The 72,089-nt window shown below is 40.2% G+C and overlaps 3 protein-coding genes across 3 annotated transcripts in view; 2 read left to right on the top strand and 1 right to left on the bottom strand.

Moving 5' to 3' along the window:
* FAM180A (family with sequence similarity 180, member A) overlaps nucleotides 1-24,840 on the top strand; it is a 25,922-nt gene extending 1,082 nt beyond the window's left edge. Inside the window, exons 2-3 of the mRNA XM_009700291.1 lie at nucleotides 23,314-23,414; nucleotides 24,424-24,840. Coding sequence (XP_009698593.1) covers nucleotides 23,314-23,414; nucleotides 24,424-24,765 — 443 coding nt within the window. The 3' untranslated portion in view covers nucleotides 24,766-24,840. The remainder of the gene's footprint in view (nucleotides 1-23,313; nucleotides 23,415-24,423) is intronic.
* A 4,704-nt stretch (nucleotides 24,841-29,544) lies between these two features.
* Nucleotides 29,545-56,208, top strand: SLC13A4 (solute carrier family 13 (sodium/sulfate symporter), member 4). Its single transcript, XM_009700290.1, has 16 exons — nucleotides 29,545-29,643; nucleotides 35,675-35,803; nucleotides 38,354-38,490; nucleotides 39,046-39,227; nucleotides 40,261-40,315; nucleotides 41,975-42,014; nucleotides 42,711-42,788; nucleotides 44,299-44,489; nucleotides 45,761-45,880; nucleotides 48,854-48,955; nucleotides 50,099-50,200; nucleotides 51,300-51,397; nucleotides 52,619-52,749; nucleotides 53,559-53,720; nucleotides 55,278-55,415; nucleotides 56,071-56,208. Exons 1-16 carry the CDS (start codon nucleotides 29,545-29,547, stop codon nucleotides 56,206-56,208), a joined length of 1,902 nt encoding a protein of 633 aa, XP_009698592.1.
* Nucleotides 56,209-65,942: 9,734 nt separating this feature from the next.
* LOC104161757 (chromosome unknown open reading frame, human C7orf73) lies at nucleotides 65,943-68,838 on the bottom strand (the record flags this gene model as incomplete). The annotated part of the gene is made up of 2 exons (XM_009700292.1): nucleotides 65,943-66,405; nucleotides 68,785-68,838. Coding segments are annotated over 2 exons (135 nt in total), but the record flags the coding sequence as incomplete, so codon positions are not given.
* Nucleotides 68,839-72,089: the final 3,251 nt, after the last annotated feature.

The raw sequence follows: 72,089 nt of genomic DNA, 5'->3' as shown, positions 1-72,089 counted from the left end.
CTAAAGCTGTATGAATGCTTAATTGTTTCTTACAGTTAGCGGGGGCTCACTGACAGGGCATTGACCTGGGACTCCAAATGGCAGGTTCTTTCCCCAGTTTTTCCATCAGCCTCTTGGTTGATACTGGATGAGTCATTATACTTGCATGTACCTTACTTTTCTCTTACTGTGTAATAGAGGTAATGACACCGATGATTGTCATCATAAAATCCCTTAATTCTGTAGATAAGAGTTTGTATTTCCAGGGACGACACATAAAAAGGTGAGGAACTCAGAACCAGACTTGCATATATGAAAAAAACAAACCCTACCTTTTGGAAGAATGAGGTCACCTTACCTATGAAATGGAAAAAAAGCAAAAAGAAAGGGGTTCATTTCCATGGAATAATCACCATGTAATTTAAGGATGTTCTTCACTTTTGCTAACACACTTATTTTACTTAAACAACAATAACACAACCCTAAAAGGAATCCATGCAACTATTAAAGTCCAATTTCAATCACCATGAATATTTAAAGGAAAACATCAGAACTCTATTGCATCTTTTGGGAAAGCAGGTTGTTTTCAAGCTGGAAGCTCTAGAGCTTGGTTTTGGAGACTTCAGAGGGAAGAGAAGATTCATTACCTGTTGTGATAAGGAGTTCAGTTCTCACAAATATTGTATACAGACATCTGCTGAGGAGGAAACCAGATTTCTTCTCTGCAGCTGCTGGGAGTGTTCAGCTCCAAATATGTCTTAAAGGCATGTCTCCTTCAACAATAGCTACTTCAAAGAACCTACACTCCCCTAAACTATCTATGTGTCAGCCCAACAAATCCCATCCTAATCTGTAGTATCTAGAGGGCTAAAGCAGTGTCCTAATTTCTGAATCACTTAAAAACATAAGAGGAAATTTGAGTACCGAGGCATGACACACCCTTCTGCACACTCAGAGCTCTTCCCTCCCTCCACAAATGACAACTGACTCTTATCTGGGCTAAGCCTTAGTCATTTAAGTCTTATTCAACTCTTGATCTGAGATTTGCAATGGAAAAGCAAAGACAGATCTGCATATCATCTCCATGTTGACTAGTAGTTCAGATAGTTTACAAAACAGTAGGACAAAGGGTCCTGCTTTAATTAACAACAGTTGTTGTTTGCAATAGAAATAAACAGTCAATATTGGATAAAACAAGGTCTAGCTTTTACCATTTTTTCACTAGGGGACACTGGGGCAGCCTTGGATGCCCAGCCCTTGTAACCAAGTATTTAAGCTTTGGCTCAAGAACAAAATCAGACATGAGGAAAGATGAACATACTTGTGCTGACTGGTGAGTTGGAACTCCAGATTGCCACCTCCCTTTTGCCTTTGCTTTTATGAGCATCATTGAATGGAAAAAAAAAGCATTTCTGGTAGGAAAATTGAGCGCTTTTTTTTTTTTTTTTTGGACTCCTTCAGCCATTTGCATTAAAAATCTCACACAGTCCTCAGCCTGCCTAGATCCAGCTGTGGATATTTGTCCAGAAGTCACAGGCAAAGCTTGTTCCCTAGGGTGGACATGAATAATAAAGAAGAGAACCTGAGTGGTAATAAAATAATTTGCTTTTAATCATCTCAGGTTTCCTTGAGCCTCTTGTAGGCTTAGCTGTATGCTCTTACCCTCTCAGATTTTGTGAAGCACCTGTCTAGGGAGAAAATGTAATATCAAGTCTCTACTGAGTGATATTGTCTGTGCGATGGTAGAGGTGAGGTCATATTAATTTCTGAAGGTTCCAAATAAGAATTCCAGATCTTAAGAGATGTTTTTGCTGGAGAAGCCAAGGAACAAATCTTGTTCTTTGACAACAAAAATAAACAGAAAATCCCATGCACCTGTGGTAACCAGAGAAAGTGTCACTGCTTGCCACCCAGTTGCTTTCATCAAACTGCTCTGACGAGTACAAGTACATTGGAGAGCAGAAGTTAGCTTCAGATGTGCATGACAAGAATTGCCTGTTCCCTGAGGAGAAACCCTAAGGCAATCCTTATTAGCACATTTCATTTCAGATGGCTGTAGTTTATTTGCTGTAAGGGCTTCCTTATTCAAATAAATGGCACATGAACAGTAGCATGCTTGCTACGTGGTTGCTCAGGGAGTGATGATGCAGTATGATTTCTTGTGGTTGTAGTTTCTTAGACAGTGGGGAAGCAGCTGCAACGGTAAGTTTGCCTCTCAGTGGAGGCTGGAAAAGGAGATGTTGAAAGACGCAAAATGAGAAGATAAAACTCTTTCCACCCATTAGTGAAAGAAGGATGTACTAGCTATATTAGTACCAGTGAGGTTTCACGCTTTTAGGGAATGGCTGTGCTGTGCCTTGCAGACCTCAGAAGCAGTATTGCAGTCACATCCAGATCTATCTGGTCCACATGCATTATTTGCAGCCAGTCTCTACTGCTTGGTGAAAGTCAAATAGTTGTTCTGTAACACCAGGGGAACAGTTTGTTCTCCTTAGAGGCTTTTTGCAGAAGGAATTACTTGGAAGAACAGAAGGTTCATCCTCCTTGATTTCCCCACAACAGTGCAAACTTTTAGTACTTGCTGTAGTGTTGTGGCAACAGTTTGTGAGTTTGATGGAGCAGCTGCTACATGAGCAACTTTTGCAGGCTGCTTCTGCTTGTGGGCTTAGCTGGAGCAGGCTGGCAGCCCTCCAGTGCCAGCAAAGGGAGGACCATATAGAAGAGAAAGAGAGACTGGCTGTTGCTAGAAAGCCAGCCAGTCCTTTTATAAGGAAGCCGTATTTAACATGTTCTCTACTCTGTGATCATTTGCTGTGTAGCAGGTTGCTGGTGGTCTTGCTGTGTGGGCAAAGGATGCGTGTCTTGGAGATTAGGGCATGCACTGCATCCCCACACCTTTTGTCCTTATTTGCTTCTCTTCCCTCCATCTCATATTGCACCCTTACAGCCAGACACTCCCTTCTCAAGCAACTTCTGGGATTCCACTGCTGACAGTTACACATTTGACATTTTTGGCTTGGACAGCAGAAGCAAAGGGAATGTGGCCTGAACACAGCATGTAATTACAACACAAATGGTCAAACACATATATGCCCAGCAGGCCTTGAGTATACCATGTTATGGTCTTGGCTTATTTAGGGCATGCTGAGGTTTCCAAAGGTTTGGTCCAAGGGTAAAAAGAAGTTACACCAGCTGGACCGGCTACAAGAACTTTTTAAAATGCAACATATATTTAATTTCATTTAATTTCCATAAAGCCATTGTTACCCAATTCTTAAAATATATAGCGCACATAAAATAATGAAAGATATGAAATGTTACGAAACAGAGCCAACTCTGTCTAGGCCTGGCTGTGTAAAGAATATTTCTTATGGAGAAAATGCAATATTTCCCTTTTCTGTGGCTCCCACGTGATCACTTGGAAAATTGCCTCAACTGCCCCAACTTCCCTACTTGTTGGACCCATTCCAGTGCCCTCACTGGAGCTGCAAAAAGCTTGATCGATCTGCTGCAGAGGTTTTTTCCGACCTACCCCGAGACTATTCCATAAGTGTCTACCAGTTCCAGGGAATGCGTGTTTGAAGGCTGGAGTCTCCTGGTCTGGCAGTTTATTTACCTGATGCAAATTATTACTGCACCAAGTATCACAACCATACCTGTAAAGAGAGGGAGGCTCTGCCTGAAGGGCAGCCTGGGATTCAAATTCAGAGGAATTAGCTTTGCAGCTGGATGACCTGAAGAAGACAACTTACATACCTGTGCTTTTACCATCTGAATTCCTTTGCAAAGAGCTGTGTAAGAGATGGTATAAATGTATGCTATAGACCTAAAAATAGATCCTTAAAAGCCAAATTGCCCTACACTGCAAGTAGTAGGAAGGAGGCATTAGAAGAATATTTTCTGCCCTTTAAGAAATTAGAAGAAATCAACTAACAAAAATGTTTTCAAGTAGGCCTAGAAAATATTTGAGAATTAATGAACTAAGGAGGCAATTAGGATATCTGCACGGCACAATGGTGAGCGGAGCAGAGATCACGGAGCCAGGGCCAAGGCAAGCTGCCTGCCTTGCACATCACAAGACAGTGCAGGGACTCTAGCTGTCATCCCAGCTAGGCATGTGTCCAAGGGAATGAGCTCTGCCTTTCAACTGGGACCACCTGGTTGGACCCAGTGCCACACTGATACAGTCATACTGCTTCTGGCTCTGACATACCTGCTTTGCTGTGCGGTGCAGATGAGGCCCTCCAGTTCCTTGTGGCAGATCCCTTGGGCATCATCCGCAGGTGGTAGTCTGAAACTGTTAAATAAAGCACTATTGCAGGAAGAGCAGAGAGAGGACTGATGAAGGGGCTGAAAAGGGATTAATTAGTACCTGAGAAAGCTGCTTGGTGTTGCAAAAGGTAGCTAGACTATAACAGTCTCAGAATGGATTTGATCTGTGTAGGATAAATATCCAATAGGGTAGGGCTGCAACTGTAATCAAAATCCTTTCTAGCACGTCTTGATTCCCTAAATGTTCCTTTAGGGGCAGACTTAATTAATTTAACCTGCTTGGAGGATGATCCCTGAATCAGAATTCACAGTGGATATCTGAAACTGAAAGACATTCAAAGATGCTTAAAAAAATCAAAGTTTCTAATCTCTTCTAGGGCAATGATGCTAAACTGTGATGAGATCAGAGGAAGGATAGATTATAGAAGTTTCCACATTTTAGTTCAGATCACAGATGGGTATTGTACTCTATAAAAGCAGTCATGCTATTAGCAAGGAAGGATCTAAGTGATTCTGAGACTTTTTTCACCACAGGAAGCCGCCAAAAAATGGCTAAAGCTTACAGCTCGTACAGTCATAAACTGGTTGACAGAATCAAAATTTAAAAAGAGAAAGGAGTTAGACAATTTTGAGGAAATCTGGGTAAGCAACGAGAGGAAGACACATGAGGTAAAGCTGTTTTCTCTTCGATATCTTCTAGACTAAGTGACAACTATGAGCTGAAAGTGTCACCAGTAGAATCTTCTCAGTGATCCCAATTCCACTCCAGTACTGAGGACTGGCAAGTCAGTAAGATGTTTGCTGCCACTTTGGTCATTTTTTTTTAGGATTCCTGCATGCTGTAGTGTCCTATCTATTTGCCTCAGTCTCAGGTATGGAACTGTCATGGGATCTGGATCAGTTTGTATGAGGGTCCTCAGGTCCCAACCAAAGTTCAGCTCAGAAGGACCTTCTGCCATTCAAATCCTTCCTTACACTTTCACATGGAAATGGCTCCCTTCACCTTACTTTTAACAACGGTCTCACTGCTCTTAAAGCATGCTGTTAAGCTAATGATCCCTTCCATAGGCAGAACAGCTCTGTTACGAATTAAATAACTCATGTACACGTGCAAAGAGTGTAGAGCACTCTGTGAGTCCCCTCCTGATTATCTTATACTTGACTGCTGGGCCCAGAGACCCCACTAGTACCTGGCACTATGCAAACACACAGAGTTAAAAAAAAAATAATCTTTCCTTCTCCAAAGAACTTTTAGTGTAATTAAGCAGAGGAAACTTTAGTATCTCTTTTCATTGTGAGGCATGGAGTAATTAAATCACTTGCCCCAGGTCTCTTCAGGATGACTGTATGCATGTAGTCCTATATGTTGTTAATAGTGGTGATTTTGTTTTAATTCTGTTTTCTGAAGGATAAAGTGCTTTTCTCCTTTTCTTGGGGTAGATCATGCCAAATACAGCAGGAGCGTAATGACTTCTCAGGCAGAAAGAAATCCTGTCAGAAGCACTGAATAGTACAATGTCATTGAAAGGAAAGTCAGCAGGTCTTAATGAACATCATCAGGCTGCAGAGGCTCTGATTACTCAAACATTGACAGGCAAGACATAAATTGCTGATGTAAAGCACTGAGTGGTGGAGCAATTAACTTTGCATGCAGTGTCTGTGCTCAGGTTCAAGGCAGGGCAGGACCCATAGGGCCAGCCTAGGGCGCTGGAGATGAACACTGGTGCTTGCCCGCCTGCACCCACCTTGAACTAGGGCTCTGCAAAACCATGCACTCCCTCTGCACCCTGGTGGCTCTGCTGAAGGGAGCTGAGTCCATCCAAGATGTAGACCCAACTCAGGCTGGCTGGGTACATGGACCTGACTGCAGCAAAACAGGGGACTGTGTGAGTGTCTGGGTTTGAAGTGGGCAAACCAGTCTGCTCCTTGCTTTAACTTTAAAAGCACTGGAATGTAAAAACTAGCATCACTGTAGTCAGCGGGAGTTTTGCCACTCTGAGGAGTGAGGCCACAATCTCAGTCATTATCTGGAAGTTGGTTTCCTGTAGCAACCCTGATTGTTAAAAGCTTCCAGCCCAAACACATTATTTGTTGGTTAAAGTGTTTTTCAGCAAAATGGCACTGGCATGGGTGAAAGTGATGCAGGCCAGCTAAATGGATAGCTGATGGTGGGAAGCAGAGGAGGAAATGTATCAAAGCATCATAAAAAGGAAAAAAAAAAAGCAACTTGAGGATAAACTGCAAATAACACTTGTGGGGAGACACACAAACAAAAGTCCCCAAGGGGACAGCAATCTATAGGGTTTTCTTTCCCACTGGAAGAAAAGAAAGACAAGGAAGGGATCCTGTATGCCTCTATTGTCCCTGTGTCTCTCATTACCCCAAAATCCTGTTTTATTTGGCTGTTGCTATGGCTGCTTTATGATATATCCCTCACAGCATACTTGCTCATTCAGAGACATTAAACTAGCCTAAGTCTGCACCACAAGTCACGGGGCTCCCTTGCCTACTTAGTGCCTAAACCTTAGCCAGTAACTCTTTTCATTCCCCCTGAGATATTCCAGGTTGCAGCAACATCCTAGCTCCTTTTGTCTCACTGTCACAGTGCTTGTGACAGGGTGAGCTCAGAGCTGGGCTTGAGACTAAGAATGTGAGGAGGAGAGGAGCAGAGTTAAACAGGCTCCACTATTCCCAGTTTCCACAAACATTCCTTTCCTCTGGTGAAAGTGTATGTGGGGCCTTTCCTGGCCCAGTTTGCCAGTTAGGTTTGGCAGCTGCCCAGTTCCCCTGAGATCAGCACGCATACCACTCGTCCTCTGGAAATTCCTCCCCAGCCACAGGGAAACAGGTCACCAGCCAGGAGCCAGGCTCCAAACTCACTGAGACTGTCTCTGCTCAGGAGGAGCCAGGTGGGTAGATGAAAAAAAGTCACTGAGAAAGGGAAAAATAAATTGTTCAAAACTCAAAGGTTATTTGGGAGGAAATGGGACAGTGGAAGGGCAATGCAGTCTTGTGTTGGAGACTCAAAAGCACAAGGTCTTCTGAGATGCCTGCATGACCCCCTCACTCCCTGGCATGGCACTGGAGGAGCAGAACACTTTGGTTAGGTTTTGCATAATTGTGAAGAGAGTAAACTGCACCAAACTGGATGTGGATATCTGCTGCGAGCCAGAGCATCAGGATTTCATTGTGTCCATCTATTTGGCAGGTGGTAGCATGCTCCAAATGGAGCCGATGCTTCTAATCTCTTCTCTGTCTTGAAACGAGTACAGATTTTCCAGTCTGGCAGGGCTTATTTGAGCCACAGAGAGGGAGACAAGAGAGGCAAAGGCAAAAGGCAGAGACGCTGGGAAGGAATAGAGAAAAAGTAGGAGGGAAAAAAGGCAAATGGAAGCAAGTGGTATGAAAGAGAGGAAAAGAGGAAGAGAAAGGAAAAGTGTGGAGATAGAGAAAATATGACAAACATGGATGAGAAAGATTAAAGCACACATAAATTTAAGATTAGGGTAGCATCCACCCCTGTGTCAGCATGGTATGCATCCCCATTTGAACCAGCCCTTCAGAAGATGTCTGTCTGTCACAGCTGGTCTTCATCTTATCTGTCTGCTTCTTAGGCTCATGGGATGGTTGCATTTCTCAGGAGCTGGCACTGCCTTTTTCTCACATAAGAAGGACTCCTGTTTGCTTCTGGTCCCCACCAGTCTCTCAGCACACCAGGATATTGAGATACACTGATCTGGGCAATTCACCACCAGTCAGAGTATAAAAGTTAAAGTTACTGCTATGGAATCAGTGATATGTCAAAGTCTCTGCACATCTTTTTTTTTTCCCCCCCTCCTTTCTTTGAGCTTTCTAAACCATGCAGATATGAAAAAAGACTCCCTACTGCCAAGGAAACAGCCTGTTTTATTCCACGTAAGCTGCAAGAAACTTTTTTTTTTTTTTTTTTTTTTTACAGGGCTACAGCATTTCCCATTAATGCTGGTCAAGCTTTGCCTTTAATACCAGTCAAGCTTTCCCATTAACACCAGTTATAGTAAGAGTGCCACAGCTGCAGAAGTCCCTGTTTCTTTCCCGTATCTGTCCCTGAAGGAATGGATCAAGTTCTGCAAGCTCTCAGTTTCCTCCCTGGTTTTCATAAGACTCACAGCCATGTCATTATGTTTTTGTTTATGCCTGGCTATGAAGAAACACAAAGAAATTGTTTATTGAATTTATTAAATGCAGATTTTCTATCTGAGGTAATTGGTTGTGTCTTAAGCCCCCTCCTAAAATAAAAGACATTTAAGGCATGCCTCTTTTATTTACTGCAATTGTTCATGGCTTGGCGCTGAACAAACTCCATTTCCAGTTAAACACTACTTGCAGACGTCCTAATATAGTATAGCATGTGTTAAATGAAACCATTCCTTTGTCCTAGTTGCAGGAACTTCTGGTTTTCTGGATTGCCATGCCAATTTAGCACAAAGTTTTGAAAGGTAGTAAGTCTAATGATAAAAACTTATTTACTGCTTGTTTTGTTGCTTTCTACCATCAGAGTTTTTAATAAACAGAACTCAAAAGGGCTGACCTACCTTGACTTGTATTTAACAAATCTAAAGCTCGGTCAGGTCCTCACAAAGATACAAGGAAAGAAAAGTACCCAAAGATTTTTGCACACTGGGGTGTCCCATAACAGGAGCCACATACAATCAACAAAAATCAGACACCATCAGGCCCACCTAGGCTCAACTGGCAAAGGGCAGCGTGTGACAGCGTGTTGGGCTCTCCAGCAGAAGGAGGATGATGTGGCCCTGCTTCCACACAGGATGCCTGGGAGAAACCAGGCTGAAATGAACAGGCAGCATGGTGTCTGAGCTCAGCTCAGATGATCCAAATTTTGATGAATGGGCTACAGATACCAGGTGTCCTCTGTCAACCATCAAGAACAGCCAAAACCTGCTTTCTGGCCTAGGCTTAGGGTTTTAGCTGTGTTATCTAACCTTCCTGCCTTCGCATACTAGGTCCCTGTCTCTCAGTGTGCCCCATCTCTCCCTAAACCTGCTGCACAGAGGGAAGGCAGTAGCCACTTGGCTGAGGTTTGGGCAATGCTGCATGCTGTGGATAGAGGGAATCCTCCAGAAATACAAAGAGATGACAGGGGTATTTAGATGTTTAGCAATGAGTCTGAGAAAGGTGAGGCAGTCACAAGCCGGCAATCGCACAGACTGAGGGCTTGTCTCGATATGGTGCTGTATTTCTAATGTTCACAGTGGGGAAATGCTGTGGGCTCCAGCTGATGAAGAAGTCTGTCTTTAAGGAGTCTGCCTAGTAAATAGCCAAGTATTAGGGATACCATAAGAAATTGTATTTCCCTAGAAAGACACTCCTTTTTTAGCCAGAAATTGTATTTAGGGAGCAGGCTGTTGGACATTTGCTGGAAATGTCTGGATGCCCTTCAAACCCTGAATGACTAACTGCATGTGCCGCAGACCATCAATCCAGCATGCATCCAGTTATGTCAGCCCTCATCTCTGTGCATGCTGCTCACAGCCAGCACGGTCCAGTTGAGGTGAACTCCAAAGCTGAACAACATATGCACATATATTCTCCAAAGGAACGTATGGGGACTCTTCAGCAAAATATCACCACCAAGGCAAAGAGCTCAGTTTCTACTTGCACAAATTTGTCAGTGAGGTAAATGTAATCAACTCATCACATGTCTTAAACACTCTATACCAACCCCTCCTTTCTATTTACGTGATCAAAGATGGAAGTGTGTATCATGTCCAGGTGGCTTTTCAGACCCATCTATGATGTCCCCCAGGAGATTTTCACTCATGAATTGATGAATTGAATTCAAACTGCCAAACAAGACATAAACTGCCAAAGCAGCAAATGTCTCTCCCCTGACATCTCTGTAGATGAATGCTGCGGAACCTCAGCACCTCCTGAAAGTCTGCCTGCTTAGGTGCAAAAGAGTGCTAGTCCTTCTCACTGCAATTCAGCTGGGAGTAGCTACTTGAACATATTGTGGTTCACTTATCTGTTTTCAAAACCCAGTACATTTCCTTATGGGTGCTTTTGTTGACAAAGTAGCAGATGCATTATTTAAACAAAGTTATAAATCACCTTCTGAGTGTCCCTTTCACAACAACCCAGAGCACCCATGCCAGCCTCCCTCTGTAAGCCAATGCAATGGGTAGCAGCTACTAAGCCAGTGTGTCCGAGGAGTTCTGCCATGACAAGCTACTTTCCATTCTGCATCCACTCCTTAATATCTGTGCACTGCTCAGAGATCAAAACACAACTTAAAGATTACTGGGGCTAGCATTTAGAAGTATAAATAGGGGGACAAGTAGTCCCTGCCTTATTTTGTGGCCATGCTAAATGTCAATCTACCCCTATAAATGACTAGTTTGTTGTATTATTGTGCTCTGGATTCTCTGACAATGATTACCTCTTACCTATAGGCCAAAGACCAGTAATAAAATTCCACTAATACGACAAAAGGAAGTCATATGAAGATGATGTAAGATGAATATCAATCACATGTTCATAACCAGATGATCTCTGTACACTTACCTGGGAGATCTTCATCACTAACAAGCTGGGGAAGAACTGTGACGCAGAGTTACCACACAATGGAGTCCAGGTTTTTGCAAGGAGTGCTTCTCTAGGTACAACACATGTCAGATTGACCAAAAAGTTTAGTAGCAGCCTATAATGACAACCCACACAGTGTATACATGCTGGCAAAAACTTCTCTAAGTAAGCACATTTCATTATGCAAGCTTCAGAGTGTTTGAATTAGTAAGAAGAAAGCCCAAATTCAGGAACAGACAAGTTGAAATTTACAACGTGAGTATCACAGCAGCTTATCTAAAGTGCTTCTCCACAGTAATAATGTCTTCTTTACCAGTCCCCACACACAGAGAAGTTAAATCAAAGAATAAACTCCCAGCTGGTTTCAGTTAGCAACATGCTAGAGGTTTTCACTGGAAATCAAGTCTTGCTCCCTTTCGCCAAACTTATTCTTCCTACGTTTAGAGCATGAGGTCATTAACATTTTTTCCTTAAACATTTAGACTAGTTTCCTGTAAGCCAAAATCTATTTTACAAGTTCAGCTCAAAAGACTCCAGGAGAAGGGAATGGATGGTCAGAAAGAACAGCACTGAATCAAATACACAGGACAAATTGGCAGGGTCCTCTTGGGCTGGGGGCCATTGAAGGACGACATCCATACGGGCAAAAGCTGCAGCAGCAAAAGATGTTAAGCTTTGAATTTCTGTCAATTTCAGAAGCAACTGCCAGAATTTTGTGCCTTTCAGATCCCACTCCTCAGAAAACAAGATATTTGGGTTATTTTGTTGGCTGTAAGATTTCTGTAAGCCTGAATCTAACCTTCTTCTCTTCCCTCCAGTTCTAAGAGTGCCTTTCACAGCACAGGGCGCTCTGTGACCCAGCTGCCCACAGAGCAGCATCATGGGGCTGGTGGTGCCAGCTCAGGTCATCTGAGGATCTCATCCACAGTGTCCAGCTGCCTTTAGCAATTTGCAATACTCAAGGTTCTGGCAGGGCTTTCTGTGTTTAATGGTGAATCCAGTTGTATGTCAGTCTCAGCTTTATTTCAGCAGATTGTGAAACCTGAAAGATCTAGGAATAGTCAGATTTTAGGAGAGCATGAAATAACTAGGAACAGTGGAAAAATGACAGCTTTGTAAAATGGAAATCCCATATGTGTGTTTGTGGAGTGGGGAATGCAACTATAAAAATAATCCATTTTGCATTCATCCTTCAGATTTCTCTGCTATGTTTCCAGCAATATCACAAAGATTATCTTGGGCAACCATTGCATCTGCACGCATTGAAATCCACTGATTAGATTTTGTGGATGATTATATTTGAGTTCCATTATTTTTTTTTAATAGTATTTTCATGCAGACACAGAAATTAACATAATGGGGCCCAGACATTCATACAGGTGCAAACTTGACAGAACAGATGCCTTCTCGCGGCAACCCTCACTCACCGCTTCACGAGACACACGTGGTTCCCCGGCCTCTTACCCAGGGATACAGCTCAGGTTTTCATCCTTCATGTTCTACTCAGGTGGCAAAACAGCTGTACCAGTCCAGTCCAGAAATATACTTGAATCTATCTTCATCTCTGAGTTACTTTCTCAGACTTCTCATCTTTATCATCACTACCAGAAAACATACAACATTTCAAAAAGGCATTGTCTCCAGAAATAACTAATTTCCTCACAAAAAGAACCCAGTACCCCACTTTTTGTTTATTAGGCAAGGCTGATTTATATGCTTTCTCCACTCAGGACATATTCATGTAATTAACAAAACCAGCAGCAGGTGCACTGACATTTGGAGCTCAATGAACAGCTGGAAAGGCAGCTGGGGTTTCCCTATTTTTGAAGAATAAGTGAAATCCCAGAGCAGAGGAAGCAGAAAGATGGGATTTATGTATTCTCTTCCTAACAATTTATTTCAACTTAGATGGTGATTGGAAGGAAAAGGAAAGACAACTCTGGTTATTCCTAATCTGAGAAGAAATGGTCAATATAATGTTTATTCCTCCTCTGTTTAGAGCTGCGATATTGATACTTAGTGAGTTTGAGGAACAGCTTGTTGTTTCACATGTGTGTTAATATATGTGGGTGAGCACTTCATACACAAATAAAATAATAGTTTCTTATCAGTTTAATAACAGTTCCTAGATCCACTATCAAATGCTTGAATTTACTTGGTAGTTGAAACTCTTGACAGATGGCTTAAGTGAATAATTCCAGGGTCCCCACCATTTCTTCTGTTTTTCTTCACCTCAGCTAACAGCTCCATGATCTCAGTGGGACAGTTACCGTAGGATAATTCAGCACAGGACAATTCAATCAGCAATAACAAGAAACCTTCATTATTTTTCTTAATCTGCAGATCATATGGCTGTAGACTTTAAAGTCAGAATGCCCATGTATTTTTTCCATTTGGCCATCTGCACAGAATTTCAGGTAGTGTCCCTTTCAACAGATCCAATGCATTGTGTTTCATTAATGCATATTTTCTGAAGAGGCAGACAGTTTGAACCAGAAGACATCATGAGATGGAAAGCTGCTAATTCTCTTGTTAGCATGTAGTACACTGCCATTCTCCCAGATAAAAAGACAAGGTGATTTCAAAGAGCTCCTAAATCTCCATAGTATTGGTTATTTAGATAAAGCATATATTATTGTTCCTACTTTCTGAATAGACATTTTATGGAACTAGTCAATGACAACAGTTAATACTTGGACTGAAGAATCTGAGTTGTCATTTGTGATACTGAAATAAAATTCATACTGCTCCCTGCTAGGTCTGTGGTTCAAACTGGACCTTTGATTCCTTTCTCATCATCCAGTGTTGGAATAAATTTTGTACCAGTTGAATTTACTCTGTTAAAAGTTCAGGGGTATGTAAGCATAGAAGGGAAATAATTGTATGGCAGCTAGTGGTCCTGCAGTCGATCCTCACCTCTAGCAGGAGCAATGACTACACTAGTTGAGGTGGCCATCCACAGAAAGGAGCCCATGAGCTTGGTGGTTAGATTAAGGGTGTATAGGCATGAGGAAAGGCTTCTGCTTTTCCTAACCAGGGCTCATATCCATCCTTATGTCATCTGAGAACTGGAATCATAACAAAATGTCCTAAGAGCAGTTGGACCACACTTGCACTGGGAGTTTCTCACATGTAGAAGGGCTGCTGAAGTAGCAGCTGTGATGGAAGACAGCTAAAATCTCACCCCTCTTTTTTTTGCTTGTTTTTTCTCTTCATTCATGACCAGACGGATCCCTGGCTTGGCTCACCACACAAAGCCGTGTCGGCACAAAGGGAGGGAGGGAGAGCCTCACTGGGAGGCAGGCGTGCCAGACTGCCCCTTGCAGCTGCAGCTGTGATTAGGTCAGCCTCAGCAAAACCCTAGCTACTTGGTTGCCTATGCCTGCCAGGAAACCAAGAAGCCTGACTGAAAAAGAAAGTACAAAAGAAAGTAACAAAATGTAAAGAGATCATTCTTAACTACTGGATGCCTCTCCTCTGTTCAGTGTCTCAGCTCTCTGTAAATACGTACCTGGGAGGTGGTGCAGGGCTCAAGCCCACCCCTTTGGGCTCTGTGATGCTAATACAGAAAAGGCAGAGAACTGGAGAGAGAGATTTGGTTTTGAAGGGCTTTCCTTTCAGAGCAGCAATAGCATCAGACATAGAGCTCCTGGAGCTGCTGCAGCTGTCTCTTCCCATGAAGCAGAGCTCTGATTTCCATTGCTCTTGCTCCCTTGTTCAACAGGAGAGTCATCTACTACTCCTAAGGTCCTTCCCTGTGACTCAGCATTGAGACACCAACACCCAGCTGTATGTCTTCCTTCCCTCACTGCCACCCTTCTCTGTTCCTTCCTGGGACAAATGGAAGTAGACTGGATCATTGTATATCCTTTCACTTGTTCATTTGTAAGAAACATTTTCAAATGCGTTTAATTAAGATTGCTTTGTGTGTTCCACTTGCATAAGGGCTACTGTGAGCAACACAGAAGGGAAGGAGAGGTAACCCTGCAATGAAGACAGTGATATAAAGCACTGGTTCATTTCCCAACTCTGCCTGAAATTTCCTGTGTTACCAAAATTGCTTATTGCCTCTGTGTTAAACCTGGGAAACAGGTGTGGTATTTCCTTTTTTTATTGCTGTCTTTCACTCATATAGTGTTCACCGTAGCCTATCCCCAGTTCCTGGTAATATGGTGGCAAAGTGAAGGATAACAACATATTTCACTTACTTCTCCTTTCCTTCAGTTTCTCTGTGTGCATTTTTTCTCTCCATGCCTTCTGTGGCAACTCCAGCATGTTAAAGGCCTTTCTTGGCTGACTGCATCTTTTTTTGTGAGCATAAATAATTCCAGGTGGGAACTCCCTCCTTACGACCAAGGGAAGAATAAATAACAAAGCATACATTGCTCCAGGCTGGGAACAGGTGAAAATGCTGCATAATGGAAATTCCATCTGAGGAATAAATTCTGAGACCATTTTAGTCGGTCAATGCTAGTCATATCTTTGAAATCATTTTACTTAAATCATAAAGAAAAAAATATCCTCCATCTCTCAAAACACAGGCTCAGATGCACCATTTCCTTCTCCAGCAATATCCATTTCTGTAAACATAAGGGTTTTTTTTGGCTTTTCTAATACACCTTTACCTTTCTTACTCATGCCAAGTAGTAGAAAGGCTATTACCATTCTAGTTTTTGTATAGAAACTCTGTTGCACATTAATCTAATCTAATACATCTCAGGACATTTATGAAGCACAGAAGTGTAGGTTGGAGTGGGTTCTGTTTTAGGGAACTGAGACATGTTTTCAGAATATGTGTGTTTCTTAAAAGGAGATAAATTAGTAAAAGGTAACTTTGAAAAAACTGATTATATGATGAACTAAGGAATTTAATACAATCTGCTATTAATTCTAAGTGTTTTAAACTGATATTTTTTTTTTTCTAAGAACAGTGTTGCCTGTTGTCAGCTTTTGTAGAGCAGATCTACTTCCTACATCCTTACTGACAAAACTTAGAATTTCATAATGGAGCTTTTTTCTTTTAACCATTCTTTTTACAATTAAAGAAGAAACAAAAATCTATTCTCATTTTTAACCAGCAGGCAGGAATAAAGAGAGACCATTGCCGCTATTAATTTTAGTCTTAGGAACTAAAATAGCAAGGATATGGAACTGAAAGTAAAAAAAGGAAAATTCTCTTGGTAGCTGCTTTTAAAAATGTGCTAGTTCATGTTGGTTTGTAATTAAAATGTCTTCTCCATCTTGCTGCTGTGTTCTCCTAAGGGGCATTGGGATTTAATCTCCCAATAATGGAGATTTAAATGTATTAAAGTTGGAATGCACAAGCCTTTGCATTGCACTTGTTGTCATGGGAGCTAATTATGTGAGTAACTGCAATTCCAGATACAGGCTTCAGAAGCTAGCCTATAGTACTGCAGTGTTTTTTCCTTACCTTTCTATGGTTTTGTGGTTTTGTGTGTGTTTCTCTTATTTTATTCTTATTTTTCCCCCAGTTGCCCACTTCTCCTGTGCTAGGGCAAAGTGTTCATTAATTTCTAATATAGCAGTTTTGATATAGAAAAGTAAAAAGTCAGGAAGCATAGAGGAGCTATGCTTGAGCACACTCCATTGCAGGGCTGGGCAGCCACAGCTTAGGTTCTGCCCTGGCAGCGATTGCAGGCCCAGGGCAGTATAACCATCTTGTAGATGGTGAACACGCATCCTTATGGGAATGAGACAAGTGCGGGACAAGTAAAGAAGGATGGGATTACTATGCATAAAAGCTGTTCATCACTTATTAACACTGCACTTTTTGTGATTCATGTTGCTACTTTCACTGCCCACCGAACACCTCTCATAGGTCAACACCACTTCACCCTGGAGGAAGCAATGCCTTTGGTACCAAGATCTGCTGCAGGCACAAAGTAGGTAGTTGCTCAGGGCAGCAAAATATTTAGTGACTTTGGTTGACTGCAGGATGGTAAAGATGTATTTCACAGTTAGCCTGAGGCAGTATATAGGGGATAGTGAATTGTTACTCTAGCAATGGAGCAACTGAGCATAAGGACCCACCAAAGAGTCATCTGACAGAAATAAAATTCTACCTATAAAATATACTTCTGGTCTGATTGTAAACCCTCATAAGCAAAGTGATCAAAGAGGAAAGTGAAACAAAAAGCCTTTATCAAGGGTACGCAAACTTTGACAGTCATGTCCTCTCTTCTGCAGTGCATGGTCGAGGAGAAATGTAGAGACCGAGTTCAAAACAATGCTTCCCACACACTGTTAAAGAAACTCCTCTTGTAAGCATTTCAGGCATTTGCCCTAAGATCCAAAGCAACAACAACTTCTAGGAGCTGCCCAGCAGTATCTGCAAAAAAATAGGTTCAGCCAACCTAGATCACTCATGATTTTTGCATGGCATTATAGTGGCTGCTGTGTCTGCCTATACAATCACTTTGTGGGCAGTGCTGAGTTCATTTGCTTTGGCAAATGCTTGAATTCATGTTGAAGAATCATCTTCATCTCTCAAAGAAGTCAGTACTAGTGAGAAAATCTGTTACCAGGTTATTAACAAATGTCTTCTCTTGACAGGAGCCTCTGGGTGTGCTAAGATCCTTTTAATGCAATTTCCAAGCAGGTTAAATAAAAACCTCATGACACAAGGAAAATTTCCAGCTCACTGGTGGAACCAGAATATGCTCCAGGCTGACTAACAGCAAGCTTAAAAGAGTTATTTGTGCATCTGGCCCAGGAGATGGCTTTTTTAACTCCTGCAGTAGCTGGCATTAAAAAAACATGGCCACGGATTTTTTTTTTGTTTGCTTTTCTAGCCATGTGATGTTTAGACTAGAGAAAAACTCACACCATTAGAGTATAAATCAAATGCTCTGTTTCTCTGGGCTTCTTATAGGACAGAACAAAACAACAATAGCCAAGGAATTTATAAAAAAATGTTTTACATACTTTGCCATGCCTTCATGAACAATATAAAGGTTTACATTTTCTTCTCCTTTCATTTAGAGGACAGTATGCATATTTGTTTCCATACACAAATGCACTCACAGCACTGAACAACTATTTTGTAGTAAACAGTTTTACTCCCTGCTTTACCAATAAGATAAAGCCAAATAGGGAGAAAATGCTGTCATTATAATTTACGATGCATTGACTTCTTTCTATTGAGGTCTAGGAGTCCCGACTTCAAAAGCTTTGAGCAGGAAAGGGAAAACTTTTCTGTGAGGGATCAAGCTGGACGTACTGCTGAGCTTGTAGCAGTTCTCACTACTAAGGGGTGGTTGTGAGCTTGTGGTAAAAAGACGGTTGTGGTGGTCTGAGATGATATGGTTTTGCAGAGCCCTGTTAATCCCTGTTACAACTGCTGCTGAACACATAAAGGAGTTTGAGATACTGCTTTTTCTTTGTAGGTCCATCACTGCTGCTGCTGGAACTGCTGCTGCCTGTGCAATGGCTCCCTGCCTTGCACTCCCAGAAACAGGGGGCTGGTTCCAGGAAGCCAGTGATGCCCAAAGAAATTATTTTCATTAGTTTCTTTAGAGTCAGACCCTAGTAATCTAAGACAGGACACAACTAGCAGCCTGCTGACTGAATTTGCCTTATAGGACAACTCCATCTGGGCCACTGCCTTTGCCTACCCCAACAGGCAACTCTGCTTTGCTTGCAGGGAGTCAGGAGTTTTGGCCCATAAGTCCTTCTTGTTGCACTGCTTCTCCTGTCCTTCATGAAAGGGGTCCCACTGAAGCAATGCGATAGCCTTTTTTCATGTCCCTGTAGTCAATCCAAGTAATTCCTACTGAGTCATGACCCCAGTTAAACCGTGTTCATGTCCTGGAGCACTGGGGACCTGTACATGCTTTGGAGCAGTGGTCTGCACAGGGCCTGATTCATGCTCTTGGCTTCATATCTTTTTGTAGGAGAAGAAAAAGGCTTTGATGATGCACAAATAATTGAGCACTCCTGCAACTATGCTCTGTAGTAATTGAGCAAACACATCACAGGCAGCATTTGGGAAATCACGAGCAGGACTGTGAACTGGGAAGCAAAACTAAACATCTGTACCCTCACCAGTGAAACTGCATGGAAAACTTAGGAGAGGATCACAAATGTTTATCACGTGGCTAATGAGGTCCATAAAATTGTGGCACCGTTCTTAAGAAAGATGAAAGCATCTTTAAAATAAAGTATTGTCAGTGTCAGATGTGATGTTACATTTAGACCATAAAGAAATATCTAAGCTGCCATAAGCTAAATAGTTATGAGGAGGCCGACAAGTTGGCAAACACAGCTGCAGCTTTTGTTTAAAAACCCAGGTAATCCTGAAGGAGAAGTGGACTTGAGTCAACAGAGCAGCAGGAGACTGGACGGGCTCCTGCAGAGAGCAGTGCAGAAAAGAGGGACTCCTGCACCACATTTTGATGGGCACTTTTCACCACCCTTAAGACTAGACTTGTTGGCTGCCTGCTGTCTTCAGGTACAAGCAGTGGTGCATTCTAGGGCACAGGATGAGGCCGCTCAGGGTCAGGCAGGTGGGCTGGGAGCGGGTGGCCGTGCTCAGGCACATTGCTCCCATCCACCTCCAGCCCTGTGAGCTCAGTGGGTATTGAGGGAGGTCAGATCAGGGAGCACTCCTAAGGCCCCTCTAAAGAAGGGATTTGGAAGAGGATGAGTCTGGTAGTACACAGATGTAGAACAGAAAATGTTTTCAGTAAGGATAATCAAAACCTTGTTTTTCCTACCTCATCTTTGTATATCATAAACTTTTTGTTATGTGACTATTCAGCCCTTAGGACAGAAGCACCCATATCTCCATTGGAGATGTCTCAACACATTTGTAAGAGAAGTAAAAACAATAAATCAACAGGAATGTCTCCACTAACATCAGGGATCACTGGGTTGAGCTTCCTCTGTCAATACTGATTAGGGATCTCTGCTCCTCAGACATTCCTGGCTACTGCCATTGAAACAAATTGGCTGCGACATCACCATAAAATGATGCACATTTCTCTGCATCTTCCTAAGAAATAATTGCTTGATAGCTTTATAGGGAACTCCCTTGGGGAAGAAAATAGTAAAGACATGGTAAATCACAGTAATACTCCTCTGCTGTTCGTTGATACTGCCTAGCTAACACATGTCAGAGATGGAAGTAAATGCAGGAAGAAGTAAAGTCAGCAATTTCAAGTGGAATTTGCAATCACTAAATGCAGAAACTGGCTGCAAATCTTTCTCTGTCTCAGCTTTTGTGCTTAACTTACACGTGTTTTAAGTCAATGTAATGAAAATTAGAGAGTGCTTTCTCTAAATGCTCACAGAATCTCAGAGGAACTCGTGAATTCCTGGAGAGGGCTGTGGAGGGAGTGATGGTGGAAGGATTTGACTACTGTGCAGGAAGAGAGAGAAATGGAAGGACTGAAATAAAATGTGGACCGGGAAAATTGGATCACCATGACAAATACAAATGAGCTCTGAAACAGTTTCTGAGTAGAGTCTCTAAGAACTGTAACAAAGTTTGATATGTTTTGGGAAGAAGATAATGAGATCAGGGAGTCAGTGCTAGCCTAGTCCCTACAGAGGATGGCATGCTTCTGATACACATACAAAGTTCTTTCTCACAATATAGCAGCTCAGGCTTTTGTCTCTTTGAATCTCCTAACCTAATCCATGTTATCCTGGGTAGGAAAACCCAGCTGCTTTCTGAGGTATTACCTGTGATTCAGCAAGTGGGTCAGTCCTAAATCAATACTATGGTGTTCTTTTTTGTGTGAGTCCTTCACTGAGGCTTTTCTGGGTGACTGGTGATGGGCTGAATCTGATGACTCCTAGCTCAGCTCCATGGTGGGAATCTGCACTTGGCCTGAAAGCTAAAAGTGGTCGGTGTGATGAAAATAAGCATGACAGCACTGAAGCAAGATGCCACAGACACCTTTTCCCTGTCTCAGATATTTGAGATGTAAATCATCTGCATATGTAGGTGTACTCTGAGGCTGTTTCCACTGAAAGGGCATCTAAAACAGAGAAAAATGAATTGTCATCATTATGAACTGGATTTCTGCCAGCTGCTTAGTAATTAGAGTTTTAATTGCCCAGTAATAAAAGTTCTAATTACTCAGTAATTAGTGCTTGAAGTTTCAAGTGCTTCACATGCGTTCAGTTGCATTCTTGAGTTGCCAAGGGTGGAAGACAGAATAGCCCCAGTGTGTCTCAGCAAAGCTCTGAGCAAGAGGGGTGAAAATCAGTGATGGAGCAGCAGCAGAAAATGGGTATAGCCTCAGTTGCCACTAGTCAGTCAGGCAAACACCCTCGCAGAGCAGAACCTGCAGGCAGCTTGTGACCTTTCCCAAACTCACCATCTCCTCGGCTGGGCCAGAGCAGCTACTCAGATGGTAAAGGCATCATCCTGGGGAAAGGCTAATGCAGAGACCAAGTCCTTTTCAACATCTCTGTTCTTTTACTTGGTGAATTCATTCCTTCAGGCTTTTAGTCACATACCCTGCAAGTACTATTTGGTTATTTAATCAAGTTTTAATCTAAACTCACATGGATCCAACAGGAAGCATCTAGCTCTGTAGGTATCTTACCAAAGTGCCTGAAACCCATGCCTGCAGTATGCTTTTACAGTTAGTAATATCCAGCAGCAGTATGTTTATTGCAAGTCAACAAACCATTTTACCTATGCTATATTCCCTAGCTAATTCAAGGCCAAAATACCCTTTACTGGGTCAAGTATGAATTACTTCATACCTAGTATTATCCCAATTAATTTTCCTTATGCTAGATAGTAAAGGTCCTAATTAACACAATCTCTGAGGGCTTGGTTTCTTTCCTCTTGCATTATTAGAAGTTAAATATCATTAACAAGTTAAACTTTAACAAGTCAACAGCTGGCAACGGCCCAGGAAACCGATTACATTTAGGCTACAGAATCTAGAAGGAACTGAATATTTGTGATCTGCTTGTGTCACCAAAGAGGCAAATTGTCTGAGGAATCATGTAGTCAAGGAGCAGGGACAACTTTTCCATAAAATAATTACAGTTGTTCTAGCTTTTTTTGCATGCCCAGCAGAGAGAACTTCAAATGACATTCAGGTTTTCTACATGCAGCATGCAAAATCCACCACAAGAACATTGGCAAAAGAAGAGAAAATTGATCTATTAAAAATATTTCATGGAAAAAAATCTGGTATAGAGAGGGTGGGATGAAACTTTTCAGAAATTCAAAGTAAACTGCATGTTCTATTAAATGTTACTCATCATTGTAGAACTCTAAATTTTGAGGGGGGAATCATAATGCCTTTCAAAAAGCGGGTTGTTGTTTTGTTTTCCTTTTTTTAACTCGTTTCCAAACCTATCTATTGGTAAACAACAGTTGAAGCTGAAAAGTGAGGTTTATGCGGAAATGTACCATTGTTAGTCACATAAGCACAGCTTTAAAAAAATCTTCCTGTTCCTGAGTATTAGAAAAAATCTAACAAATCTAAACTGTGGTTACCTAAACATCAACACCTAAATCATATACATATAACACTACACAAAACAGAGTTTTTCCCCTCTGCTCTGAATGGAACTTATACCTTTTAATAGTACCTAGTTACCTGGTTAGTAACCTAGTTAGTAACTCAAAGCATTTAGGTGGTCTGTAATGTAGCGTCAGATGTTTTCTATACTCTGGAGTGTACAGGTCATTGATTCCACAAACGCTCTGCTCACGGGGGCGCTGAGTGCAGGGGCTATGCATACGTTTCTGTCTCATTTTCCTGAGACAATATCTGTAGTACAGTTCACAGGGGTGAGTAAATATCTGATCACAGCAGACTTTGTTGTTTCTAGCTGTAACACTGTGAAGTCTTGAAGTCCTAATACATTGGGATTCACCTCATCGAATGTAGCTGTCCTGTCTAAGCTGGTAACAGGCTCAATGAATAGACATAGGCATCTCCAAAGGGTAACTCACTCCATCCAGACATATATGTCCAGGACAGATGAGGTGATCTACTCTCTGGAGGAGCTGTCTCTGTCAACTAAGGAGAGATCAACTTTTAGACAAATGAAACCAGGAGAAATGTAGAGTCTTAGAACTGTGACAGTAAGAGAATGGCTTGAAGAAAGTAGGCTTTGTTGAGGGTCAGTATTGATTTGCCCTTGCAGAGCCAGAAGAACATGTATTTCAGGGAATATTGATGTTGCAGTTATCATTACTATTCTTTAGATCATGGCTGCATCTCAGAGTCCCAGGCTTGGATTATAAACTACTCTGTGTTAGACACTGTATAGGTACAGAGCAAACGGCTAACCTCCATCCCTAGTAGATTATAGTCAAAACAGTCCATGCTGCCCATTTTATTTACAGCGAGGAATCATACTGTACAGTAAGTCTTTGCAACAGGCAGTTGTTTGGTTGAATCTGCTATTGAAAAGTGCTTCCTCTTTTCAATGTTTGCCACCTTATGGAACCTCTCTTTTCCCATTATTATTTTCCAGCTATGCTTTTCCCAGCTGCTCAGCGATTCAAGAGGTCCTCAGCTGCCTTCCTTAACCCAGTGCTACAAAACTCGCTGGAAGATGTGGTCCTGCTTTATGAGGTTCAGTATATGGGAGTAGATGGTACCTTAAGCCCTAACCAAGACTGGGGTTACCGTCCATACTGGCGTTATCCATTGCCTGTCTTCATGTCACTTTTACTCATCCCAGCAGTAAACCCATTGCTGACTATGTAATAGCTCACCAGAAAGGAGGGAACAAACATATATATGACAAACTTGGGTCTTTCAGCAGTTAAGCAGGTAGCAGTTGCCTGCAGAACCTCAAATGTGAGTTCTAGCTCACTGACAGGCAAAGTGAAAACCAGAACAAATGGTTTTCCACTGAAAGCAACTTTCTTCCAGAACAGTTACATATTAACAACACAATGCATTTAAATTCTTTGGTCTGAGTCTCAGTCCCAAACTATTTGTTCAACAAGTATCAGTCATTGCAAAGTAATCCCAAGGGCATGACTGTTTCCCTTCAAAATGATTCAGGTCCTCTCTTTCACAGCAGTGGAGAACTGCAGATGTAATGCACAGTATGGAATACTGTCATACGGTTAGCTAAGGGAAAGTGGTCCACCTGAAGAAGATGCATGGGTCAAATATATCTATCCCACACCTTGAGAAACTGAGATTGGATGTCCAACCAGGGGAGATGGGCTGGGAAGCCACTGCTGTGCTCTCTCACACAGAGCTAGGCCACCACTGCCATCCCTGGCAAGGTAAATGGCCTTTCCCAGCTGTGCTGCTGTCTCCACCTCTCTAACCCCCATGTGGCACCAGCAGCAACCCGAGTCTGTTTTGGACAACAGACTACCTGTTTTTTCCTTTTCCTCTCTCCTTTCCCCATAGCCTGTCTCTAATTTTCTCAGGTAGGTAACACAGGAGTCCAATGTTCAAATAGAGCCTTTCTGGTCTGCCCCTCCTCCAGCCAGTGCAATGAGAGTTTTTTCTCACTTTGACCTAAAGTAAAGACCTAAGAACATGTTGCTAATTCACATTTACTCTGCCTAGAGTCTCTTGGTGAGGATAAATAGCTTTCTGTGTTCTGATTTTGTACCAGTTTCTTTTAGCTGAGCTTGACATTGACAAAGGTCAGAGGATCTCCATCAAAGATGAGGAGCTCGCTTCACTGAGGAAGGCCGCTGAGTTTGACACCATCTGCAATGAGATTATCCCCAAAAGCATCACAGAAATCCGCAGGCTGAGTAGCAGGCTGTCTTCCTACCCAAGGGTCCTCAAGAAAGAAGACTTTGAAAGGACAGTGCTGACCATGGTCTACACAGCCTACAGGGCTGCTCAGTCCCAGGGGCACCAGAAAGATGCTTGGGCTGAGTCCTTCGTCAATCTTTACAAAGCCCTGAAGCATGACCTAATGTTCCCATACAACAAAGAGCCCTCATAATGGGAGACTCGATGCAACGGCAACTCAGCCACCTCTTCTGGTTGATAAGGGACACATGTAGCACGTCCACCACTTTATTCTGTAAAGAGTTTAATAGTTTGCTTCATGAAAGATTACTTGTTGTCTAGCTCCCTCTTGTGGAATCCACTTTATAGTTCCATGTTAAATGGGGAAAAATGTTCTCTTCAGTCTTGGGAATTTGATATTTGTGCTGGCTTGGAGGCACGTTCTGTGACAGGCAAAGGAGAGACTCTGGTGTACACCCCAGACAGACATGCCCTTGTTTTATCCCGTGGGTTTCCTATAAGCAATACATAAGTCTACTATGCTTATGCTCACATACCTATGTGTATGTGCTGGAGAAAGATGCTTTCCTAGCTGGGGAAACAAGTTTGTATTTTGGCTGGCCAGTAAAAGAATATTATAAAGAGATGCAAAGGCCTTCTGTAAAAGTAAGAGGTTTCATAACTGTCAGCCTTTCGAAATTATGCCACATATTGAATAATATTCTTGTAAATAAGTATTGTCTGATTCACTTCATATGGCTGAGCCAGTTTTTAATTGCAATAAAATTTGCAGAAGACAAAGGGCATTGTGAACACCAGCAGCAAACAATGCCTGTGAACATATTCCCCGCTTCCTAGAGCTGCCCTCCCAAACAGTCTGCAATGATTCTTTCATTATTTGCACATGACTCTGCTTCTGCTCCTTAGTTTTTTGAAGGGAACATGGGTTTGTGCTCAGTGGAGTCAAAGGCAAGACAAAGGCCCTGTTTAATTTAACGATGACACATTTTTCCTGGTTCTATCACTTGAACCTAGGTCATCTAAACCTGTGCTTCAGAATCCCCCTGAGGCAAGGGAGGAAGGTGCATTAAAACATACCTGGTGCTGAATTTAGGAGTGTGGCTCATTTTTGATGGTAAATTATATGTTCATTTGTGTATATGTGTGTGTGTATGTTTATGCATGTGTGTGCACATAAGTGCCAAGAACATGGAAGAATCCTAAATTATTCAGTCAGGGAACAATAGTATTCGACCACTTAGCAGAAAAGGCCATTCACCAATCCAGTGGTGGGAACTATGAATTTGGGAGCAGTGGAAAAACAGTACTTGTTTACAGTAAAAATTGTTTGTAGAAATAGTGCAACTGACTATTATAAACTGCAAAGAAATCATGGACAGAAAATGGACAGAAAAAGAAGATATATCCTGTCAGACAGATGACTAGCAATGAAAAATCCAAAGTCTTCTAAAGCAAATCCCCTAATTTTTGTGAACAAATTATATGAACTTTGTTTCTCTATTGATATTAGCAGTGCTTCTAGTTCCAGAGCATGGGAGAACAGCTGAACATTTATTTAATCCTTTCATACCAGCTCTCTCTCTCTATTTGCATAATATGGTTGAACTTGATGATTTTTGAGGTCTCTTCCAACCATAATGATTCTATGATTCTACAATATGTTAAGGACACAGGCCCAAATCAAAAATCCCTGACTATAAAAGAGAATTGAGGATTCTAGCCCCAGTTCTGAATCACGTTTAACTACTTTTGCATCACTTGAGCAAAAAGAATGAACTCTTCTGTGTCCCTTAACAGGGATAGTCCAAGGACTGGAGCTGAAAAAATCCATCCAGCACCACCTTGTTGCAGCAAACAGCAAATAGTGCAAGCAGTCAGAGCACACTGGGTTTGGCAATCACTCGTGGGAATGTGGAACCTCAGCAGCCTTAGGGACAGACTGGCAATGGCATAAGCAGCTGGACAAAGGGCTTATAAAAGACAGAGTTAGTCCTGTTTAACCCAGCAGTTTCTGTACGTGTGTGCATGTTTGCAGTTAGATGCACAGGTGCACTTTTATACTTGAAGATCTTCATTGGCCATCTTCAAAGCCTGGCTGGCATATGGCAAAGGAAACCAAAAATCTCAACCACAAAGCTATAAGCCATAAGTATCTCCGTCTTCTCTGCTTGCACACACTGTGCCCACAAAGCAGCCTTGTGCTACAGTCCACATGCCTCTTAAACCTTCAGCATTAACACTGATGATCCATTTGTGTTTTCTTCCCTCACCATGCTTTATAAACACATGGAGGGGAAATGCCATAGAGCACAGTCCTGTCTTTCCAGCTCTGCTTCTTGGGTCCCTGAAGCACCACTTGCCAGAAGAGCCTGGAACCAGGGCAATTCATAAATTCCTTACAGCCAGTGACTCAAAGTCTGCAAAGATAACAAGAAAACACCACAGCATGTATTAATTGCTATCAGTCACCATTCAAAGAAATACCTCCCAGCCACTCTCCTCACCCCACAACAGGACTGTCCAGCAATCAGACTTTACTCATCAGTAAGTATCCCATAGAAAAGAATTACAGATAATTTTTTGAGTATCTGATCATTCCCTATGGCATACATACCTTACTGTACCTTACAAATTGATAATTGAAAACTTTACCTCCTCAACAGAAAATAAAGTTTTTCTGAGTTTGATTCCTTCCTCCCATTACTGTGTGAATTGTAGGAAAAAGATATATTCCTTGGAAATGTGCTTGGATTGCCTAGGTTAATTTAACAGAGACTATCACTGTAAAAATAAAATTATTCTGCATAAAACTTACTGGGTTTACATTGTATTGATTTCAGCAGCAGATTTACTATTTAGCAACTTGCAGCTTGAGTAATTGGTTGTCTCGGACCATGAAACTCTTCATGGGAGCAACGGTACAGGACAGAAGAGGGAACAACCCTTTCCTCTGATGGGCAGGAGGAGGTAATAAATAGGAACGGGACTGCTTCTTTTTTCCAGAGTTAAAGTGGGAAGAAGCACTCTGCCTCAGGGCAGCTCTTTGGGCTTAAGGCAGCTTCCCTCCCTCAGTATCGCTTAAGATGCAGGCGTAGGTTGCCTGCTCCTTAGCTCAATTTGCATCTCATCACTTCAGACTGAGTCATGTTTATAGACAGTCCTTCTCTCACAGGGTAAACAGCCATTGCCTCTAAATGGCATCCTTTATCTACCCTTTGACCTTACAGATCATAAAAAAGTAACATAAAGCATAGTTTTTTTCATTTAAAATAAAATATTTTTAAAATTTTTAAGTATTTTAGACATTCTTTTAGTTTCTCTGAAACAACTGACAAAACAGATACAAATTCCCTGGCTGTATTGGCCAACCCAAAATTTTCACATTAACTATATTTTTGCTTCCAGAACTAATGCTAAATTTGCCTGAAGAGTCTCAAGGTTCTGTTGCTTGATCGAAGTTTTAAGGTATAGAAATTTTACATAGTCTTAGATACAATTATTAATTTCAAGAAGAATTCATCCTGCACATCAAACTCCTCTGCAGGTCTGCCTTTGCCAGTTCTCCAGGACTCACTGTCACAGAAGCATCACAGATCAGTCTCGGGAGCTCCATGTGTGTCCGACTGGCAGAGGGTGGGGAGACAATAGGCAAGCAAGGTTTGGGAGTATGGAAAATCCTACGTGTGTAGCTTTCTATGAGATACAGGGCAAATGGATGTCTGCCTACAGGTAGTGCGTGCAACTAGCCAACGGATTCAGTCCTAAATCTCCAGTAATTTCTGCCCCACAAACAGCATTAATAATGACAGAGTCGTAGAAATGTCTCTCCACTGGAAGACTAGAGTAGAAAGCCTAAAAATTCTCTATTTGAGTCTGAATCCTATGGTTACTGAGGGCACATGAATCAGTAGAGAGATCAGTGCATGCCTTACGAACAAGCAACCTTCAAGGATCAGGATGGAAGAAATATGAAAGACTGTTTAGAAAACAATTATTATTTATTTATCATCAGTACTGGGACCTTGAAACAATAACAAACTGTTCAGCAACTTAAAAAAGGTCTTTTTGTATGTTTGTGTGCATGTTGGAAAAAGGAGGCTGCTGATTTTCTCAAATGTTCTGACTGGCTTTTGGATAATGGGTGGAGCAACTACTACCTTCCATAGTCCTCATTGGTGAATTAGAGCTGCATGAAGGTTTTTAACAAGTTTTTATCTTGAGAACAAGTATAATCTGTGTTGGAATTGCTGCCCTGTGAATTCCAAGCTCAGGGCAAAAGTAGGGTAAAGGTAGATGCAAAGTAAAAGCCAAAACTATAGCAAAGGGACAAAATCTGAGAGGAGCTGCAGATGATTTAATTGTTTTGGGTTTTTTGTATGTTGTTTTTGTTTTTGTTTTTGTTTTTTAAGAAGGAATACCTGCAAATTTGCTTCTGTGCACTGAACAATAAATTGCTGGTTTTAATAATTTTCCAGTAGAAAAGACACCTGCATTTGAGACATTCAGACTACCAAACAAGAGGAAAAGCAGCAGCCTGAAACATATCTTACTGAGTTTAAGAAAACAGGAATTACGTTGCTAGATGATGGAAGAAAACAACTTTCCAAAATATGGGCATAAGGATGCAACACAGCTACACCTGTGATTCTGAATTAAAAAGAAAAATTGTCAAAAGATCACTATGTTCCAATTTGCAAACCTCTGCATGTTATGGTGTGATAAAAATTTGGATGTGCTGGTGAGCCCTACATAAACTGAATATCTTTTTAGTTGAAAAATCTTTTCAAAACAACAGATTGAAGAACAAATAAATTAAGAAAGCTATTTTAGGTCACTGTGTGGGGACAGGAAATGAGGCAGTGAGACACGTTTTGGGGAAATCCAGGCACAGGTGAAGGAAAACGTGGAGTGGAAGTTGGAGTACCTCAGGAACTGGAGAAGAAACCCAAGGAGAAGAAAGCCACCGGAAAGTATGGCAATGATGAAGGAGGTTCTCCGATCCAGAAATCTCTTGCTGGTTGTTCTCATTCCACTTCTGCTGCTTCCTCTGCCACTCTTATATCCCAGCAGCGTAAGTACATTTTCATTTTCTTTTTAACAAAGCCCCTGAGTGCAGTAGGTAGTTATGCTGGCTAAGTCTGCAGTATGCAAAAAGAAAGGTAAAGACCTAAATAAGCGTAACTCTTAGAAAAATCAAGGACTCAAATTTGAAGGATTGGGAAGGTCACTGAGAAGTCATCACAGTAAGAACCAGAGCTACCTTGAGTCATGTCACAAGCAGAGCTGAAGAACTAAGCGAAGCTAGTAAAGCACTACTTTAAAGCAGAAATATTGTATCTCTTCTTTTTCTACAATAAAGTGTGTGTGGAAGGGGGAACAGAACAAACATAGCCATATAATTTTTTTTAAGGAGAGTTATTTAAAAGGAATACATCTAGTGTCTTTAGTTTTTAGCAATAAGTATGCACGGAGAGACTTTCAATTTCAGTGTGGGTTTATAGGAGAGCAATTCATGTGAGGCAGGAGCTAGGACTCAGTGACAGACTTGTAGGACTGTACATGGCATTGACTACACTAAAGCAGGTGTAGGTACATCTACTGAAACATTGCAGCTCTGGCAGTGGCTAATAAATGATGGCTCAGAGGCATACACAACAATACAAAGGAGGGAACAGTCTGTGTTTAGCACACAGACCAGGGAACAGGAATGAATGCAGCTGCATTCCCAACGCTGGTTTGGAGCTACTGAGTACCCCTGGCCATGTGGTTAACTCCTCTCTATGCACATCTCTGCAGTTGTAAACCATAAAATAATGTTTTCCTACATTATAGAGATGGTGATGTTTAACTTACCAAAATTTGCAATGTATTAAAAATTCTGCAGCTGGTGTTTCCATAGTCCTAGACATAAATCTGGCCAAATGGTGTAGCAATTTCCTTTCTGTCCTCTATCCTGCTAAAGATTAATTCTTCTTTCTAGTACCAGAGGATTTGTGAATACTACTACTCTATCAAATAGAAATGCAAAGGATTAGAAATTGTATGGCAGTTTTCAAAAATAAAACTGTAGCATTTTGTTTGGAAAGGAAAACAGAATTCATAGAAAGGAAAAGTTCCTACATCACTGAACTGTATGTTGCAGTTTGGATGAGTTTTCCTGCTCTGAACTTCAATGTATAACTTGGCTGTCCTCTTATAGTAGTTTTCCATCTCCTCTCTCTCAAGAGAGGGAATGAATGACAGACAATCATACTTTTCTTCAGAGAACAGCAGAGCTCACTATTTCACAGGGGCTTGTTTTAAAAAAGGGTTTAATCTCCCCCAGTGTCACTGGAAGGGCAACATAAGAACAGATACTCCCTGACATGCCTATATGGCAGTGTTACTGCAGCATGCTCCCTTGAGAACCTCTCCTAGGAAACACGAGATTCACTGCACTAAAATTTGTCACTCTTGTTTGCTCCCTATGGGATTCAGAGGCACAGAATGCAATAAGGAAACTCTTTAATAACCAAGGGGATTGTAATAGCATCATATGGGTGCTGAAATAGACGTTAACTGACAGTATTGCTTTAAGAATTGCTATTATACAGTGCAAGGTCCTCTGCACTATTAGTCTGCACCTCATAGTGTTACTTTACTGCAAAGTGATATGAAAAGCCATCAGATGATGTTTTACATCCACTTTATATACACATGAATGACCACAGACGGTAAAGTATAGCTGTGAATCTGACCCAGAGTTGGACAAATGTTTATAATGCTATTAAGAAAACATCTACACCAAATAAACTCAGTTGACAATACACTATTCAAGTTGTTTAGTGTAGTATTTACTTTGTTACAACTCATTGACTTCATTACTTCTTAAACCTGAAGATTAAATTTGTCGCCTGCTCACTCATTTGTATTTTATGAGACAATCATATTAGTTTTCTGTCTTTCTTACAGAGATCAGAATTACCAGGTGGTTTATATTTGCTTTTCTGTGGGGAAACAGCTTGCAGCTTCTTTGATGTTAGCAGCACAACTCTGGAAATGTTAAAGGAACATGACATGTATAGTCTCAAGAGCGATCAAAGGGAGTACAAGGACTCAGAACTGTTTGTAGATTTGACTAATAAGAATAATGTCCACCCTTTCTTTTCTATTAGTTTGTGACAAGAAATGGTTGGGTAAAAAATAAATCTGAGAAAATTTGCTTGAATTCTTCTCCCCTTTCCAAAGTTTATGCTTGAACTATGATTTGTACAGCAGGTTTGAGACATGCATAAGTGCCGTTCAGATCATGACACTTACACAAAAAACCATTGTGTGCTTTACAAACTGTAGGTCTTTTTATTCTGTCCATATTTCCCTTATTGTTAAGTGACATGGGAGCATTTTTGCCTCTTTTTTTTTTTCATCTTTATCCACCTTTTTTCATAAAACCACCAGTGATACCATAAAGCATGCTGCATGAATTCAGTCGGTTGTGAGCAGGGTCTCCTATGACTGCTGATAGTGTGGCCACACTGAACCTGACCAAGGACACATGGGTGACTTCTCAAAAGTCAGCAAGAGTTGTTATAAGCTGTGAGACTTGCAGCATCAGGTGATGTTGACACCTTGACATGCCAAATCAGCAGAATGGACCCTAAAGCACAGAACATGCTCTGAACAGCCACCAATAGCATACTTTCATTCACCTTTCTTTTTATTTACACAAGCTGAAGGGAAGGAATTATAGTGTGATCCCATAAGCTCAAAGATGGTAGTTCAGAGGTTAGACTACCTCTTTTTTGCACAGCTTAACCACATACCTGCATGCAAGATATGCAATGCACATCCTTAAGTGGGCAAATCTCCAACACACAGTTTATCTTCTTTTTAATCACGCTGAGATCTTCAGATGTTTTAGTTACAAATTTTTTATGCCTGACCCTTATTGTGGAATTTTTAGCCATGGCTTTCTTTCAGGTGCTCTTTTCTTTTCACCTAAGGGACTGACTGAAGACAGGGGGTAGTCCCTCCTACAACCCCATGTTTTCCTATTCCCTGCTTCAAGCCCTGAGGTAGGCTTAACAGTAATTTTCAGTTGTACAAGAAGTGAGAAGGGTGAAACAGTTAAAATTATACAGCCATTACTTCAGTCCAGTACTTAGTAGCTCTGGTAACCATTAATTAAATATACAAATTCAGTTAAATTAAATAGAAGAGATTAATATGATTTCTCTTGGAAATGAGCTGGTTTAAAGCATTGAGAAAATTTGCTAGATAAGCTGATTAAGTTTTTAGTGGAGATTATCAAACTTAGCTTTCCTAGTACTTGCTACCCAGTTTTATACCATTTAAAAATCTGCTTCATTTTAGTTTTGTTTGTAAACTGATTACAGTCTAGTGTATAGGAAACACAAAGACTCAGTGCCCAGGCCAGCTAGGTTTTGATAGCGATGCAACTTCCCTTTGTCCTATTCCATTTCCACTATCAGTTTACTTTATTGCTACACACAGAGGAGCAATAGAAAATAACAATCTATGCTCAAAGAAATTAAAAATAAGTATATTTTTGGAGTAAGAAAATAGTTTGGAATCAGGTTAGGATGAAAGTAATATTATTAATTTTGTCAAAACATATCTCTTGAATCTTACATCTGCACTGTTTTAAAATAAAAATCGATGCTTTTTCATTAAAAGTAATTTTTCTCCTCAGACGACTGCTGAACGTCATACAGCCCATGCAAACATAGTAGTTTGCTAGCAGAACCTAATGATTTTAAAAATAAAAACTGTGTTAAATAGTCACCAGGTCACAAAAATGACCCTATGATCTGCTCTCTGTGGAATATTAACCACAAAGTATAATGTAGTTAAAGATGAGCAGCAAGTTGGCTAATGTTTATGAGCCAATCCATCAGCTCCGTGACTCTCATCTAAAATAGTTTTGTCTTCCTAGTAGCGATTACTAAAAATCTCTAATGCCTGTCATCTCACTTTTTAAATAATTTCAATTTTTAAGCCAAAATTATTTGTTTGGGTTTTAATGAGTGATCACTTAAAGTTGTTACAAAGTGAACACCAGTCTTTGGAGTTTCAAACAGGTTAGCAATTCTATTTTAAAAAACACATGCTTCATAATCCATGAATATTAAAAAAAAGCCCTCTGATCTCATCCATTCTAAGCCAACCTTCTCTAGCCTCTCATTATTTTTTCTTGGTAGCAATGAAGCTACCACTGCAATACAATCTTTTATTGTAATATTTTGCTGAAGGACCTGATCACAGAGGATTTGTGAAACCTGTATTGGAGAGCTTAAAACCTAAACCACTCTTCTATAACAATTAAGGAAGAGAAACAAATATGCACATTTCTGTGTGGTTCAGAGTACTTATCCATCCATAAAGGAACAACCCAGAGCAAAATTTCTCTTTCAGATACTCTTTATAGTCTAAAGCAATTGGAGTTTATCTGATTCAAGGAAATTATGTTTCCTGATAACCTTATTTCAGTTATTTTGGTGGCCCTGCTTACTTGAATCAGAACTGTTTAATGTTATACTTTTCTGAAACAGAAGTCTGAGTAAGGTCTGGCAGTTAATTTAAACCCAAGCTTCTAAGTAAGCTTGGCTGCAATTTTTTAAGCAAGGAAAGAAAATGACACATAGCAATCTATCTGAACTTCTTCTCTGGGCTGTGTTCTGCCTGTTATTACTATAAGCTATACTAAAAAACAGGAACAGCTGATTGTGGCTCTTTGTTAGGGGTAATGTAAAAAGGACACATATAAACATGATTTTAAATAGAAGCTATTGATTCATTCCATTGAACCCACATCCATGTATAGTCTTACTTTAGTCTTTACCACCTTGTTCACAAAACTGGTTGAAAAAGAATGAAGTATAATACACGGTTCTTGATTTGCACAAGGTTCTGTGGAATTGTTTTTGTGACTTCTTGAAAGCTGCTTAATTTGGGAGTCATCCAATCAGGAAACAGAATTAATGAAACTGTATTTTAACACATCCAAATAGCATTTGTTAACAGTGAATTTTCTAAACAGTTGCCATTGTGAGCTGTGAATCCACACGGCTAGATAAGTTCATATGGAACAACCAGTGAATAATGAAGAATGGCTAGATTTATAGCTGGTGTAAAGCAGTGCAGACCTATGAACTTCCACAGAACTGCCAGTTAGCTCTGGTACAGGAGCTGGCTTGAAATTTGAGAAAAGGAAAGGAAAAACATTTTCCAGAGTGTAATTTCTGTAATTAACAGGAAAAAAACTGAGTCTAAAGAGAACTCCACTGAATGCCATAAATAAAGACATATCTGTCTAAAGAATGGACCAGAAGAGTTCCATGGGCTAGCTGTGTTTTCCTGTAAAAATATTCAACAGATAGCACCTTTCTCCATCATCGACCAGCTCTCCATGACTGCTCAGCACGACGTTGTCATGGCTTTCTCACCAGAACCTTGGACAGCAGCAAATTTGATGAACTCTGTTCACCCGTTGCCTCTAAGCCCTTCAGGTCTGTTGTCTTCTTCCAAGCGTCTGTGGAAACTGCCTGAGAAAATAAAATCAACTGACAGAAAATGCAGGTTTGCATACTGTTTAAAAAAAGCAATTTTTCAGAGTATTTCCCAAAAGAGCCACAATGTAGCTTTATCCGTTCTATGGCAGATGCGAATGTTCTTATCTGATCCTGAAAACTGTGAGTTCTTGTTCTTGTCCAATATTGGAGAGAAAGCTGTATGGAAATACCAGCTGTATAGGTGTCTGAGGAGTCATGGTTGAATGCTTGGCAGTGATTGGATTATGGAAATCAAACAAATCTGTAAATGCACTTGGAACCATTATTTTGCTGATAAATATGTTTATCCGAATGTTTTTCCCTAGCTTACTGTGAAACCTTTCATTACATCATCTTCTGGAACTGGCGTTTCAGATGGTAGCTTATATTTCACACCCAAGCAGCTGCACCTCAGGAGGTCCTTATGCTGTCCTTGTTGAGTTTTTTAAGTACAGACACCCACAGTCTAACAAGTCTTATGAATGCATTCACCAGGGTTCCACAGCAGGTGGTGGAGCAGTAACATGTAACCTCTGTGTTTTCTCCCTACAGGAAGCCTCATGTGCCTATGTGCTGGTTGTGACGGCTGTGTACTGGGTTTCTGAAGCAGTACCTCTTGGTGCAGCAGCCTTAGTCCCTGCTTTCCTGTACCCACTTTTTGGAGTCATGAAGTCCAGTGAGGTCAGACCAGCGTGCACTTTTTTATCATTTAATATTCCTACTCTCAGTTAATTATTTGAGTAAAACTAATCTTAGCAGACTAGCAAGACAAAGATGCATAGGAGGAAGAAGAGTACATCTTGTAATGTGTAACTAGGGCCAACCAGTTCTTTCTTCTACTGCAGATAGATATAGGAAAGGCTCTGATAGCCAAGAGAGGTGTCCATCCTGTCAGCTACTGCATCACCAACAATTCCCAAAACCTGTTCCATCAAAGGATCCCACCTTTCCCCTCCTCCAAAACCATGTAAGCAGCATTTATGGGATAAACTGTAAAGTTTCCTTCCAATTATATTTATTACAGATGATGTATAAGGCAAGAGGCTACATATGCTAAAAACAGTTACCATTTACTGTATAAGACTAGATAATTTTGTTATCCAGGCAAATGTCTAGTCCTTTTTCCAAGCTGTAACCTTAGTGCTGCCTTTTAACCATGAGTTCTAAGGCAAAAGAGTAGCCATGCGAAAGTCTCTATGATCAGTTCTGAATTTGCTTACTTGAGGTCTTTTTGAATGTTGCTTTCTTTCATGATATGCCAAGAAATCATTTTATTTAATCTACAGCTTTTTTCCCCCGCTTTTTTCTCTCTCTTTTGGGAGTGAGGGGCCATCACACATATTTATAAGGACTAGAAATACAGATAAGAACACACAAGTATATATAGCAACCATAAAACTGTTGAATTTCTAACACAATCTAGCACTGGGCATACCCATAAACGGATGGAGTCAAGCATGAACCAAGAGTTTTATGACCTGTCTTGTTCCTCCCAGTGGTGTAACAATGGTATAATATAATCAGATACATTTCCATACCAACACAGTTAAATATTTTCAGGATTTTTTTTCCTGACATAAAGGTAAAGTATTTACCCATCTTCATTACAAAATTCTGCAGCATATTGGAGAAGGAAAATTTAAGGGCAGTCGGACAGAAATTTAATGTAATATTAAATTAAATGACAGTGAGACAGAATTTATTTTAAAATAAACTCTGATGATGCTGCAATATTTCCAGTCTGCTGTTCTGGAGTGCCAAAGAAACCCAGGGCTCTTGCCTAGCAGTTTAAGCCACAAATAACTCACAGGGGCTTAAGAAAATGAGCCAGTGTGTTGTATATGTGTATGTGTGTATTAATAAGAATATTAGTATTCACTTGTTTCTATAAAATGGCTGTGAAAGGAATAAAGGAAAACAACAGATTCTTTGTGCAGCTGGCTTGATGGATTCCTTTCATTCAGCTCAAGATCTTTTTTTAACAAGGTAGCAGGAAAATAAAGTTAATGAGAAAGAAACCAGCGGAAGAAAGGCAAAAAAGTGATATTTAAATGTTCTGGCACACAACTGTGTTAGCCAAGTCTATTTAGGTCACCATGGGGATTTGCTAAATAAATATAATTAAATACTTAACTTATTGCAGCTTTCACAAAATAACGTTAGTGTCATTCTTGCACTTCTACGGAGAAGTGTCAGTATAACTGAGGACAATGGAAAAAATACTTCTTCTACTGATTTTAATGGTTTTAGAATGCTGACATCTACATTTGGTTAAAGGAATAGTTTTAAACTGAAGAAACAATGTTTTTGGAAAAATATGCCAGCAACAGCTTGGAAAGGATTGCATCAGAATTAAATGAAAGATTGAGTTAGACTCAAAGCATCTGTTTGTAACTTTTGTTTTCTCCCATTTTGTTTGCTTTTACACAAGAGTGTGTGTGCGTGAATGTTTTTGTTTGCTTCGTTTGTTATTTTTGCAATCACTTCACAGAACATCTTCTCATATCTTAGCAAGCCCCACATTCAATAATGCTGCTTTGGAGAATCATGTGTGGTCTCTGAATTTTTTCCAAAGTCAGTTGATTTTTGCTTATCCCCTTTAAATTAAAGTTCTCTTTTTTAAAACTTTGCTTTATTTTCCTGATACAATGGAGATGGATTTCCACTGTGAAAAGTTCTGGCACTGGGTTTGTGGATCATCGCAGCAATATCCCCACCTTTCTTTATTGCATTCAGAGAGCATGTCCCAAAGGACTTTTTTCTGAAGCTGTAGGTTCTAGGGATGCCACATTTTGCCTAACAGTTGAACAAAACATAAGGAATATAAACAAGATAGACAACAACATCTCCAGAATGAAAAAGCAGATGAAGCATGTGAATAATCTGCCTTCAGTGCAGAGGTTTGTCTGTGGCTGTTTCAGTCTGGGCCTAGCTAAGTATGACTGAGGTAGTGAACATCCTGCTCAAAGACGTAAAATTTCTCCTGATCTCTTCAAAACTGAGAAACTTACTAGCAAGTGGGTGTACAGCCTTGTTATTTGTAAATACAACATGAAAGAGATTAAAGAGAACATTTTGACTTATGAATTCTTCATTTTCTTCAGCTCCATGTCATTCTTTCTCTAGGAGGAAAGAAACCACAGTACCATCTTTCTTCTCATTCAGCATGCTCTCTTTGTAGGGTAGCTACTGCTTTCTTAACTGACTATTTCCCCATTACTCTTAATGCAGGTGGCTGCTGAATATTTCAAGAACACAACTTTGCTCCTCATGGGTGTGATTTGTGTGGCAGCTTCTGTAGAAAAGTGGAACCTCCACAAGCGGATCGCCCTGCGTATGGTCATGATGGCTGGAGCAAAGCCAGGCATGTGAGTGAACCTTTGACTTCGGTGTAGTCTGAGGCTGACAGCAGCAGCTTGAAAGACCAAATAACAACTCTGACTTTCCCATCCATGGGAAAAAGCTGGCTTGGTTTAAGGCTCTTTTTCCTACCCACCTTTCCTTTCAGAGTTTGAAAGTTTACAAATTTTCTCATCTTCTTCCTGCCATTTTCTACTCCTTGGCTTGTTGTCCCTTTGCTTTCTGTCTTTTACTGATACTGATTTTAGTCTCTCTGTTCCTTCTTTGCCTGTTGTTTAGCAAACACAAAAGGATGCTTAAATCCTGGATATGCTGAAAATCACTGTTTCTCATGTCACATACTGATTTCCACGTGGGGCAGCAAACAGCTTCCAATGATACTTCGTCTTATGACAGTTCTCAGCACAAGGCACCATTTTATCTGCAAACAGCATGATATTTTGGCACTAGCAAAAAGAAAAAGACCCCATGTAGTTATCAGTTCACTAATGAAAACATTAGGCAAAGAGGCCTTTAATATTTTTGGAAGTGCCTCAAGAATATTTCTCTGTGTTGTACTCCAGGTTGCTTCTTTGCTTTATGTGTTGCACCACGCTGCTCTCCATGTGGCTTTCCAACACATCCACCACAGCCATGGTGATGCCAATCGTGGAGGCAGTGCTCCAGGAGCTAGTGAATGCTGAGGAGGAGCGTGAGGTCATCAGTACCACAGGCAGCACCATTATTGAAGAAAACGAGCCAATAGGTATTTGTCAATATTGGCCATTCTTTTCTCATTTATCACTGACCAGACTCATTGATACATATTATTAAAACTCTATCAAGGTCAGAGCTACTTGACTTGTATTGCCAAAGACATTGGTTCATAATCTTTCTTTTTGTGCTCTGATATTTCTTTCAAAAAAATGAAAGGAAATTTGAAGAATGGGAGAACTGAAGTTGGGAAACTATTTATGTTGAATGACGGCATGTATTGAAGTTTGTGTGTCATAAACTCTTATGTCATAGGATTATACAGGGTTGAAAGAAAACCTCTGAGAAAAAAGTCAAAGAAATGTAGAAGAGGCCCAAAAGTGTGCTCTGTGACAATCCTGTGCTTGCTTATTCTACTCCTGCCCTTCCAGGCTGCCCAGGTCAGAGCAGGTGCCACAAAAACAATTGATAAGAGCTCCAAGTTTCATTTTGTTCATTCCTTCCCAGAGGAAAGGATTATGTAGTGATAGGACAAAGGGCAATGACTTTAAACTTGAAGAGGGTAGATTTAGATTATATATTAGGAAGAAACTCTTCACTATGAGGGTGGCGAGGCACTGGAACAGGTTGCCCAGAGAAGTTGTGGATGCCCCATCCCTGGAAGTGTTCAAGGCCAGGTTGGATGGGGCTTTGAGCAATCTGGTGTAGTGGAAGGTGTCCCTGTCCATGGTAGAGGGATTGGAACTTGATGATCTTTAAGGTCCTTTCCAACCAAACTATTCTGTGATTCTGCGATTCTATGATGATTTGAGAAGAAAAGAATCTCTCTTTTCTCTCAGTTCACAGATTCCAGGCTGAAAATGACGTCATCTAACCTTGCCTATTATATGTAGGTATGAGAGTCTTTTAATTGCCAGAGGCATGTGATCAGGACAACACAACAAAATGCTCCATAAGGGTCACAGAGTACCTGACACAGTTTGGACAAGATTTTGCTTGCAGTAGCTTCGCCAGGTTCAGTGGTGTGGCCTAGGGTCTCAGCTCAGTTCTTACCCCAAGGGCTGCCTTCTCTTCCTTTGTTGCAGGTCTCAGCGAAAAGCATGGCCAACCTTCATTGGAGCTTATCTTCATCAATGAGGAGTAAGAATGAACCCTGTACATCACGACTGGAGATTTGAGCCCTACACAGGTTGCAATGAGATGAACCCAAGAGTAGAGCCAGGAAGGGCAAACAGAAGCTTACAAGTGAATGTTTCAGATGTGACTGAAAAGGAAGGCTTATATGAGAAATGAGATTAATGTAATGGTCTGGATCTCACTAAAGCTTCCCAGTATTCCTTTATTTTTTAACACTATGGCCATTTCAGAAAGAAGGAGGATGTTTCTCAGGGTTTGAAAGATCTTTTGAAGTGTATGTTTGTGCTGTGCAAGACAGTGCTGTCCACAGGTTTTTATTTCTGTTCCCCTGAAGGAACAGTGATGAAGAGGATCCAAGCACAGTATGGAGTGCTCACAGGACATATCCAGAGGGAAGACACTTACAGAGGTTTCCTGTGAAAGTCTGAACTGTCAACAGCATTCGAGAGAGAGATGAGAGCTGGGGGGGGGCAGGGCCCAACAAAAAAGACCCTTCTTCTCCCCCAAAAAACTGTAAAATATTTCTTTTAATATAGGCAAAGCTCTTCAGAAGTTTGAAACACTAACTGTTTCAACTAGGTCTCTATTTGGAGTACAATCTAGTAAGGTGAAAAGGGTAAATCAAGGAAAGGACTAATTTTTTTGTCAAATTATCAAATTATCCAGCAGTTCAAGATACACAGGAGAATACACAAAGTTATTGCCCTAAAACTATGTTATAGGTTAAATCCTGAGAAGCTGCTTCTTACAAGGTGTGAGAATAAATTGCACAGTCCCTTCTTGAGCTCCTTCTGTATTGTTCACAAGTGTTCAAAGTAAAAGAGAAACAAGTTCTTGTTACACCTGTAAAAATTTACTTTTAAACAAACATTATCATTTAAACAGCACATGTTGATGATTTTAAGTTAACTTGCAAGATCAAATAGTTTTCTCATTATTCTGGACACTAATGTGTTCTCCAATATGCCCTCTGTTATCTCTTTTTATCCCATCTACACTTTCTGTGCAGTATAGAATCAAATTTTCAGTTTGGCATTGTGTCATTAATCCCTTTAAGCCCTATTAAAGAGTATGTGTGGGATATTTCATAATAGAACTATTATTAAAATAACATTACCTGAAAAAGAGATTGAAATTTGGTGGGAAAAGTAGCACATCTTCTAGAATTAAATCTGTTTTCAATGTCAAAGTAAAAGTTCAGTGGATTGTTTGCATGGTCCACATGTCACACAGGACAGATTTTAGTGAAGGCTTTAATGTGGCACAGGTAGGTGCTCAGAAACAGCACTGGAGAGATTGTCAGAAGAAGAACTTCAGCAGAACAAGACAGAGGTAGGGCTGGATTGCCCAGTGATTCACTCCACTGTGAATGGACTTCATTCCTAGAATGGGGTATATACTATCTAGAATACATAGTTTTTCTTGCATGAACATGGAACCCCATTGCTACAGAGCTAGACATAGAGCTGTGAAACATAATGATGACTCTCATATATCCGGCCAAGACACCACATAAGAGGTACTAATAAATAGTATTCATCACCATTTCAGTAGGCACTAGTTCTCCTGCAGATGTTGCCTCTCTTGCCCATGATGTGTAGCTTTTGAGGGAGCTGGGTAAATAGGCATTTTTAAAGTATATTTTTCTTTCTTTGTTTTTAGTGCTACTACTACTGACTTCAGCTCCTTGATGCACTCAAAGGTATTGTCATAGGTAGTATTTTCTGAGCTACACTGTCCTGTAATGCAGGAACCATCAAAGCAGAGTCTACACAGCTCTGCAACAAACTGCTGTTTCCTTTATTTCAAACAAGTAGTGGTTGTTGTCAGACAGTTCATATTGCAGAATGTCCTGCTTTGTATTTAACCTATCAGCCTGCTTGCACAAATCAATTTGGGAAATATTAGCTCTGTAGTGTTTGTTTTTATTGCTGGAGATCCTGAGATTCAGTCAGTAAACTAACAATTCCATATGGTTTCTAGCAAGTTCAGATACGATTTTTTATTGTCCAGCTATTGCCAGCTTCTGCAGCTGAGACACCTCAGTTACTAGGACAGCCTACACATATCACAAAGTCACAGCCTCTGGCAAGGGACCTGTTACATTCTCCTACATGGCAGAGGGAGAAGACCTAAACTGATTATAATCTGACTTTTGAGATCACTTTAAAATAAAATCAGTTTGCTTTTTTTTTTAAAAAAAAAAAAACAATAACTTTTTTTTCCTAGTGTAAAGTTTACAGCTGAAATTTTAGTGGTGTTTTTGTTTGGTTGTTCTGGTTTTTTTTTCTTCTCAAAAGCCCACTATGTATGAGTTTTACAAAGCATCACAAAATCTGATCTAAGAGCCCCTAGGAACAGAAGAAAGGCTAATCCAAAACCATTTGTCTCCCTACAGAGTATGAATGGTGTGCACATGATAGCCAACCCTATCGGAACGGTGAATTCTAAGAGCAATGGGCAGCACCTACCTCAGGTAAGGAGATGTTAGACCCGGGGTGTGAGGGAAAAGATAGACATGAACATCACCTGCTCCCCACTGTTTCATATTTGTTCCTTCTAAGCTGTGTTACATGAAATTGTTTTCCATCATCTTACAGTAGTCATGGCTTGGCCATTTGCTAGTTCTTGCTCCCATTTAGATGGCCCCAGCACAGGTATGTTCAGAAGACCCTCTCCCAATGGCTGGTACAATTCATTTAGCTTTACATTCAGTAATGTGATCGCAAGTTTCCCTTTTTATTTGGCTGTTCTACCCACTTTATTTCTGCAAAGCCTCCTTGGAAAATAGCCCAACTCAAAAATAATAACCCCTGACACACAAAATCCTACTCAGAATTAAACCAGCGGCAGCCATGGACCATTTAACTGTTCATCCAGTTCTTTAGGTAGTCTTAGTATCCACCTCCTTTTTGTCTTGCCAAATATCCACCCTCAAAATCCTCCATTACGTAAGTTGATTCCAGTATTTCTCCTTCTCCTGAGTGGATCCAAGAAGTGATTGCTGTTTAGACTACAACTACATAGTATCTTAATGGCATAAATTGATGTCAAGGAAAGATCAGGCTAAAATCAACACACAAATTTGCATTCACAGTTCAAAAGAATCTGAGTGTATGTTCCAAAAAAAGGCTAATACACTGCTCCTGATACTTAATTCCCTCTTACACCCATTTCCCATACACATTCAGTGGTTATTTTGTAACTAATGTCCTCTACTTTTAACCTACAGGGATTTCAGCCAGGGTACCCTCATAATGATGATTAGCCTATAGCATGACTGATTTTACCACGTAAATCCAAATCCAAATTAATAAATTTAAGAAATCTATCTGAATCACTTGCTGCCTTTTTCCTGATCCTAAATTACAGCCTTGGGTTGCATGTGAAGTGCCTTGAAGTGCTGTACTTTTTTTTCCAGTACAAGAACTTGATTTACCAACATAGAGAATTTCCTGTCACTGTTAAGCAAGCTTCTTCTAAAGAAATATTTTCCTGCAGCTTTTTCTTCTATATTCCTATTGCACAGCTTTTTTTTGGTGCTATTTCTGAGACCTCTAGCACTACATTCTTAATTAGAGGCCCCGAGTCAGTATAAGTGCAAAAAATCCACCAAGCATTTGTCTGGTGGTCGCTCATAACCCTCGAGGATTATGGATTCCTGCTGCTGCAGTGCTGGCATCCAGCCCCTGCAGCCCACAAAGGCTTTTGGTATCCTGCTGAGATTCCAGTCAGAACTGGAGTTGACCCAGACCATCGCCAGAAGTCCGATTACTGTTTGTCCTACATTCCTGACACAGACCAGGCCATTTCAGGCCCCTGGACAAGTTTCTCGTTCTGATCCCAGTTAATCCCTGTGCAGAAAAAAACTGCCCCCTCTTACACAAACCTGTTGTTTCTCTGGGACCGGTATCACCATGGCATTAGAGCAAGTTGGGCTGCTGTTCTGATCACCTGCTTTCTTTGGTGAATGTATCCCTTCACAGGCTCAGATACTGATCCTGCCTCCTAAGCCCTCAGAACTGGGCCTGAGCACTAAGTACCGGTATCAGACCAGACATGACCACATGGTCTGTAAATGCCTCTCACTGAGTATCTCCTACGCAGCAACCATTGGAGGACTGACAACCATCATAGGGACCTCCACTAGCCTCATATTCTTAGAGCACTTCAACAAGTAAGTGATATTGTGGTTGTGTGAGACTGGTGGTTGGGTCATTACCATCTCTGCGGCTTTCCCAGTGGATTATTTACTATCTCAAGGAACCCTTGTAAAGCAGTCTCTCTGAAGGCAATTTTGTTTCCTCCTCTACTCTAATGTTATTATTAATGGTTAGTGGTTGAAAGGGGGAGCTTAAGTTAATACATATCCATGCCTTTCTCCCAAGCAAAATAAAAATTCCTCAGCATGTAGTAATATTTAAGTTTCCTCAGCAACTTCTTTCGATTTTACAAACTGATTATCACGAAGGCAGCAGGCGCTCTGGAAAAGTAAACACTAAAGCCATGAAGATATAGTAAAGAAGATAAAGAGAAATACTCACAAAAGAAAAAAAGGTCAAAAAATGATCTTCAAGTTGTTCTATGGGTTCTTAGAAAGCGAGTTCTTATGGTGAACTAGTGGTACTTGGGCTGCTAAATATGTAGTGCAAAAATAAATAAACTTAGAAGCGTGGCCTTACACCTTTGCTTCAGAGAAGACGGGAAGCAGCTCTCTGATCAGGTAAGTATTTCCTTTATCATATATGCCCAGGTCTCTCAAAGACATGAATGTTAACTCTGTCAGAAGACTGGTGGTTCTTCTCCTCATGCACAGATATGCGTCCAAGCTCAAACCTGATTCTGATCATCTACTGCTGCCACTGCTGCCATGGTATCCTTCATTTCTCTCTGAAATGGTGGTAGCAGAGAAAACTAATTTTGGAAGCCATTCTTAACTCAAGGATTTGGATTTTACAGAATGTGCAAAGATCTTGCCATTGTGACAATTCCATCAAATGCACATATCAGACATCTTTGTCAGAGCCCAGCAGACTACAATCATTACTTGTGTGGTCCGCATACAAAGAGATTCTGGGTTAAATCATTCTTAAGTCTGCCAACACTAAAAAGAGCTTTAATAAAAAGACAAGTAGGGCCAGAATTTCATTCCTGGTAACTCTAAGGGTTTTTAAAGCTGGCTAGACAATCCAGACCATCTGGTCCTAAAGGTTTGCAGTGCTATATGGCTTGTCGGTTCATCAGGCATGGTCAATGACTGACATTCTTTAGCAATTGGTTTCACTATGCACATGTAATGCAGTTGTTGCAAATACATACTGATGCAATTTTTCTATCATGCAATGACAAATATATATATACATATATAAGCATGTGCATCTATGCATATTGGAGATGCCTGTCCTTTTACTGTTCTAACTTCTTGTGCATCTTTTTTTTCCTTTACAGCCACTACCCAACTGCTGAAGTGGTGAACTTTGGAACCTGGTTTTTGTTTAGTTTCCCTATCTCCCTCATCATGTTGGTCCTGACTTGGTTCTGGATGCATTGGCTGTTCTTGGGTTGCAAGTGAGTGCAGGTTGTTCAAGGTGCATGGATCACGAAAGCAGGGTACCTGTGGCTCCTCTAGAATATGCCTCATAAAGATGTTTCCAGTTGCAAATGACAAAAATTAAGGCACAACTTCCTTCTTCTTGCCAGAACAATTACCAGAGGAAATCTTATTGCTTAGCTGCACTGCATAGACAGAAGTGTACAGTATTGCTGCTTGAGAGTGACGTGCCTAGGTATTGCTGATGGAAATCCTTACTATGCATTTAACTGATTTTTTTGACTCTCATGACCATGGGGATCCTGTTGTGGACCAAAAATCTTGTTAAAAGTCCTTTTGGAAAAGTACAGCTTAAAAGATGAATAGAAAAATAACCGCAAGTGAACCAGTTACTTTTCAGATCCACCCCCAGCTCAATGAAATTAGTGTAAGACCTGTTAAAATTAAAGGTAAATAGACTCCATATATATATTTCTCTTTAAAGTGGAAAGGACTCACAGCCTAAGAGATGAATAGCTTTTGATACCAGTAAGTCCCTTAGCCCCAAAAGAAGAACAAGACTCAGTCTCCTAGTTCATTTGTACCACGTATTTTCTTTGCAGAGGCACTCAGCAAAGTTAATGAAAATTGACTAAATGTGTGCATTTAGAGTGGATTAGTTAATCTGCATTAAATTGTGGTGCAGACACATTTACTTAGAATTAAAGTGGCCTTAATTTGATTTAATTTATTCTTAAAAATAAGCTGAGCTGGCATCACTAATTTATTTCACCTAAGACAATGAATAAATTGATAATGACTTCTGCTTGCTGCTGACCTTGACTAGATTTGAAGAGGTAATTTAGAGGTTAATACCTCCATGTCCTGCTCAGTCAGTCTCCTGAGCCTTGTAGTTCCAAATTAAAAGGCTAAAATAAGACCTTTTTTTTTTTTTTTTTTTCTGAGGAGGAAACAGCACCAGAGAACTGAGACTGTTACTATCAGTCGCCTTTGTAGATCCAAATTAAAAGACAAAAAAAAAGCTTTTTTTTTTTTTTTTTTCTGAGGAGGAAACAGGCTCTAACATGACCTTCAATTACTTTTTTTTTTTTAAATAAATATAATCAAAATTCCACATTGCATCCAAGACCTCATGCTGATTAATGTTGTTCTAAATAATACCAGAGCTGAAGCATTATTGACTTTTTGAGAAGTACTGGTTGATTCCAAGCCTCCTAATCTCTGACTCCTGTTCACTGCAGCTCACTAAAGAACATACCATGTATGGAGCTTGTCTACAATCCTCTGCCTTCACATCCTCCTAAGCCTAGAAACACAACATGTTGAAACACTTGCCCAATGCCTGTGCGTAAATGTTTACTGAATTCCCGTAATGTTCATGTTCTTTTCCTAGGAAGCTCGGTGTCATCAATCTGTTCTTACTTGGCTCAGTTGGAACAACATGATGGACTTGCTTTTTAGGATCTAGAATAGGTCAAAGGGGAAGCATAATGGACCCACCAAACGATTTTTACCAGCAAAGTAGAGCTAAGGGTAGAATTGTTACTATAGAACTGGACATTATAAACCATACAGCTCTTCTCTTTCAGCAGCTGCATTACTGATGGTGGATTTTACAGGAGTCTAACAGCAAGGTTTGCAAGGAAATTTAAATACTTATAGGTGCAGGGCAGTGCCAAGGGCACTAAAAACAAGTGTCACTTTCATGCCCATTTACAAGTGAAATCAAAAGCCTGATTAAGACTTTTTGTTAGCCAGATAGGGCCTGCCTGCATCTTGAGTTATGCAAATTCCTTTGAGAATTTGGCCTTAATCAGATACATGGAGGGAGATTGTAGCCCATGGTCTGGCCAGTGCTATGGCTTGGATCTCACTGGTGCCAAATGAGATATTAAAATAGCAGGAACTACAAAAGCAGGCCATTGTGCTCCCTTGCTACTTCAGTCACTGATGTCCTGGATGCTGCAGCCTATTTTAGACTGGCTTAGCTGCAGAGGTTTCTCAATCGACCCCATATACCTCTGTGTGACAGAGGGTACAGCTGGAGCAGAAAAGCAGAGATCCATGGCTCAAAGCACAGCAAATTAATGTTACTGGAAAGAAGAGAAGGAAAAGGTTAAAATGAGCTTGCAAGTATCTTAATTTCAGCTAGGAATGTCCAGGCTTTGTTGCAGTATGAAGGCAATCTGAATAAACTAAGACTTCACCTAATTTTCATACAAAGGTATACCAGGTTTAAATACATTCAGCTATGAAATGTGCTTGTGCTGGTATGTCCCTGGCAGAAGTACAGGCATTTTTCACTAGGGCAAAACACTAGACTGATTGCCTTGGCCTCTATGGCAGAGGCAATTTGGTGCTACACTGGTTGTGCCTGGTTTAGAAACAGCTAGTATTGGAAGCAGAGAGGTCATGAAAGCTATTGGGATTCTCAGCACAGCTTTCCCCCCTTTCTTACTGTGAATCCTGAATATTCAAGTCAAACCCAGGCTCAAAAGTCATACCAGGCCCCATATGTGTTGGATACCACTGATCCAACTGGAAAGCATAAAGTTCCCCCATTAAAAAATCTGTTGATAGCTGGCCTCTGTCACAGTCTTCCCATGTGATGATAGAAATTAGCCATAGCCTTTGGAGATTTCTGGCACCAGAAAAATCTGTCCACCGCCAGCTGTTTGAACAAGCCTATGCAAAAGGAGCCAAGCCACAGTTCGAGATGTCTTGGTGATACCAGTCAGTATTAGTCAGAGCACTCTGGGGACCCTCCTACTATGTCTAGGATTGATTCTCAGAAGATCTGGAAACCAGGCTACACAAAGTTCACATGCAGTAGTTTCCCTTCCCATTGCTGTCAGGTCTTGCCCCAGTCACATCTTCTCCCAACAGCCCCTGGCAACTTGAATTTTCAGTTTGTCTCATTGCTGTTATTTTTTATTATTTTTTTTTTCACTTGATGTCCTTGTCTAATTTTACTGTGCTATCTACCTCAGTTTTAAAGAGACATGTTCTGTGAGCAAGAAGAAGAAGACCAAACGGGAAGAAATGTCAGAGAGAAGAATTCAAGAAGAATATAAGAAACTGGGAAATGTTAGGTAAAACAGAACTGCCTTCCTCAGGTATTTACCTTTCTAGGCAGGACCATCCTCTCATATTGCCCTCCATGTTGCCTTTGGCTCATGTAGATTATTCTTAAACTGTCTGCTCTTTCTCCTCCTTTCCAGGATAGGAGTAGAACTAAATGCAAAAATGAACTAAAATCAAAGACTTCGTTACAACCATACATTTATTCACTCATTTATTTATTTCTAAAGAAAAGCGAAATAAAAGGAAATATTCAGGTTTATACCAGGGTCCAAAGGTCATCTGAGTCAAGGTTTGTCTCTACCTTTGAACTAAATCATTAAAGAGCCCTGCTACCCAATTCAGGCACATACTTATTTTGGTGGACCGAAGTTCGCTGTTAGCAAAGGCTTTGCAGCAATCTCCCACGTCATGAGACGTCCAGCCCTCACTGTTGCCCATAATCTTTATTCATGGTGGCAAGAAATGTCTCTTGAAAATATTATTTTGCAGGATTTTCTTTTTTCAAAAGGGATGACACCTCATAAAATCCATTCTTCCCAAAACATTTTTGTGTTGTTCAACTGAAATGTTGACAGATCAACTTTCTGAATACGATCAACTCTGAATATAGACTGTTGTTCAGACTGTGTTTAAATATGAAACCATATTTAATTTAAAACTATCCTAAATTAAAACTCAGTGTCCTCAAGTCACCTTATATTTATTCCATGTGTTTAAAATATCTGTGCTAATTTACATTGTCATTTTTCTTATGCTTTCTACACTTTTAAAAAATGCAACAGAAAGTGTTTATAGTGGAATAGTAATATGAGCTTTACCTTGTTAACACATTTAATCAGATAATAATGCAAATACAAAACAAGTATTTATAAACATTCCCCTTCAGGTCTTGCCCATGAATGACTGAATTGCAAATACAGATGGATATTTTTAGCCTATTTTTTACCGGGTTTAGATGGATTTCAGCTGGGAGCCAAATGTGTAATTCTTTAATTCAAACCACTCTTCCTTTCTATTTTCCATATGTTTTTTATCCTTTTTTTTTGGAACCAATTTCTGCCTTTTGACTTCTTCTGGAACTTGCTCTCGGGTTTTCAGGCAGATCTTGGATTTATTTCCTAGCTTCTTTTTATTTTTGCTTTTATTTCTAGCTATCCAGAGATGGTGACTGGATTTTTCTTCATTCTGATGACCTTGCTTTGGTTTACTCGTGAGCCTGGCTTTGTACCAGGATGGTCATCTTTTTTTGAGAAGTAAGTGAAATTCCCTAAACAACTGCACAGGAATATGGCCTTGCTTCTGACTTTCTGCAATTATTTTCGGCCTTAAAACATCATCAGCCACTTTTAACAAGGTGGCCAAAAATGAAGTCTTTATTAAAAAAATAATATTTTTACTTTTCAAACTGCATCTGTTCACATGGTGGCAAATTGTATTCTTTCTCATTAAGCAGAATGAATTAAGTAGAGAAAGTAAAATACACATATTTCAAAGGTAAAAAAATAGGATGGCCAGATTCTGAAGTTAAAACATTTTAGTGCATTCATAGAGAAGCTGTCACTGGAACGCATTGCAACTATAATTGAAATAATTCTTTTTTTAAATTTTCATTTGAAATAATTTTTGACAAAAAGTGTGTTTTTCTGAAGATAAATTTTACCAATAAAATGTCCGTTTCAATTAAATATTAAACAGAAAGGTGACTGAAGAAAATAATTTTTCTTTGATTTTAAATAATGTGGAAACAAATTATATTAAAAGGAACTATAGCACACATTGCACATCAAAGAATAAATGATTTGAACTTAAATTTTCTTTACATTTCTACTGCATTAAATTATTTCAGTTTTTCATCCTAATTTTGACAGAAAAACAATTTCTTTTTATCAGGATTTCTTGAGGACCCCTCAAGTTTGGCACTCCTCAAAATACTTTTTCAGAATGAGTTTTAAACATTTAATTTAAAATCAATCTACAGTTCATTTCTAAAGGATCAGTCGGGTTTGGCTTTTCCCCAGAATATGTTTACCATTTCTTGCTTCTAGTAAACACTGTTTTTCTGTACCTCCAAGTTAATAGATTTGTAAACCAAAAGGGATTTATTTTTTTCACTGGAGTGGTAAAAATTGTTGAGCATTGATTGGAGTTGGCTACAGGAGTCAGTTTAATAAATGGGAAAAAAATCCAATTTGTATTGTTGATATGCAGACATACTTCTCTAGTGGCTTGTTAGTAAGACTTCAGATGTGGAAATACAACTTCACCTGCAACAATTTGCTTGGAGACATGTATTTTGTTAGGAAATCTTTCTGTTACTGTGTTTTTATGGTAACCCCACTGTTTCTTCCCCAGGAAAGGTTACCGGACCGATGCCACTGTCTCTGTATTTCTTGGTTTTCTGCTTTTCCTGATTCCAGCAAAAAAGCCAAGTTTTGGAAACAGGGAAGAAGGTGAGGAGGATAAAGCAAGAAAGAAATCTGGAACATTTTCCAATGCCTTTAATGACATTTTTCTGTTCTCTGTAAAAGGAGGATAAAGCAAGAAAGAAATCTGGAATATTTTCCAATGCCTTTAATGACATTCTTCTGTTCTCTGTAAGATGTTCCAAGAAGAGATTTTTATTGTGGAAGGCCAGGGCTCAGTTTCTTCTCTGATATCAGCTCTTCCTACATCAAACCCCCTTTATTGTTGCTTTAATTCATATTGTCTCATCCAGCAGATGACAAATAGATCTTGCATCTGAGGCCACCATCTCTTCTGTGTTAACGAGTTATCAAAATTTAGGACTGAGTTTTAGGAAAGGTTCAGACAGAGTGTCATATAGAGAAGTATAATGCAGATGTTTGCAAAATCATCTGAAGATAAGCTCTAGTAAATAATTTGATCATCATTTATAGAGCAGAAACCATTGATAATGTCATAAAATAAACATAAAAGAGGTCAGTAAATGTCAGACAGAGTTCCAATTTTGCTCAACGCTTCTCTCACAGTCTTCTTGATTATAATAATGATTGATATTTCACATTCAGGTTTGGGTAGCGCTCAGTGGTATTGATCATGTATGATCAGTCCTGTATGAAAATAGAATTGCCCACATAGAGTCTTACGTAGAGATTACAAATGTATACAGAATTATTTTTTTAATATATACTGACATATATTATGCAGTATTTAGGAAAAATGGCATTCTCTAACTGCTACTTCAAGAAAATACTCAGGACACTAAAAAAATAGTGTCCTCAGATAAAACCTAGGGTCATAAATGCACTTTATCAAGCTTCATGGCCTACTGGAGAGAGAAAATGCCCTTCTTTGAGAAAATAGTCCCATTGTAACTCCATTTTTGTAGTGTACAGATAATTTGCACATGTGTATACACAATAAAACACACAGTCCCTCAAAAAGCTCTAGAATGAAACACAGGGGTATATAACTATTCACATTGACAGGGCAGCCAAGGGGAAGTCAGGACATTTGCAATTAATATGCTGCATTTTCTGAGGCCATGCTAACCAGAGTGATAGGCTACGCAGTTCTTCCCCTCTCTCACAGGTAGTTCTCAAGTTAACCCCTACAGATATTACATTATTCCTATTAGTGTGAAAAATGTGAAGATCTTTGCAAAAAGGCCAATGTAATACTGGTCAGACATTTGCTTTATTTTGATATAGGAGATGGTGAAAAGCCAACAGACATCAACACACTGGATCCCATCATTACCTGGAAGGACTTCCAGAAGACCATGCCCTGGGAGATTGTAGTGTTGGTTGGAGGAGGTTACGCCTTAGCAGCTGGATGCAAGGTACTGATTTAGATTTTTTTTCCTCCTTCCTAAAAAAATTATAAACCTGGAATTTTATCTCTTTGTATGCTCCCCAGTTTGGATTTACAATATGGATACTTTCAAGTTTGTGCATAACCTAGTTCCTACTCCCTGCACTCGATGGACAGCTATCTAGCTAACAAAAAGATGGTTAGGGCTCAAGTCAACTGTGTAAGCACCTGCCATTTCAGATGCTTTAGAATATCTATCTATTCCTGCAAGGCTGGCAGACATGACACAGGATCTAGGGTAGGACCCACACTTTCTCAATTAGCAGCTAACCAGAGAGAGGGGGAACATCTCAGCTGCCACAGGATCCTCCTCTTTCAGCAACTGAGTCAAGCTCCTAGCGCTGACTGGACAAATCATACTCTAGGTTCTACTGACGATATCTGCACTCAATATAATTCATGAATACTCGTCTAGCTCTCCTATAGACTCGCACATTGTGTATTTTAATCTCAAAATGAATTCTCCCCAGACTGTGCAATCCTTCATCACCAATTTGCAACACTTCAGTTCACATGCTGAGGAAAGAGGGAAGATCAGCCCTGGTCCCTTAAATGTTATTAACTTCCAAATGTATCTCTTTGTTACTACAGGCAACTATTTATTAGGCACTGCAGTGAAATCCAGTTTACTGAACAGAAGGAAATGCAGAAAGCATTGACCTAAATTTTGTTTATTTGCTGGTGGGATTCTTTGATGCAAACTGCCCCAAAGAGAAGAATCTGTTTTACAAGCATACTAAGTATTTAGTAATTCTTGTGCTTCTGTCCTTTCCCCAGACCTCTGGCCTCTCCACATGGATTGGACGCCAAATGCTCTCCCTGAGCAGCCTTCCCTACTGGGCTGTAACTCTGCTCGCCTGCATTTTGGTGTCCCTGGTAACAGAGTTTGTTAGTAATCCAGCAACCATAACCATCTTTCTGCCTATTTTATGCAGCATGGTGAGTAAAAACAATGCTGTTTTCAGTCTGTCATTTCCTGATAGTCTCATGGGAAAGTTTCAGGACGTCCGAGTATTGGCACTCTGTTCGTATGAAACCCAGCCTTGGTTCTCAAGCTACTGTTCTGCAGTCTTGGGCTCAGGAAAACTAATAAATCCAGGCAACCAAAAGCATATTTTAGCACCAAGGAATTTATTCAATACCTCTTAGACAAAGTGAAAACATAGCTCCTGCTCTGAGGGATTCACAGTCTAAGTACAAGCAAAGGTGATGATGAAATCAGTAAGATAGGTGAAGTCCACATAAAGCTTGAGATACTCTTATCAATGTTATTTTAAATGTGGTGTTCATTAGTTAGTAGTCACCTACTCACTACTTGTAAGAAAAGACTGTAGTACAGGATTTTATATCGGTTTTAAATGTGTTCAAGGGGGTGATTTGGTAAGAGTACTATCATTCAACATGGAAAGCAGAGATGTTTGTAAGGGACAGAAAAAAATGAGGAAACTGACAACGAAGGCAGAGGAAAGAAATACAGAATTCATTCTATATTGGAAGAGCAGTTACAGAAAACTGTCTTATCTCTTTTCTTTTATATAATGTGAAGTCTTTCTTATCAAGAATGCAGTTCATTAATCGTGTTTCCCTATCCTAACTATTCTATGAGATTGTCCCAAAGTACATTATGTGAACAGCTCTGACGTGGTATGAAGATATGGTCAGATGAAAAGAAGTAATTATGTTTGTATGGCTTATGAGTTCAGATTTACTTCTGCTCCATGCAGAAAGAGACTCTCCTAAAGAGAAATTTAGAGTAGTAATCTACTTTGAGTATTCTGAACTGACATCTTAAGGCAATCTCTCTTTTTTGACTGTAAAAATAACCTGGAAAGACTTCCCTCTCCAAAATGAAGTCAGCCTTGTGAATACCCTTCCCTTTCCCCCTGACACAAAACTAGGCTGTAGCAATGCAAACAAAAATGCAAAATTTCACCACCACTGAAGGCTGCAGTGGAAGAGCAATTCTTTAGACCACTGTAAAAAATATTCCATCATCACTGCCTTCTTGCCATGCAAGTTTGGACCATGAACAACCAGTTTTCTTAACCACAGTTCAGGATGACTTTACATAGTGGTCTCAGTATTTTCAACAACTGATAGAGAAGTAAGTTCTTCATGTCAACCTGTTGTGACTTCTCTTGGATGAAGAGTGAAGTGGCAGTCAGTGTTAAGATCCAGAAGACACAACACAGAATGACACAGAGAACAAGGGGAAGAAGAGCAAAGCCAGCCTAATAGTAGCAATCTCCATCCTCCCCCAGTGTGAAACGTCTCAAAGGAAATCCCTGGGGCATGACCAGCTCCAAATTATAGCACTACTCTACTCAAAAAAAACAAAACACCAAACCAAACCAAAAAGCCTTCCACACTTAAGTTTAGAAATTAAGGAGACAAGATTCCCAGAGTCATATCTTCACATAAAGCAGAGAGGGTCCTTTCATCCTAATTGTGAGTAGTGGCTTTTATTGGTTAAGTGAAACACCTCTCTCCTTCCAGTCAGAAACCCTGCTTATCAACCCTTTATACACCCTGATTCCTGTTACCATGTGTATCTCATTTGCGGTGATGCTGCCAGTGGGTAATCCTCCAAATGCCATTGTCTTCAGTTATGGGCACTGCCAGATTAAAGATATGGTGAGTCTTGAGATCGGGTATATCCTCCCATGCTTCATGCAACCTGAACACCTTGTCCCCACATCTAGCAGCCAATAATAATAATGATGATATTGGTGCTAATATAAAGTCATATTGATCTGCACTGATATTGTTATGTGACCAAGCTGCAGGTTAAGAACATCCATGTATCGGCTAGGATACACACATTTCTCATCTTTATTTTTTTATGAATGTAATGATACCTCTAAAGAGGTATCAAAGAACAGGAGTACACAAACCTTTGCATTGACCTGTTCAGACAAGCACAGGACAGCATGAGAAATTGGATTTATCACACAGCTCCACAGTAAGTCATGTAGTTATCACCTTGCTATGTGTGGTATAAGTCCCCATTCTGATTATCTGATCAAGAAGTTCAAGAGACAAACTGAACAGTTTCCGAATGATTTGAACCAACCTCTGACTATCACTCTGGAATACTCCCACAATGTACACTCTGATACTTAATACTCACTGTGCTTTTTTGGCTCTAGAAATCAGTATATATAATTTATCACACTATATCTAAGTCAGTATACATACCTACATACACCCTACTACCTTCTTTTTTCCATGTTAACTATTTTTGATCAAGTTGTCATTGATTGTGCTCTGATGCATTTTGCTTTTGTAGGTGAAAGCTGGCCTGGGTGTAAATCTGATTGGCCTGGCTGTTGTTACGGTGGCAATCAACACTTGGGGAATTAGACTCTTCCAGCTGAATACTTTCCCAGAATGGGCAGCAGTCAGCAACATCACTAGCCAAACATAATCTCCACTGAAAAAAAAAAAAAAAAAAAAAAAAAAAAGAAAAAAGTGAAAGACCAAAGCGAGTTGGGACAAAGTATTAAACCTACATTGCACATATGAAAGAAAGGAGAAAACATGTGCATACATAGAACCAGGATCCATAGCAAAACCATGAAGTAAGTCCACAGGGAGGTCTGCCTAAGCTTTTCAGTTCTGAAAATCAGCATGAGTTAAAAGGAGAGATTAGCTTTGCTCTACTGTTGCTTTCCCCATCATACTGCAACTGTGAAAAACCCCTCTCCTCAAAATTCTCTGCCTATGGCTTTTTCACGCCCTAGAATAATTATGCAGGACTTGTAAAACAGGGGATATAGGACTCCAATGACAGAAGGCAAGTATACATACACTGGTGTACTCACTTGTAGGATACTCAGTCCTATCACTGACTCCCACAGTAAGTGAAGGGTGAGTCTTATTCCCAAACCCAGAGTTTTACAAGCCTACTTCTTTTAAAGGCAAATTATTACTCTTCTTTTGAGGTGACTCATCACTGTGTGGGAAAAAAACACTTCCCCACCTAATCCATATGGCCTGGACAGAAATACAGCTACCAATTACCAGCTACAGCACTTCAAAGGGGTAATAGAAACCACCAAACAGATAGGAACGAGAAGTCTCCTCGGAAGGAGAATTTTTTTTCCACAGCACTAGTATAAAGTTTCCAATAATGCAGTACTTGCAATCTCTGCTTTGCAAGGAAGAGTGTCAGAAACAGACAGAAAGTTCTGTTCAATACCTTCTTTCTTTACCATTGTACTGCAGCAGAACCTTTTTCAGTAGGGGAAGCTGTAACCAGCAAAACCTTACCAGGCCAACAGACCCATTGCTCTCCTCTCTCTTTGGCTGCTGTTTAGTTACACAGTTAACGATTTCTGTGACAGAGAAAGTACAATCTCATCCAAGATGGCACTCAGTGCTGCTCCATGAGCAAGAAGGGAGAGGGCTGAAGTGGAGTGGTGCTGCTGTATCTCATCATTGTGTGCATTCCCTTGAACATCACACCCACCTGCTCTCTAGCAGCCCAGAGAACAGGAACTTCAAATGTAGGAAACTGTGACACAGAGCAGATAACTACCAAACCAAAAGGCCAATCTGTTTATTATCTGCAAAGTGAATGCCCTGCTTTTCTGACTGGATCCCTATGATACTCAGTAAACCTTCACTTGTATTATGCCCTGTTTTTAATCATTTCTTTCATGTCAATGCATTTAAGCTGTATATTGGGATGATTGGATCTCATGTAATCACACTCTTTATATATATACTTCAATGAATTTTTATGCTTTCCAATAATCTAGGTTTCTAGATGTTAGTGTGAATGTCTATTCTGCAAAAATTAAATGTCAATAAAATAAATTATTCACTACTGCAAATTCTAGTGCTCTGTGAGTATATAAATAGGATATATTTCACCTCATAACCCACCAAGCTATTAGGGAACTAGTATTGAGACAGTAAGAGGTGTTGGTTTACTGCTGTTTACTGCTGTCAAAACAGATGGATCCCACAGACTTGTCTTGGAAATAAACAGGTACAGTAAGAGGTCATAGGTTGATGGGGCGGGACGAAAATGGGAAAATCAGAAAAGCATGTCTTAGCCCTTAACCAAAAGCAGGAGGCAGCATCCTTTAGCATATCCTTTAGCATATTTCTATTCAGAGTAGTTCCTGTAAATTAAGCTTTGAAAAACAAGGTGTTTCTGTGAATCAATGGCTCACTGCATCTCCATGCCCTCCTAATCCATGAAACAAGACCTCAGCCTCACTTTTTCAACTCTTCTCCCCGTTCCTGTGTTCCCTCTATCCTAAGCCCACTCCTCTGCTGCACCCCAACATGCAAAACTCAGGCCTGCCTCTGGGATCCAGATCCTCCACACCACTTCGGCTCCCCTCCCTGGGTGTCTTCCTGCTCCCCAGCAAGCCCCTGCTGCTGGGCACAGACCCCGACATGGTGCTCAAAGCAGAGGTACCCTGGCCTCCCTCCCAGCCCAAGCTGCAGTCCCCCAGTAAGCTGCACCCAGTACCGAAGCCGCTGAAGCAGGAGAGAGAGGTTGCAGCGCCTGTCCACCAACATGGGCAACTTTCTCCAGGAACAAGCACTTCAGTGGGTGGGGTTGTCTGTAGTACCAAGGGTCCTGTCCCTACGCACAACAAGCAGGACAGCTCTTTGTTCACCGCCCCTAAAGTTACCTTCAATCATTCTCCCCCTGCCAAGAAACTCTCTTTCTGGTTTGTTCTCTTCCCAAGGCTTTAGCCGCTCTGCACCTTTTGCTGTGCACTTCCCATCCCATCTTCCAATCCTTTTTACTTCATGTGTCATCCACCACCATCTTCAAATTGCCTAGCTGCTCGGCAACAAATCACTCTCCACCCTGCTAATACTTATTTCTGGCTCAGCCCAGCTTCCATCAGGCCTTGCTATCCTATACCTTTCCCAGGGGATACAAACATGGGATATTCTCATTTGCAAGAGAGATGAGCAGCTGGCATGCCTATCAACTTTAGGGAGATCTAGGATTACTCACAAATCAAACGGGGTGGCCACCAACACTCTTTGGTAATAACACCAATATCTCTAGGTAAATGGAAATTGCTTGGTGCTGTGTTGCACATTTTGAGCAATATTTCTTCAGAAACATTTCCATGAGTCTCTTGCATAGTTTGTGCCTCACAAGACTGGTGCTGAGAAACTTGGAGTGGACTCAGGCAAGGAGTTTCCCCAGCAGTTTTCCCTCCCGTTTCAGTGCTCTCAGCACACTTGTAGGTCCAAAGTTGCTGGTACTTGTCACTGCCACGTTACACCAGGCATCTGCAGGAAGGCAGTGTGCTGTACTGGCCCCTTTTCCGTATCAGATCAGTCAGTACATGCACCACAGTCAGATTCTGCCCTTACGTGTACATATGTAATTCCCTTCACTTCACTGAAGACATAAGAAAGTACACAAGAAAGTATTCAGTGGCAGAATCTGAGTATAACAAGGGAAAATAGCAGCAGATGAACAACAAGCTTAGGGTTGGGCAAGCTGCATTGCTCATAGTGTGACAGCAATGGGTGCCGATTGCTCCTTTTTTTTTTAAATTAAAATAAATGGCAAATGGACAAAGAAGTGGGAAATTTTCACTGGTAATTCATAGCATACTGTCACTCAGCTTCACATTTGTCTTTATCAATAACCAAAGCTGAAGTATTTTCTTCAGAGGGGAGACAAGCTTGATTTCAAATTAAGTGATTTCCAGATGCTTTCAACGTTCAGCACAAACATCAAGTCCTAAAAATAAAAGTTCTGTTTTCAGCCGAGAATATAAGATTCCCATCCAAAAAGTACAATCACATTAACTAGTAGCAGTATACTATTTTATCTTACAGTTTTATATTACCTTTTACTAGAATCCTATTAAGGCTATGTATATATTTTTTTCACACTGATATAAAACCCGAACAATTTAACTGAAGTAAACTGAGGTGATTTCTACTGAGCAATTCTTCATTCTGTAGCTGATAAGAGTAATGTTTTATTTCTCAGGAAAAAAAGGAGAGCATGGTATCTGTATTTAATACTTGTACACAGGCTGTTCAGATCTCTCTGGTTTGCAGAAAATGTGAATAATAGAATTTAAAACAGGCTCTTATATTTTTTTCATACCTTGATTAGTATCTCACTACTTGGGCTGCATCTTTGAACCCAAAGGTGCAGTGGTTAGAGAAGGGCTCTTCCTAACGAATGTGATGAAAGGTTGCAGAATCCCTGTTTTCACACAGAAGAGTAACAGTATGTTCCACTCCAGCATTTGGGCTCACAGGGTAGGAAAGTTACTAGTGTAATTATGGTTTGAGTTGCTGATTTACAGGAATTGGGTATTTAGGTATTTTCCAGATGTATCAAAGACTAAAGCCAGAACTGACTTTGGCGGGAACATCACTCTGGAAGCAATTTATGAAATTTGTTTTATTTTTCAAGAACGTAAATTTGATGGTCTGTGATTAATGTGTTTCATATGAAAAAGCAAATAACCATCACAGCTATTTTATCTCAGTACAAATTCAATAAAAATGACCTTGGCTTGGGACTTTGTAAAGTAAATGTTAGCATATACCACCAAGAAGTGTAATAAATAGAACTAAGTATCTCTTTCTTGTCCCTCTGAGACAAAAATAGAAAGAGCTGTACAGGAAATTTCTCTATGGAGTTTACCAGTAACATACGCACTCCGATATCCACCATCATCTCCTAATAGTCAAAATAATTCTGCATCACATACAGCAGATACTAATTTGTACATATGAATACCAATCCACAATCATGTTTCTGCAAACACAGATAAAATCTAGGCTTATGAAATCAACTCCTTATTAATTCTGAAAATTCCACTTTCTCCCTTTGCAACACTTCAATTTCACCAGTAATCTAAGGGCCATCTGTAATTTGGGCCAACAGTAGTGTGGGCCCTTCAAAGCACATTTCCAGACGCTCGGCATGTATAGCATCTCTCCAAGCAAGCACGCATAGAGGACTCTTAACAGCTGTTGGTGCACACAGCTATCAACATCACAGGACAAGAGAGAACCACAAACGAAAACCACAGTGGAAAAATCCTGCCTTCACAAAGGCAATAAAATTTTTGAGTGATACCACAACTCCCTGCAGCATCACCACCGAGAAATGTCCTGTGCTGCCAGACCAGCACTATGCTACTTTGCTCATCAGAAATCACTGTGAAGAATGATACTCCACATTAGCAGGAGTCATGTATCTTTACCTGATTATAACCTTACCATAATAAAAGTTTCTGATGTAGATGTTGCTACCTAATGTAAAAACACAAAGACAAAGAGCTGGCTTCGTTAAACGTTTCCCTGTCCTTGAGTAATTCCTCTGAAGTACAAACCATTTTTACAGAAGGTGGCTGGAGTACCAGTGATTTCACTGAGACAAATGGGGTTAAGGAAAGCCAATGCCAGGGCCCTGAGTGCCTTAATGGCCCTGGCCAGCCTCACCTGACACTCCCACCCATACCTTCTTCCCTAGGGCCCTTGAGCCCCACTTAAGCACAGATCTGGAGCTCCAGGCTCCTCTCCACCTTTGGCCTTGTACCTTTAATGGATGCTACGCCCATGCTGCAGCCTCATCTCCAGTCAACTCTCTGGCTCCATCTCCTTTTGCTCAACAGACATCTGGGATGGATCTTAGGCCTGGTTCACCCCCTTGCTGTGCCTGGGGCTGACCATGGACCCCACTACCAGCTGCCTGCTGTGTGAAGACCTGTGGGGCAGTGCCCCACTGGTGAGGACACTGATTGCACTGGGATCACCCTTGGCTCTTGATTTTGTAACAAGAGTCTCTATAGGCACATCAGCTGCAAAAGGAAATCTAAAGAAATGCTGAGGGAGCTGGCCAATGTCACTGTGAGGCCACTCTCTATTGTCTTTGAAAGGTTATGGTGATCCAGGGAGGTCCCTGAAGACTTGAAGGAAGCAAATATCACTCCTATCTTCAAAGAGGAAGATTTAGGGAACTACAGGCTGGTCAATCACTCTTCAGTCCTTGGGAACGTGATGAAGCAAATCCTCCTGGAAGCTGTTTCCAAACACACGAAGGACAAGAAAGTGATTGGGAGTAATCAGTATGAATTTATGAGGGGAAAATGATGCCTGCCCAGCCTGGCACTGTGCAAGAAAATGACTAGCTTGGCAGATGAGGGGAGAGCAACTGATGTTGTTTGGCAAGGCTTTTGACATGGCCTTCCCCAACAGCCTCACAGACAAGTTGAAGAACCATGAACTAGATAACTGAATAGTATGGTGGATCGAAAACTGGCCAAAGCACTGGGCTTAAAGGGTTGTGGTCAGCACCACAAAGTCAAGCTGCAGCCATTCACAAGTGGTGTACTCCAGGGGAAAATACCAGGGCCAATATTGAATTAATGAACACTGGCATATTTATTAATGGCCTGGACAAAAGAACAGAGTGCACCCTTGGCAAGTTTGTAGACAGTACAAAATTGGGAGGAGTGGTTGATGCACAAGATGGCTATGCTGTCATTCAGAAGTACCTTCACAGGCCAGAGAAATGGACTGACATGAATTTCAAGTTCAGCAAAGGGAAATGCGAAGTCCTGTATTTGGGGAGGAATAATCCCATGCACCAGTACAAGATGAAGCCAACTAGCTGGAAAGCAGCTTTGCAGAAAAGGAGCTGAGGGTCCTGGTAAACAAGTTGAACATAAGTCAGTAATGTGCCCTTGAGGCAAAGAAGGCCAACAGCACCCTGAGCTGCATTAGGCAGAGCATCCTCCACAGGTTGAGGAAGGAGGTGATCCTTCCCCTCTTCTTAGCCCTGGTGAAGCACATCTGGACTGCAAGTCCTGCCCAAGGGCCACAAAGATCAAGGGATGGAGCACACATCATGAGACAAGGGGCTGTGGTTCTGCGACATACAATAGCACCACTGAGCATTCATGTTAGTGAAGATCTGTGAATTAAATCCACTATCTTTATGTCAGCTCTGGTTCCCAGTAAGCTAATAATTAGCTCTGCTATTTGGCATTTCGTATATTTTCAGTATTAACCCTTTACCATATTCAATGGAAGATGTTCTACAAGAGCCTTAGGGCAGCATTTTCCATCACAAGACAACAGTCTCAATCCACAGTAAATATTTTAGAAGTCTGTTAGTAGCTTATATATTCCTTTCCTCCCCTTTTGCCGCAAACCTTCAGCTCCTAGGACATGTCTCAAAAGAATCAATACATGAAAATGAATACAATTGCTTTTAGCAAAGGAAGGAAGACTGTATATTTTAGTTGGCAATTCCAGCTATCCACATAGGCATTTTGAACGTGCAGAAATTCACAGTACTCTTGTTAAGTGGGAAACATGCTCCTAGGTATCTTGAAGGTGCATTCATCCTTTGCGACCTGCTATGACACCACTGCATCCAAAGCCCTCTCAGCACTCAGATGCAAGATCTGCATCAAGCAGTCATTATCTGTGCGTACTCTCTGCCCTCTGAAATATAATGTTAACCTTTAGTATCATCTAGGATATCCTCAGGCTGAATCAGTTAAGTACAATGTGTTATACAGTAGCTGCAAAATCAACAAGAACTGTGTTATAATGTTATCCAGCTCTCCAGCTTACTATGTGTGACAAAAAAAGAAAGCTTCAGCTAAAATGGAAAGTGTTGCAAACAGTGTTAAACACTTAAGTCCTGTCTTTAATATTAATGAGCATATATTGTTTCTACAGCACTACAGCTGTAGCTGGTTCACTTCATAATCCGATAGGAAAAAAAATCCAAACATCTGCTTGGCATGCTCAGCTGAAAGTTTCAGCTCCAAATTACACTTTTATAGTAACACAGGCTGTTTGGCAACAAATACAGAGATTTTGAGTATTATTTCCCTTCTCATCTCCATGTAAAGAAAGGGAAGAACATAAAGCATGTTTGAGGAAAGAAATAATTTAATTCTAAACACTAACATAATTTTATATGACAAGCAAAGAAATATGAATGGGTTAGAGCCAGTACTTTTCAATACTCTGCTCAAGAATAGGAAAAAAAGAGCCGAGTGGGGGGAAGGAAGCTGGGGGAAACTAAATTCATCACATTCATCAAAGCATTAAAACAGCTGTGCAGCGCTGTCTCACTCTATGGAAAAGTTTTCACCTGTAGAAGACAGCTCCTTCAGTCCGGTCTGAAGTCTGTGAGAGCTAATGGAAATCCCTCTCAAAGACCAGAGCACACACTACTACTTCAGTAATAGTTAAACAAAGCTGTACTTTATTTGCAAACTCCCTTCACCAAGCACATTCTTGGTATCTTCAACACATACTGCTACTGCAAGGTTTCTGATCGCTAATATTAGGTGGTAAAAATAATTTCTCCTGGTTTTGAGTTTTTACCATAGGGAGAGCTGGTAGCATAGCTACTAAGATTGCCTGACTTGAGGCTTTTAAACTTGTCAAATACTCATTAGGAAAGACTCAAAGTTTTTACGTCAACTACAGATCTCAGGGCAGATGGCAAAAGGAAGGATGGGAAATTACAGGTGAAATATTTCTCATATGTGTATATTTTTTAAGGAGAATCTTTAGACGAGAAATACTTTCCTCAATTGCAGGACTGCATTGTGGAAGAACTCTGCCATCACCAAACTTTGGAAAAGGAAGTGAAAGTTTGGCATAAGGTAATCTGTAAATGTGTCTTTGCTGATTGAGTGAAAACTCCTGAGCTTGGAATCCACCCAGATGTATCCAAATTGAAGGCTTTGGGCTAGAGGGTGAAAATTACAACCGGTACATTGGGAGTCTTGTACTTAAGTGCTTCCATGTTATGTTTATCTCAAACAGTGCAGTTCACCAGGTCTACAGAGCAAAAAAGTGTCCAAAGCCTGGGATATTTTCCCTCTGAATGTCTCTAGGCCTGTCTAATGGACTAAACACCCATTGGAGATCAAAGCACATCTCCTGGTTTAGTCTCTTCTGAAAGCAATCCAGTCCACGTGCTCTACAGTCTTCCTATGATGAGAATAAAAACATGGTAAAAGGACTAATTACTTCAAAGGCACAAATCTTATCCTAACTAAAACACTAATAGAGAAGCACTCTAGGTATGCTTTAATCAAGAGCCTTAAGATGTAGCGGAGGTCATTCTCTGTGCCTGTTTCTCCTACTTCTCTGTAGCAGTCCATCACCAGGCATTGTAATAAAAGCAAGGAGAGTATCTTCCTGGTACTTTTCTTTGTCCTTCATGTCCTGCAAAACACTGTCAAGGGCACTCAGTGATTTAAGCCACCTCACAGAGCTGATAGGACTCTTCTATTTTACAGAAAAAAAAATGAAATGGATTTTATTTAAGATTGTTGAATTAATAAAACTTGTATCTATCCAAATTACTGCAAAATTTTCTTCAGAATTTACAACAGAATTTGTGCAAAACTGTGGTTTCCAAATGCAGACTTTGCTTTCCATTCAAATGGAAGAGGACAGTGCTAAAATACAATGTATATTTCTCACACACCAGGACTTTTAGTGGCAGCAATGTATGAAGAGGAGCATACCAGACAAACAATAAAGGGGACAGCAGATAAATGGTTCTAATCCTAAGAAAATACATGGTAGACAACTGAAACAAATGCAAAGGCAATGAGCTGAAGACCATGCACAGGAATGAGGAAGTAATGGGAATACGAGACATATTTGACAGAAATACTGAGCTCTAGTCCTTGTTCCACACCAAGAGGCAGTAAAAACATACAACAATTACACAAACTGGACCATTAAGTACATAAAGTGAATGGTTTGGATTCACAATGTAACTGCTGACCTCCACATGCCCTCATTACCACTTACGGAAGGTAACTCTTCTCTCTCCCATCCTCCCCATCACTTCAAAGACATCCTCAAGCAACCAAGCAGAAGGGAAAGAAGAGGAAGAGACAACGACAAAAGAAACAATGAATTTGAAACGTAGGTTAAAGTTGATGGCCTTTTACACTTTTTGAAATCAGCCATGTTTGTGCGAAGTCTACACTGCTGGAAGTGATCATTTAACATAATGGAAAAAACAGAAGCTCCCCTCTTCCCCCCAGGTTCATAATTTGACAAATGAACTTTCCCCATCTCCAATAACGGAATGTGTATCTTAAGGACAGTGAAGTACTGAGGCTAACAACAAATGACAAGAAACGCTGAAAGTTACTTCTTGATGCATTTAATTTCTTTTGCAATGTTCTAAGAACTAGGGTATTACAAAGTGTAAGGTACGCATAGTAACAGGACTAACAGGACTCCAGTTGGATCAGGTAAAAATGGGTTACAAAATATTAGGAAAAGCACTAACGAAAAATACAAATGATCTTATCCAGTCACATATCAGCTGCCAATCCAAATTCTGAAACCCTTCAAAATCAGGCCCAGGAAAAGTTCACGGCTGCTCTTTCAAAAGAGGTACATTCCGTTCTAGGAGACTAAAAGTGAAGGAACCTCCCATGCCAACCCTCTACTTGATCTTTGTTGCCTGAAGGGTAAATTGCATCCTTGATGCACGGACAGAGGTGATCTGGGTAACACTGCTCTCTTAGGACTTGTCACTGGGAGGTTTCTTCTTAGCTTCCACATCCTTCTTAAAATCTTCAAGCTTCTTTGCAATGTTAGGTATCTTTAAAGACAAAATAAAAAAAAAAAAAACAAAATCCACACAAATTAACAAAAAATCCTGAGCTACAGGAGCCTCAGCAGTAAAGACAATACCATAAACACAACAAGAAATTCAATGAAGTTTAAACTGGTTTCTAAAAGCAGCTTGCTTCCAGGACGTGTTACCTTGCACAGAGGTTAAAAACAAAGCAACATCAAGCAAATAGGAGATGAAAAGCTTCAGGAAATATGAGGCTTCAGGAAGTATTTTAGATCGACTAAAAGTTTTTTAGAAGTATTTTAGAAGACTAGAAGTCAGCCAGTGGTGTTGGGAATAGGAGGGAGGAAAAAAGATTACTTTACAGGAAATTTAGAAAGACCAGTCTAGCTTCCTCACTGAAACAGGACAAAATGCCAAGAATAAGCAGATTTAAACACTGATGTACAGATTTTAATAATGATTTTCAGAGGGGAAATTAGATTGCACTATACTGGTCACAAACCAACAGAAGAGAGATGTTCAAGAGCAGTAAATATGTTCCCAAGAAATTTATGAAGAAATACTTCTCCTGGTCTATCTTGTGGGAACCAAAATTCCTCACTGGAGAATTCTACTTGCATTGCAAATTGGCAACCTTTCGCACTTTCACACTTGAATGAAAATTCAATTTACCGCTTGTGAACTTCAAAAATTCAGCTTTCTCTTGCAAATAGAACTGTTTGATAAAATAATCCAACAGTAAATTTTGACAACTTAAAAAAACCAGCAACTTTTAAGGGCAAGAAATCCATTATCTCATGACTCTAGCTAAAACTGAGAATTGACAACATAGGATTTTACAAGCTAACTGATTAAAATGAAAGTAAAGCAAAGTTCCCACTGGTAGCTGTGAAAGAAATCATGGGCTTTTACTTTGTATGTAACCTGACCACGGAGCAGAAGTTAATCCAAACTGCAGTTCTCTCATCAGATGGTTTGAGGCTGATAGTACAGGTAATATCATAAGTTTCTCTCTTACCTTCCCTTTCAAAGTTAAACTCTGGTTGAGCAAACGAAATTAAGAGCCCAGCCTATAACATGCCTGACAATTAAGCTAAACCAAGAGAACTCTGCTGCTGTCAGCAGAACTCTCCACATGCTTATAACAAGCACATGTGCATACAGCTGCAGAATTAGGACCTCATTATGACAAGCTTATCTTAGATGTCATATAAAACAAATCATCTTCTATACCAGCAATAAAATTACCATGTTCATCCTGCAAGTCAGTGTTACATTCCCAGAGAACCATTTCCTGTAAATCAAAAGCCTAAGTCCCCCTCTTGTGGCAACACTTTATTAGTGCTGCCAGAAAAGCACTATACCATGCTTATGATACATATTGATACATCGAAATATGTTCTTATAACTACATTTTCATAACACTATAAAACATATATCGGAAAGAAACATCAGCCTTTTAGTAGTGCTCTCACTGGAGTGACTGGACAGGAAGGATCACAAAAGTTTGTGGATGAGCAAGGATCAAAAACTAAGAACTCTGCAAGTAAGATGACTTCAACATTGAAGATGAAGCAAAACACAAATGTCATCTGAGATTTGAGCCTCAACAGCTTTGTTTTTTTAAACTAGACTAATATAGATTGCATAAGAAAGGAAAAAAAATTATGTTAAGTTTCATTAAGAACTCTAGCCTGTAAAGAGCTAAGTGTCACTGCTCTTACAAGGGATTCTGCTGACTTTGCAGAAATTGAAAGCTTGCATTGAAGACAGCTTTAATCTTCTTCTTCTGCTCTAACTCAGTGAAAAATCTCCATTCACCATCAAAACTGAGGAAAGAAAGTTTACCTTCTTTCATTTCTCACTGTGAGAAAAGGAGAGAAAGATTGCAGGTCAATACGTTGTTTGAAGTAGGATCAGACGCTGAATTTTCAAAAAAAACTAGCAAAACTTATTTTCATTATCAGTACAGAAGACAGACATTTCAGATGCTCCGATGGATTTTTAAGTAACAAACAGGTGTACCGAGTAAAAAACACTGTAAGCAGACAGGCTATCAGAGTATTTTAGTGCTGGTACAATCCATGAGCAACTGCTAAACCTTTTCTGTTTCTCCTGTTTCTATCTACGTAGATGCTTGTTTACCATATCGGTGCTCTAGGGCCCCAACACCAGTTAAGGTTTTAAGCATTACTCTGTCACAGAGAAGATGTCAAAGAGGTAGATGTTTTCGTTCCATTTATGTTCGAGCTCATCTGTAACTAAAGTCAGTATGATCTGCATTCTGTTTAAATAAAATAAACCATCAAAATAAAGACTAATTCAGTTCCAGCTGAGGAAAAACAGCCTTACATTTTCAGTTCAGAATAGATTTAACTCTGAGACTACAAGGATACTCACATCATAGTTCTGAGCGAGATACATCCCAACCACATTGCCAAGAGTAAAACCAAGCTAAAAAGGAAGAAAGGGAGAAAATAGTTAACAACTTTCCATCAAAAACATACTGGTTAAAATTAAAAAAAAAAGGAATATTACAAGTCATGTAAAGACTAAAGAGTTTCAATTCCATTCCTACTTAATTTCTCACCTTTCTTCCAGAGAGGTGCAATTTTACCCATCTTCTGCTCCAGGAAAACCTTGCCATCATTTCCAAAATACAGCATAGTTGTGTTTTCAATACATGTCTCCAAGACTATGTGGATCAGGCTACCATCATCTTTGTAAAATTTGCCATACACCCACAAAGGCAGTAACTCCTATAAAAATGGGGGAGATAGCAGCAGGGACCTACCTGTCACAGAGCTCTTGGTCCATGCCTGGAAAGCCTAACACAACACCCCACTAAAACAACGCTCAGTGCTGGAGAGGGACCCACATATACAAAGACATAACACAGTAATATACAGAAAAAAAAAAAGGTTCACAAGCTTGAAAGTCAGAACAGAGGCTCTGACTGCAAAAAGATCCCAGTCTCACCTTAAAAGGTTTAAGACTAGAGCTCCTCCATCAACTTAAACTGATGTAAACCTGCTATTTCTCTTCTACAACAACTAACAACTGTGCACCTTCCACACCCCTTCAACCCTAAGAGATTAGTTTTCAGCCAAATCCACTTTGTTCTCGGGGCTCCTCTAAGGCAGGAAAGCACTGTTGGTTGGAAGCAGAATACAACCTCTTTTGACAACTGTGCAAAATTGTAGTTGCTGAAGGGTGTCTGTGAAAATGCACCCTGGAAGGAGAGAGCAAAACAGAAGCACAGTTCCTGGCCCAGACTCTGTTTGCCAGCTGAGGAAAATCCTCAAGTCTAACACCACTTTTGGAGTGAATGAAATTCCTCTTGGATGTGATGAGAGGTGATGAGATTTTCATTCAGCAACTCCGCAAGATCCTAGATCTTATCTTTGTTGTTACATTTCATAATAAGTATGTCCTATACTACGAAAGCTCATTTGACTATTTTGCAAGGGGCCACTACTAAAATGGTGCCTTCATTCATTGTCAGTAGACAAATCATTCTATATGACAGCTGAGGCCAGTTCTACTTAAGAAAATTGTTGTTGCTTATGGTTACTGCTACCAAAATAAGAATATTTTAATAAAACCACTGTCCACAGTAATAACTTCACCATCACATACTGACTAAACATCTTTTCCATGCCCAAACCAGGATACAGTACAGCTCATCATTTCAGTGATTCAGACTCCGTAAGCATCACTGGTTAAAAGCTAGCTATAGAAAATTAAAATTGTTTGAAAACTGCCAAATGAACCATGACTGCAAGTTACTTCAGTATTTCCTGAAACAGATTTTTGGTCTTATTCTCTGTTTATTATTATTTTTTAAGAAGCTTAGCTTTAACAATTTAAGAAAAAGTAGAGTTCTTTTTGTGTGTACTGCACTGGTTATCATTTGCTCTTGTAGTTTCAATTATCAGTTAAAGAAGTACTCTGGGAGATATTACAAATATTGTACTGATTTAAACCAGACTTGTGACTCCTCTTAATGCGGAGCATCATTTTAACAGAGGAGAATTTCCTGTATCTTTTGCAGTGTCTGAGAACCCACCCAAAAACACAAACCAGGTCCTTGTTTATTAGTAGTTTACTAGGTTTTCAGCCTAGAACATTTCCAAAGATGAGACAACTATCACATTCTGCTGTGTGATAAAACTTTATTCTGTACAGATAGTACTGAGATCAGTACTGCCTTTAAGTGTACTCCTTTATTGAAAAGTCTAGCACCGCATTCAAGAGCAATCCATCCAATTACATTTACTTTTATAGTTGACAATTCAAGCAGAGGGAAAAAATTCACTATTTAGTCTTCAGTTATGTGGAAAGCAAAACATATTAATTAAATTGTGCATGTTAACTAAGGATAACAGAGCTAATGAGAATTCAAGGTCTTCCAGCAATTCAAGTTGCATTTTAAGTATATGTTTATTTAATGTTTAACTCTGGATAGCAAAAATGTAAAGTTCGCAAGATTATCCCTTTATCTCCCTGCTACAGCCCTAATAGGGGAGAACAAGAGCCAAACAGCCAATCTACACCCAAAGTGAGATGAAACCCAGAATTAGTACATCTTTTTTCTAACTTTAAGGCTCTAATCAAGAAGTCATAATTAATAAAAGATTTTTATCTAGCAGCAAAAAAAACCATTATCAGCAAGCATTAAGAGTTGACAAACAGAAACTTTGAGAGTGGCTAAGCATATTTACCCTTACTGTTATCATCCGAGTGGAGAGAGACTATAAACAGGTACAGAAATTACTGGGGCTTTCACACTTGTCATTACAAAGTCAAGATAAAAAAATAGGCCTTATTCATTTCATAAAAACATGCAAGACTCTCCCAACTTATGATAGGCCATCTCTTCTTGCTCTGTACCAATACTTGGTATGAAACTTATTAGCCAGCTAAATTACTCTTCCCCCAACAAAACATGAAAGTATATCGCTTATTGTTTGTACTTACTGGGACATATCTGAACACAACTAAAAACCTAGAGTATCTCTCACATCACTAGAATGAAAAACAGGAGGCTGTTTCTATGCTTTGCTATAGTAGAAACCAAGATCTTTTTGGTCAGGTTAATTTATTTCCACATTTGGCAGTAAGAATACCAGCATCGATTAAGTATTTAATGAAGAGTAGCCAAGCATCTAACTTCAGACACCCAGAAGAGTTTAGGGGAACATATAGAAAGACAGAAAGGAATGTTAAAATGAGAAAAGTACAAAAACATTCAGTCTATTAATTCTGCCTTTCTTAGAGGGATTTAATGAAAGGCAGTAATGAAACGTGATCCCTTGCCTTAACTTCTAAATATAAAAATCCACATCTCCAGCGATAAATTTTTAAGGGTGCACAAAATGGTAAGGACTGAAAACCCCTGCTCTCACAAAAGGAGGGAGGCACATATGCTGATACAAAGAAATTTGAGCGGCAGGAAGGCATCACCGTGAGCAAGCAAAATCTACTGAATCTCCCAGGCAAACTAACGGCACGACTTGGAGAAAAAAACAAGGCAGGAACTTCATTTTCAGAGCAGTTTTAAGGCACCGTTCTGCGGGGAGCACGGACAAACCCGGCGGTGCACGGCGGGTACCGAAAAGCGGGGCGACGCGACTGAAAGGCTCAGGGCGGCCCTGAAGGAGCCGGAGAAGGGAAACCGCCTGAAGCACACGCACAAGGATGCT

The sequence above is a fragment of the Cariama cristata genome, unplaced genomic scaffold, assembly GCF_000690535.1.
Source record: "Cariama cristata isolate BGI_N322 unplaced genomic scaffold, ASM69053v1 scaffold3225, whole genome shotgun sequence".
NCBI lineage: Eukaryota > Metazoa > Chordata > Aves > Cariamiformes > Cariamidae > Cariama > Cariama cristata.
The sequence above is the reverse complement of the archived record's forward strand: the minus strand, read 5'-3'. Positions and strand labels throughout refer to the sequence as shown.

Bases quoted from the DNA above. Each gene is read 5' to 3' on its own strand.
- SLC13A4 (XM_009700290.1), top strand. From the start codon at position 29,545: ATGGCAATGATGAAGGAGGTTCTCCGATCCAGAAATCTCTTGCTGGTT. The intron at 39,228-40,260 runs GTATTTGTCAAT...CCTTTGTTGCAG, and splicing joins TGAAGAAAACGAGCCAATAG to GTCTCAGCGAAAAGCATGGC. The intron at 55,416-56,070 runs GTGAGTCTTGAG...TTGCTTTTGTAG, and splicing joins ACTGCCAGATTAAAGATATG to GTGAAAGCTGGCCTGGGTGT.